At 33.8% G+C, this 72089-nt stretch overlaps 2 protein-coding genes across 2 annotated transcripts in view; both read left to right on the forward strand.

Moving 5' to 3' along the window:
- Positions 1-979: 979 nt before the first annotated feature.
- Positions 980-46487, forward strand: LOC133201321 (sortilin-related receptor-like). The gene is made up of 40 exons (XM_061337121.1): positions 980-1281; positions 4518-4751; positions 5635-5796; positions 6427-6494; positions 6827-7010; positions 7231-7329; positions 7761-7936; positions 8330-8540; positions 9769-9957; positions 10217-10305; positions 12185-12360; positions 12543-12732; positions 12898-13115; positions 15359-15528; positions 18205-18440; positions 18655-18919; positions 19107-19245; positions 20552-20776; positions 21013-21126; positions 21315-21434; positions 22559-22687; positions 23521-23766; positions 25906-26034; positions 26681-26857; positions 27514-27657; positions 27802-27978; positions 28137-28248; positions 29346-29521; positions 29651-29763; positions 30485-30601; positions 32907-33153; positions 33469-33567; positions 34068-34168; positions 36517-36724; positions 37487-37593; positions 38786-38981; positions 39788-39900; positions 42893-43091; positions 43228-43443; positions 43886-46487. The coding sequence occupies exons 1-40, from the start codon at positions 988-990 to the stop codon at positions 43948-43950; spliced, it is 6630 nt and encodes a 2209-aa protein (XP_061193105.1). The 5' UTR covers positions 980-987; the 3' UTR covers positions 43951-46487.
- Positions 46488-63667: 17180 nt separating this feature from the next.
- The window catches only part of LOC133201257 (uncharacterized), a 9517-nt gene continuing 1095 nt past the window's right edge, over positions 63668-72089 (forward strand). Inside the window, exons 1-5 of the mRNA XM_061337051.1 lie at positions 63668-64111; positions 67456-67604; positions 67789-67901; positions 68540-68743; positions 71776-71869. Coding sequence (XP_061193035.1) covers positions 63933-64111; positions 67456-67604; positions 67789-67901; positions 68540-68743; positions 71776-71869 — 739 coding nt within the window. The 5' untranslated portion in view covers positions 63668-63932. The remainder of the gene's footprint in view (positions 64112-67455; positions 67605-67788; positions 67902-68539; positions 68744-71775; positions 71870-72089) is intronic.

A 72089-nucleotide genomic window follows, 5' to 3' on the forward strand; every position in this document is an offset into this window, starting at 1 on the left:
ACGCAAGGTCATCTGGGCAAGTTCAAGGTCACGAAATAGAAAGTGTACATTATTTTATTGTCTTTCTACTGGCGAAGCATTGCAAGTTGATAGTCCCTTAAAAGATTATTCATCATCTTAGAATATGGCATGACCTTGACTCAAGGTCACTGCTCCAACGGAAGACCTATTCGTTGCTCTGCAACGAGCTCGGCTCTAGTTTTTTTTATAATTTTGACCGCTGAATATATATAGTCCGTCAGTGCACCCTTTAAAAAAGAAATAGGGCACAATTAAGTGCCTATACATCCAAATCTAATCTATCCACATTAATAGATACAACTTTAACATGTGCTGAAATTTGCATCATGTATATAACAGTATAATACAGGTGCGTAGGATGCATATACGATTTCAATTCGGGGGGGGGGGGGCAATATTAACAGATTAACCGATCGACATGCAAACAAAAAATCCAACAACAAAAAAAAATCATCAGATAATTTTTGTTTGAGTTAAAGAGTATATACATGGACAAGATTGTGATGGGGCACAACTTTAAGTCTAAGCTTTGTTCAATATTGTCGTATAAAAGTATTAAATTACTAATAAGAACGATTTGTAAACAATTCCCGATTTATGTAATCTATGATACAAAATTAATTAGAAATAACGTATTCATCAAATTCTCTCTCAAATAAAAAAACGTCAAAGCTTGAAGGTATTTAAAGATATATATAACAAGAGCTAGTACTTGTTATGAAATGATTCATGATTATGCAACAGTCATGTGAGTGTAGCGTAAGAATACGAAAACTTGTGAAGTCATTTTTTTTACTCTCTCATAGAAAGTTTAAATGTTGAAAAACAAAACAAAAACAAAATAAATGAATAACTTAAGATAAAGAAGGACGCATTTTGCTTTATTATTACGCTAACATGATTATATTATGATCGAACTATTTTTTTCATAAGTATCAAGGGAGATAATTGCAATAAACAACAAAGATGGCGACCGCTGTGGAGAGGAAGCGACACTCGCGGTGTCTTTTTGCTTTTACGTTGTTGGTTTACTTTGAATTGTCACTGGAAATTGACGGTAAAACTACACAGAAAAAGACGCCATATTTAGATTCAGAGCGACTGAAATCAAAATTTGATACCCGAACATTTGTGATTGATTCGGAACTTTTCAGAAGTGAAAATGAATTTGATGCTTATAAGAGTGTTCCAGCAGATCTCAAACTGCGATCCAAAAGGGATGCAGCATCACCAAAGAGTCATTCACCTAGTGCAGTTTCTGTAAGCATACTTAGAAAAAGATGATTATGAAAATAAACACTTCTGTGTTGGTTACAGAATCATTAATGTAAATAACAGAGTCTGCATCTTTTTATAGATCTATCAGCTGTTTATCGATCTGCAATTGGTAATGGTGTCAAAATGATATGGGACAAATGCACTTTCTCGGTGTACTGCATTAATTTTTATAAATGCAACTAAGTGACTGTTGTACGAAATCGCCATGATCATGATGATGCTTGCAGAGTTTTAATGTATGATAACGACAAATTTCACTCTCTAATGGCGTAATGCACTTTTTTGCAGGTAGTCTTTTTCTTCCATATTCACATGATTTAAATATTTATTGCTCCTTCTATAACAGCAGTCTAGCTTTAAATGACTAAGTTTTAAATGTCGGTCTGTTGCACATAGAACTTCCTGGTTAATGTATATATGTTATGGAATCATGCTTGCATGTATCTATGTTTATGCCCCCAGTGGGACCATGATTGGCAAATAAATCTATTCTATTCTGTATAACAAAGATTATGAAAAAAAAAAACCCATAAATGTTTTTCCCTGCAAAATCAGGGATGGAACAGTCACATTAGGTAATCACAAAGTAAACAAATGGCTTATCCGAATGCATTGTAAATTTTCATTGTACATTGTATGTACCTTGTGTAGCATTACACTAATGGTTTAAGCAAGCACTTGAGAAGGCCTCAGGCTATAATTGTTTTAGAAAATAAACGGAACTTAAACAATCAAACAACTTGGGGTGTAAAAATTTTGTATAATAATCTAAAAAATGTATTTTTGTTAATAGATTCTTACAAAATACCTGCACTAGTGGCTTGGATGGGGGTCTGTAAGGCAGATTGATATACAGTAAAACTAGGTTATAGCGAAGTTCTGGGGACCTGCAAATTTACTTCGCGATATCCGTAATTCGTTATATCCATATAACGAATTTCTTAAAGTGTACATAGTGACTTCGCAATATACCATATAGATTTTTTTCATTCAAGTATGACTACCAAATGTATTTAGGGAAGTATAACATACAAAATTTACCTTAGAGATTAGAAGTTTTTGGGTGAATTGGGTTTCAAATATACTTTAAAAAGTTATGTAAGTTCAATATTTTAATTAAAAATGTAGATCTTTCAAAATTTGCTCTAAAAGATGTAAAATTTGTTATGAGTAACTTCTAGGGGACACAAAATTAGTTATCTATAACGGTAAATTAGCTATTATTATATCTGATTTTGTAATATCCGCAAAATTTTACAAGGAATTGTTAAGAATTTTGCTGGGGATTGCAAAAAACTTCACTATAATATCCGTAAATTCACCATATCCCTGTTTGTACTAAACATTCAAGTTTTACTGTAGTTTGGTGAAATATGACATTAGGCAATTCTTTCTTAAACATCATTTAGTATATCTGCCAACAAAAACTTCTAATGCTTTACAGTATCAAAATAGATGTGATGTCACAAATTTAACAATTTAACAATTAAAAATTTAGTTAAAAGTAAGGTGAATATGTTCATTAACTTAGCTGTTTTACAAAAGTACAAGAAAACAGCTCGTACATGTGTGGCAGTCTGAGGCAGGTTTGGTCACAGGTGGCAAGATAGCTCAGTAGTGCCAGAGATTCAGGAGGCCTGGGTTTGAATCCTGGTCTGGTCTGTAACATTTTAGCTGATTACATTTGGTGCCATACCCTGGAAGTGATTGAAGGACCTGCCAGAGAAGAGCCTAAGCCTAGGCTGATGTCTTTGGAGGAGAAGACTATTTAAGGAGGGAGAAATGTGGCAGTCAGGCAGGTTCGATTGCCGATTGCCAGATAGCTCAGTTGGTAGAGTGTCGGTGATTCAGTGGACCTGGGTTCAAGTCCTAGTCTGGTCTGCACATTTAATTTTACTCCGAGCTGGTTACTCATGTATATCAAAATTTATATTTAGGCAACCATTTATTATTGGTGAATAACGTTTTATTTGCCTTTTGTTGGTTTCTGTTCAGTTGTTGTCAGTTTCTTATAATTTGAAGTTCATTGAAGTTCACCAAAATCAAATCATTCAATGATGCAATTTCCTTATTTAATGAACTTAACAGAAAACACATTCTGTATTTGGGATTAATTCCACAGGTTGTAATTTTCAAGCTTTTCTCTCCTCTGACACAATCATGGTTTGATGAATTTGCAGAGTTGGTACAAAATACGTGACCTCCCTTGTCTGTTTCCATTTAATCCATAGTATAGCCAGAACGAAGTGTGACCTAGCGTCCATCAGCGTGATGTATTCACTTCATGAACAATACTCAGGGAGGTTTAAATAAAGTTGTTGGATTTGGTTATTAACTTATGAATTAATTGAAACAAGTGCTGTTAAACAGCTTTGATGATAAACGACAAATGACTTTCCTGTATTGTATATAATTAAGATTGTGTACTTGTACACCCCAAATTCTTCTTTCCAAAGCAAAAACCTCTGGATGATGATAAATATGGTGACAATATCATTCTATATCTACAGCAGGTCTAAAACTTATCCAAGTTATCTTAATAAATATTTTTTATAAAATGCCAAATGTCTCTGTCAGCATGGTCAGTAAAACTCAACTAGAGGTACTGTGAGCACTGAGCTCACTAAATGATACCCCCCGCCTCCCATGTGATAATAATGGCAAAGTCCATGTTTTGCTCTGGGAGACCCGAAATAAGTGTCAGATTAAAAAGTAAAATAGGAGGTGCACAATGGCATTATGTAATAAAGAATCTGTGAAAGTATTATTAAATTTTATTCAGTGGTATAGGAGGAGTTGCGGATAAGAGATGGGTACCCTTCAATATTATAGAAAGAATGACGGTGTCCATGTTTTGCTATGGGAAACCCGAAATATGTGTCCGATCAAAAAGTAAAATAGGAGGTCACAATGGCACTATGTAGCAAAGATTCTGTGAAGGTCTCATTAAATTTCATTCAGTGGTGTAAGAGGAGTTGCTGATAAGAGATGGGTACCCCAAAGCGTAACAGATGGACGTACAGACTGAAGGATGGAGGTACAGACGGACGGAAGGACGGACATCCCAATCGCTATATATCCTCCCACTTTTCCAGTGAGGGGTATAATAAAAACTAATATTTGCAATTTCAATCATCTGTTTCATTAGCTACCAAACATTATGACGCTTTGAATCCAGTGACAAGACACACTTTAATTACTTTTCCCTATCTTTCCAGGTGCAGTTAAATGACAGTCATACACAGATGATTGTCCACTGGGCGGGGGCGGGGTCAGATGTCATCATCGCTCTGTCCCGCAGTAGCCATCCTACAAACAGCTCCACTAGTAACTTATTCATGTCTTATGACTATGGGAAAAGCTTCCAGAACATGAAAGAAAAAATTCTAATACCACAAAAGATGACTCCAATCATACATCATTATTATAACAGCAGAGTGTATAATTCACATGTAAGAAAGCAAGATATTTACAAAAATATTAAAATGGATGAATAAGAATTGAATTTTCAAAAAGCAGGTGTATTCTATGCAAATTATAACTCAACACGTCAAGATCTTATTTACTAAGACAAATAAAGTACATGTCTTAGATGAAATATAATATTATGGATATTAGAATCAAAATGTTCCCATTTCAACCCTTAGAAGTGCAAGCATACATGCGTTATGTATCAAAATACATGTATTTTAATTTAATCTGCATTATCTGAACGACGAAATATCCACCCTCTTTGATCTTGTTAAACAGTTGTGACTATAAATAATATCTTTTTTTAAAAATACAGTGATTTGCATTTTATGAAGTGTTGGGTGAATCTAAAAATTGGCTGCTTGCCAATTTTACCTCAATTTACTACATAGTTAACAATTTTTTTTTTCAAGATATTTTACTTAGGTTAAAGCAAATACCTTTTTTTCACCAATATGATAATAAGATAAGTTAGCTGTGCTAATGGTGCACTTAGATGAAGCAGGATACGAAAACACCTGCATGATGTTATCTCATTTTGTGACTTTTAAAGGCAAAATGTTGTCTTTCTTGTGTGCTGCAAATAATATAATGTACCAGAAATATTTCCTCCTATTTTGTACAGATGTGGAATAGTGCACATCAATACATTGTACCCCATAACATATCATGTTAGAATGCATTAAAACAGAGAGAAATTGTACATATACTGTGTGAAATTATTACTTAAAGTTTGTAAAAAATGTACACTACTTAGATTGCCAAAAGTGGATTTTGGTCATTATAAACATGATAAATGTATATATTTCTATTGTTTAAAATTTTGTATCCATTTAAATTATTGTTTGACCTTTTTTTTTTCAGTACATATTTACAGACATTGTACATAATTATATATTCACCACCCTGAATTACGGGCGGACCTTCACATCACATAGTGTGCCATTCAAACCAACAGATCTGAAGCTGCATGCAAGCGATCCTAACCTGGTTCTGGGGATGGACAAGAATGATACCAGTAAAAAGGTAAAAGGAAGGTCAAAGGACAAAAATAATACTTGTATAAAAGATAGATAGAATATTAAAATACCTTGAATGGTTAGTTAATCACCCCTGCATATTTTTCAGCTAGCATTATTGAAAGTGTCAAATGAGCTTGTGTAGCATATGGAAGTGTTTGATAATTGCCTGTTTGTGTGTAGTGTTTAGTCTACAAACTTTCACTTTGTTGACTTCCTCTCCATAACCAATAGGTCAATATCACTGAAATTTGGCATATGATAAGTCCTTGATTAAAGAGGATTCAAATTCAAATCAATGTCTCAACCATGGAGAGAAAATGTTGACAATATTATGATCAAAAAAGTTGTGTTAATTCCTACCTTCATGTTGAACTGCGGGAAAATATTATTAAAATATATTGTATAAATGAGTGAAATTACAATAGAGAAAAGATGGAATTGTTAATATGTGGATAGATTAGAGCTTGTTGATTAAAAGAAAGTCATATCATATAAGCTAATTTAATATGTCATAAAAATGTTGACTTTCATATAGAGTTGATGTTTGAGAAAGTTTTTAGTGATGATTGGCAGAAGAAATCCTTGTTATAATTTTTTTAATGTGTATTTGACCTCCTGATTATGTTTATTACAGCTTTATTTGTCCCAGAATTTTGGATACACATGGAGAATGATTCAGCAGGGAGTTGTGAATTTTGAATGGTGAGTTTTGGTTACTGCAACAATTTTAAAATATAACTTATGATGAAATTTTTAAAGCATAAAAGAAATATTTGTGTGAAGCATATGAATTCAAAGCATTTTAGGCCTACTCAAAATATGATAATAGAAAAAGTTAAATATTTGGTTGTTTTTAATATAGATAAAATGACCTTGTATCAAACATAATAGTTTTAAATTTGAAAGGGTCAATTACTTTCTGAGCTAACTAAACCTCTGTACACATGATTAATGTTTATTCTGCTCATTAGTAGAATTTAGATTTGTTCTGGTGTATAACTGTATCCTAAAACTTGCCTTTCTTTTGACACCAGGGGAGAGGCCCCTTACGATAATGACTCTGTTATTTACGTTGAGCGGGAGGAGCATTATATAGATGGCAGTGGGGGATCTATCCTCAGCAGTGCCGACTTGTTCAGAACCAGGCCAAAAGTGTTACTTTATGGAGGCAAGGACTTCAAAATGGAGGGACCGTACATGTTTGCCACCAAAACACAAGTAATTATTTCGTTGTCAGAAGCATGTTTATTTTGTGAACAATTTCAGCATCACAGAGTATTAAACAAATTTCTCCATGTTAAAATGTCATTGATATTAATTATTACTGTTAATATTTTTTTTAAAGCGCCTTGTATGTATGTTTGCTTGTTTGATAGTGTATTTTTCAAATTTTTAAGTCTTGGGCTTTATAAATAGGTATATATATTGGTCTTTGCAGAGATTGTTTGGAGCACACCAACCAGTAAAGCAGTTCTGGGTATCTTACAAGAGGGGACGTTTTGTCAATGCCCAATTTTCTGAGGGACTTCCAAATTATGTAAGTCTAGTCCATGTTCAATTGGTTATTCTATGACTATTTAATTCTGTTTAAAACAAAAAATAGTTCAGCTACAATGATAAATTGTATATGTAATTGAAAAGAACATTTTAAATACAAGTCTTGTGTTCTATACACTTTGGAATTTTAGGGAACTTAAAAGTTGAGGACAAAAATTATGTATTTGTTGACATGAATATTTAAGTAAATTTTTTCATATACCTGGTTCAGTATAATTTTTTAAATTATCGTATTATCCACTAACATACATTTACATGTCCATTCTATGATGGGAAGACATGAATGCAACAGTACACAATTTTTATTTACAATATGCTTAAAATGCAGAATAGATAATTGAATTAATAAACATGTACATGTATTTCTGGATATGATGCAGGTCCATGTCTAATAAGGAATTTCTGTTGTAGGATTTTTATGTGGCAGATGCCTCAGAAGAGCAGGTGTTTCTAGTGGTCACTCACAATGAAACCACTGGTCAGTCCCACCTCTACATATCAGACATCACTGGAGCCAAGTACTCCAAGACTCTGGACAACATTGTCTACTATAATCCGGAGGGGGCTCATAGGAACAGCTGGCTCAAGTCAGTTTATACTGTATAGGAAAAACTACTACAAAAAATATGTGTACACTGTAGTTTGTTTTTTTTTTTAACTTGGTATACCAATTTAGTACCAAATGATTTGCTTATATGATTATCTTGCCCACTTTAAAATAAGATAGTTCTGAAGTTATCTACTTGATAGAAGATTGATAAGTGTACATAAATTTGGAATTCTATGATTTATACAGTTATTGGTAAAGGAGATTTTGTTTTAATTATTCGAGCTTTTAAATAACTAATTATTAGAGCCTATAAATAACTCTTCCATGACAGGTTGCTTTGTATAAAAAGAAAAAAAACCCTATATTTTTAGGCATTTGTGGTTTTGGAAATGCTTTTATCATTAAAAATATATTCAATTAAAACTTTCAGGTATTTTGCCAAAGAAGCATTTGTGGATTTAACAAAGATCAAAGGTATGAAGGGTGTGTATATTGCCAATCAGCTGACCAAGAACAATAGCTTCCAGAAGGATGACCAGAGGAGTATGATCACTTTTGACAAGGGTGGACAGTGGTCCCTCATCAATCCTCCTCCCTATGACATCAATGGCAACAAGACAAAGAACTGCACCACTTACAGAGTAGGTCAAGGGAATAAGAAAACCAGTAGAATAAGAATTAGTGTCATATGTAGATAACATTCACTGATTTTTTATACTCTTAAGGTATGTCACTCGTCAGCCTTTTAGAAAATTTCAGTCAGAACCTCTTACTTAAAAACTATTTATTACAATTCAATCTTTATAACATATCTAAATAAAACAATGTAAAATGTTAAACATTCAATTAAAAAACTCCTCAAAAATTCACAAAGAAGCAAGATTTATAAGGGACTATTTCTTGTGGCAGAAGGATATTTGGTAGAAAATTCTGCAAATCTACACATTTATTAAATTTGATATCTTGGAACTTTAGCCTCACATACTTTTACTCAGAGAATATTTTCCATTATGATATGCCTGGAATATTAAATATAGGTCTCAATTTATATTTTTATAACAAAATTTACACCTTCGCTCAACAAACATTGCCAAGAAATGAAGATATATTAAGGAAGTCGAGATAAAATTTACACAGTTTTTTGCCTGAAAATCGCATATTTTGACCAATATTTCAAAATTTACATCACTGACCCCAACTTTTTCTTTCATTATTTTAAACTACTCGATACTTTTGACCGATCAGCACTTAAGTCGTAAAAAGTTTGATACAAGAAAATATTCTATTGCCTATTTAGATTTTTAATACCCCAAATATGAGACTTTTTTAGTGCAAAAAGGTCACACAATAATTTACATGCATTTTAAAATTTGCATGATTTGTTCAATGATAAATATTATTCAAACTATATTACGTAAAATTAGATTATGTTTTTTGCCATGGTTACATCTTATAAAATATGATAATGGTTAAAGTGACTAACCAGAGTTACAATTTAAGTGAAAAAAGGTCAACTTAATTGTACCGTAGCTCAGTTAGATGCACACTGACCCCCCATTTTCTCTGCGATTTTGAGTCATACTATATGAGTACTTATCCAAAATATACTTCTCAAAAAATCCTTGATATAACAAATTTCATGAGTGACATACCTTAAAGGGAAATATCATGATTGTGCTGTAGATATGCTGAGCTGGTACTTTTGTTATTGCAAGTTCATAAAGGTTGGAAAGTTTTGAACATAGATCAGTTATTTGATGGTATAACTAAGATTTACTTGCATCATCTCACACATTCTTTGTTCCTGGGAGAGGTTTTCAGGAACTTTCTCAAATATACAGTAACTGAGAGAATTATGACCAATTTCAGAAGGATAACTGTTCCTCACTGCATGTGACCCAAGAGTTCAGTCGACTTTATCCAGGAGCTAGGAATATTCCCATTTTATCCCGAGAATCGGCACCTGGCATTGTCTTAGCAACAGGGGTCATAGGGACAAGGTTAAAGAACCAGCCTGATGTGTATGTGTCGTCCAGTGCAGGATATCAGTGGAAGCCAGTAAGTTATATCACAGAAGGACTTCATAAATAATAAGTACAGTGTACATGTTAACAGAATATTTTTGCTAGCTCTTAAATCTATTCCATAATTGCATGTTATTCACTGCAAATGAAACAGATTGATGTGAACCACCGGACTGACCGGAGTTTCTAATGAAAAATTTAATGAGAAATTCTCTTTCTTTAAAAAATTGGCACAAATTATTTGAACATTATCAATATAGCATGAAATGATTACAAAGTATATATTTCTTTAGGCATTGAAAGGGAATTACTTCTATGCTATGGGAGATCATGGAGGACTTCTTGTAGCTGTTCCACAGTTTCAGAACACCAGAGAGTTGTTGTAAGTTAGATTAAAAAACAAAAAAGGAAAAAAAAGAGACTGAGTAAATTTTTGGGGTGGACTATAAGTTTTTAATGCATGGATTGTTGAAGCTGATATTAAATGAAAAGACAAATTTAATCATAGGAAATGTTGAAACATAAACCAAGGTCATTTGAACATGTTACGTGAATTGTCAATGTAATTCTTTTAGAGAGTTTCAAATGCATATTTTGAAATGTTCCCTGCTAGAAAATTTTACTCCAGTTAATATAGGATTTTAACTCAATTTTTATGCCCCTGGATTGAAAGATCCCAGGGGTATATTGCTTTTGTTCTGTCTGTCTGTTGTCAACTTTAACCTAGCTCATAGCTATTGTGCTGTCAAGGGTAAGGCTTTAATATTTGACATGAGTGTTCATTATGACAAGACCTTTCCACTGATACAGAAATTTTTGATCATGTGACCTCAACTGTGATCTTTGACCTACATTTGAAAAACTTTAACATTGGCCATAACTATTGCTCTGTAGTCTACGTCCCACTCCAGAATTTTGTTACCACCTGGGGCATAGTGTTCACAAACACAACAGACAGACAGACAGGACAAAAACAATATACTCCCGGGATCTTTCGATCCGGGGCATAAAAATATTCAAAAAGTAATGCTTAGACACTGACAAGTAGAACTAATAAAATACATGTAAATCCTTCCTATCTCCTCAACTGACTGAAAAGAGATACATTATTCAACAACTTTAACCAGCCTCCATTTTGTTTACTTTGGATAGAGTCTGGTTAATTCGGACCCTGATCAGTTTTACCATGGAATAAAGCTCCTAACCTATAATACCGGTACTTCGACTAGTATCGTGATTATCTTGCAGTTATACAACTTACTGCCGCTCTTTTTTGATTAAATCAAGAAAGCTCTAACTAAAATCTTTATTTTTGGGGCATAACATATATAGTCAAACCTCGTTATCTGAAACTCAATGGGATGGAGAAAAAACTTGGAGATATCCGAGGATTCGAGATATCTGGAGTAAAATTCTCAAAGAATAAGGGGTTCGGACTTCCAAATCACTTTGACATGTCCGTGGTATTCGAGATATCATTGTTCAAGATATCGAAGTTCAACTGTATTGTTTACTCTAGTGACAACTGAATGATTTGAACAATGAGTATGCTGGAAGTACAATGGTCACACTTAAAAAAGTAAGTTATCTTATTCAGAATGTTTGGACTTCCAAAAATAACAATTACCAGAAAGAAATGTTTGAATTTCTTATTAGAAGAGTGGGCTTAGTGGAAAATATCCATAAAAATGTAACACAAGAGAACTAGCATCTAAATTTTATCAACATGGTGCACTGAATATTTAGCAAGATATTTCATTACAACTTCTTTCTTATATGTCCCTTAAAAATCTACAGTGATGGATTTCTTAGTATATTCAACAGCACGTTGCCCCCAGCTAGTTGACATTTCCTACTGCCAACACGAAAGAGGTCATTAAATTTAGTAATGGTGAATTAAGTATTGTGATACATATACTTTGTTTAAAATATTTTGATTTTATATTTAATTCAAAAGGAACGTTTTTCATGTTTGAAGCCAAGGTAGCCTTTAAGGCTTATAATTTTTTTTATATATAAAATATTTAAGGAAGCCATATTTTATTGAATAGTAATTTTTTCCACATTCTTAATACACTGTGTATTATTTCATATTTAATGTGAATTTTTTTTTCAAGATCCTTGGTTATGTTTTAAGGTTATTCTTAGGACTTTGTAGAAATTCCTCGAATTTCCTTTTGTAGATGCAGGATTTTGTATTGTAGATTTTCTTGTAGATATTTTTTGTATGTTGTAAGTAGTCCACTGATTTACTTTCGTAGATATTCTTACGATGAAGGAGAGACCTGGAACACCTACACTTTCCATAATGAGACCATCAGAGTCTATGGTGTACTAACAGAACCAGGGGAGGCAACTGCTATTTTTTCTATTTTTGGATCTCACTTGGGCATCCACAAATGGCTCATCATTCAAGTGGATATGGGGAAGGTCTTCAGTAAGTCTGAAGTGCAATGTAAATTCTACCAGAATGATAAAGTGTAAATATGCAAAAATGCATGTTATCATTGTAAATTCATTTGAAAATATATAATACATGTACATGTACACATTGAAATATGAGTTTTACAGACTGTATTTTACAAACTAGAAATGAGAAGACTTTAAAAATTTATTCAGGATACACTTGTAAGAAGGATGACTACAAGATGTGGTCTTTCACTGACAATCCTCCATTTGCTGGCTGTATCCTTGGTAAAAAGCTGGTTATTGAGAGGCGTATAGCTCATGCCTACTGCTATAATGGACGGGATTATGATAGAACAATTGTAGAGAAAAACTGTTCCTGTACCAGGGAAGATTATGAATGGTCAGTTAATATTTTCTACACAAATTTTATCATGGCAATGATGTAGCCTTTTTATGTAGAACTAAAGAAAGAAATTTATCATTATTCTGTTTTCATTTGTATTTTTAGATCTTCATCATTAGGTTTTATGAAATGTCAAACATATTTGTTTAATTTTTATTACAGTGCCTTTGGTTTTCATTTGGAAGAAAGCTTGTTCAATTTCAATCAGAAGTGTATAGAGGACAGTGACCCAGACATTAATATACATAAGCCTCCCAAAAACTGTCCTCCTGGGACATTTTATCCATACTCTCGGGGCTACCAGAAAATTCCAGGGGACACTTGTCAGTACGGTGAAGACTACCGATATGACCCCCTCATGTATTCCTGTCCTGTAGCAGGTAAGACTACAGATACGACCCCCTCATGTATTCCTGTCCCAGCAGGTAAGACTACCGATATGACCCCCTCATGTATTCCTGTCCGTTAGCAGGTAAGACTACAGATACGACCCCCTCATGTATTCCTGTCCCATGGCAGGTAAGACTACCGATATGACCCCCTCATGTATTCCTGTCCCATGGCAGGTAAGACTACAGATACCACCCCCTCATGTATTCCTGTCCTGTAGCAGGTAAGACTACAGAAATGACCCCCTCATGTATTCCTCTCCCATGGCAGGTAAGACTACAGATACAACCCCCTCATGTATTCCTGTCCTGTAACAGGTAAGACTACCAAATGACCCCCTCATGTATGCCTGTCCCAGCAGGTAAGACTACAGATACGACCCCCTCATGTATTCCTGTCCTGTGACAGGTAAGACTACAGATATGACCCCCTCATGTATTCCTGTCCCAGCAGGTAAGACTACAGATACAACCCCCTCATGTATTCCTGTCCTGTGACAGGTAAGACTACAGATACGACCCCCTCATGTATTCCTGTCCTGTGGCAAGTAAGACTACAGATGTGACCCCACCATGTACATGTATTCCTGTCCCGTGGCATGGGAGAAAGCAGTCTGAATGTAAATCAGCCTCACCCTACACTGAGCTATTCTTATCACAGTCTGTTCTTTGTAGGCATGTCTAACTCTAGTATATTATTTATTGTCCCCCGCTTTCACTGAAAGTGGGGGATATTAATTTGGGTCTGTCTGTCCGTCCGTCCGTCCGTCTGTATTTCTGTCTGTCTGTAACACTTTCGTTTCCGCGCGATATCTCGAGAACCCTTTGAGCTTTCGCAATGAAATTTTGCATAGCAACTCCCTATCGCCTAAAGAAGAACTGTATTGATTTTGAGGTCAAAAGGTCGAAGGTCAAGGTCATAACTTCATATATTCTGTCTGTTTTAACACTTTCGTTTCCGCGCGATATCTCGCGAATTCTTTGAGCTTTTGTAATGAAATTTTACATGACAACTCCCTGTGGCCTATGGAAGACCTCTATAGATTTTGAGGTCAAAGTTCAAGGTCATAAATTCATAAATTCCGTCTGTGTGTAACACTTTTGTTTCCGGGCCATAACTCAAGAAGCTTTTGAGCTTTTGCAATGAAATTTTATACCATAACTCCCTATAGCCTCTCTCGACCCTCTCGAAGTGTCCCATCCCTAGACAGAAAATGATAAATGTCCTACGGACCCGGTTTAACGATAGAATGCGTTTCGTGTATTGTCCATGTAGCAGAAGAAAATACGGGAGATAACTCTAACTCAGTTCATTTACTATGAAAAATCCCGAGTGTTCCAAATGTCAACATGGTGTGTAAATTTGAAACGAGTAAAAAACGTCGGTGAAAAAGTGTTGAATTCTTCCATAATATGGATTAAATTTTTAGATGAAAGGTATTTACAGTCTCAAAAAGGTTTGTTATGATTAATTTGACTGTTATTTTCAATGCAACTTCATTAATTTTCTCCAAAATCGTTTCGGAGCGATTCTGCAATTTTCTGCTACATTACGGGTATATGGGGGGGGGGGGGGGCATTCTAACTGTGGTGAGGGTCATCCCTCTTTGATAATTAATCAATGTAAATAATGTATTTGAAAGCTTAATGAATAAGAGAATTATGCAAGATAATTTATTGTATAATAAAAAAATAGTTTCATAGTTTAAATGACTTGGAAATAATAGAAAAATAAAAAATGAGACAAAAATAACTTATCTTCTTAAATGTTCTTCAAAGGCCAAGAGAGGCCATTGTGAGAAGTAATAATATGGGGTTAAATAATAGACATTTTGTTAATAGTCTGCATGGGAATAGTGATAAAAGGGGGGGGGGGGGATAGATACTAGACCAATTATTTTGTTGATGCTAATCGTACTATTTTTCTTGCTTTTGGGCAACAAAGCTTCATTTTTCACTTTATGGATCCTCTAAATTGTTGTATTGTACTCAGGTGACCGTTAAGGCCCTTGGGCCTCTTGTATTATTATCCTTATGGGATTCATTTGATCCAGAGTCTTATATATGCAGAGGAGTATGTGTGAAATTTCATGAAAATTTTCCTGAAAACAACAGGGTTGTGGATTGTCAGATCAATATGCATTCATTTATTATTCACTCCATGGCTTTGGAGCCAGTTTCAAGACAAAAAATAAAAAAAATACCTATCTTTTTTTTTTTTTTTTTTTTAATAGAGGTGCCTGAATTTCTGATCTATGTGTCAAGTCGCAATGTACATCGAGTTCTGCTGGGGGATAACAGAGAGGAAGTAATTTACACAGCCACTGGCATGAACAATGTCCTTGCAGCCGAGTTTGATCTCCATAGCAACTGCATGTTTGTCAGTCTAACTAAGGAAATACAGGTTAGACAAAAATATATTGGCTTTTTTATTATGCCCCCGGATCGAAAGATCCCGGGGGTATATTGTTTTTGTCCTGTCTGTCTGATTGTCTGTTTATCTGTTTGTCTGTCTGTCTGTTGTCAACTTTAACCTTGCCCATAACTTTTGATTGGTTGGAGCTATGACTTTCATATTTCACATGTGTATTCCCTGTGACAAGACCTTTCTTTGGGTACCATCATATTTGACCTTTTGACCTTGACCTTGGAGTTTGACCCACTTTTGCAAAATTTTATGAGACTTTAACCTTGGCCATAACTTCTGAACAGTTGGTGCTTGGGGTTTCAAACTTCACATGTGTATTCCTTGTGACAAGGCCTTCCTTTGGATACCAACAACTTTGACCTTTTGACCTTGACCTTGGAGTTTGACCTACTTTTGAAAAACTTTAACCTTGGCCATAACTTTTGAACGGTTAGAGTTAGGGCTTTCATACTTCACATATGTAATTCTTGTGACAAGACCTTCCTTTGGATACCAACCACTTTGACCTTTTGACCTTGACCCTGGAGTTTGACCCACTTTTGCAAAATTTCATGAGACTTTAACCTTGGCCATAACTTTTGAATGGTTAGAGCTAGGGCTTTCATACTTCACATATGTAATTCTTGTGACAAGACCTTCCTTTGGATACCAACCACTTTGACCTTTAGACCTTGACCTAGGAGTTTGACCTACTTTTGAAAAACTTTAACCTTGACCATAACTTTTGAATGGTTGGTGCTAGGGCTTTCATACTTCACATATGTAATCCTTGTGACATCACCTTCCTTTGGATACCAACCACTTTGACCTTTTGACCTTGACCTAGGAGTTTGACCTACTTTTGAAAAACTTTAACCTTGACCATAACTTTTGAATGGTTGGTGCTAGGGCTTTCATACTTCACATATGTAATCCTTGTGACATCACCTTCCTTTGGATACCAACCACTTTGACCTTTTGACCTTGACCTAGGAGTTTGACCTACTTTTGAAAAACTTTAACCTTGACCATAACTTTTGAATGGTTGGTGCTAGGGCTTTCATACTTCACATATGTAATCCTTGTGACATCACCTTCCTTTGAATACCAACCACTTTGACCCTTTGACCTTGACATAGGAGTTTGACCTAGTTTTAAAAAACTTTAACCTTGGCCATAATTTTTGAATGGTTGGTGATAGGGCTTTCATACTTCACATATGTAATCCTTGTGACAAGACCTTCCTTTGGATACCAACCACTTTGACCCTTTGACCTTGACCTAGGAGTTTGACCTACTTTCGAAAAACTTTAACCTTGGCCATAACTTTTGAATGGTTGGTGCTAGGGCTTTCATACTTTACATATGTAATCCTTGTGACAAGACCTTCCTTTGGATACCAACAACTTTGACCTTGACTTTGATGTTTTACTTACTTTCGCAGCTACGTTAAGGCCGTCCGAAGGCTTAATGTGTATTAGATCTATACTATTTTATTTTAAGATATGTTTTGATTTTAATTTGTAATCTATGTATACATACATAGTAAAGTTGCAAAGAGAGTTGAATAAGGTATTATAAAAAAGCATTTTTGTGATGTCTCATGACTGTGTTGATCACGTGACAGACACTTATACATTTTCTTAAATGTTGCACAAAAATCGCATCGGCACAAGTGAAAAACAAAATTATTGTGAACGGCTTGTTACATAAATCAATTAAACATATTTTTGGGTATATATAAAGTGCTGGGGGAAAGTCTGAATTTTATTTCGTAAGAGAATATTTCACAAGAAATTCAACTTACCCACATACAACGGGTCATTTTCCACTCTTCATCGCAATTTATACAAAATGGGATAAATTACATACAATCCCCCAGCAAAATTCAGTTAGAGGACATATTTCTCTAGTAGATTCACACAGAATATCTTCAATTAATCCTTATTATTCACTTGTGCCAGTCCAATGTATATAGAATTTATAAATTCTAACTCTGTCTACGGACGTTTAAGGGGGAGCATTTCACATTCTTTTTTGTAATTATTTTAATACGTACATGTAAGACAAGAAGAAGGAATAACGATATTATACTGCAAATATTCACCATCATAACAGCTTTAGAACAAAAATCCAGACACATGATTTAAACATCTGAATCAATGTAAAAAAAATTCTACATGTGATGTGAAAGGAATGTAAAAGTTATGACACTTTCCCCGTCATGTCTGCTCAAATTTGCAGAGACTTGACGTCATATGCCATTATGACGTCATATCTAGATAGTTCAGAGAAGTTACTACGGCTGGTACACTGTGACATTCTTCGGACAGCCTTATCCTAGCAGCGTTTAAAAAACTTTAACCTTCGCCATAACTTTTGAACAGTTGCAGCTAGGGCTTTCAAATTTAACATTTTTTATCTTTTGTCCTGGATTTTGACTTGCATTTGAGAAACTTTAACCTTCACCATAAGCTGCCATACGGGGGCATCAGTGTTTCACAAACACGTCTAGTTTTTTGTAAAATTGTATATACATTCACGTGTGACTGTATAGCCTGTTTAAATTATTTTTTATTATGAACAGTCGGTCACTATACATGTATCAATGATATTAATGATCCTTATTTTACATCTTATTAATTGAAATATATTACACATTTATCTTTACAGAAAGTCTGTTTTGGAGAAAATACAACAAATACAGCGACAGCTATGCCAGTCATAAGCAAGAACCTTGGTAACGTGGAGGCTTTAGCATTTGATTGGACAAGTAAGAATTTGTACTGGATTGATTCTGCATTGCGAAAACTAGAAGTGGCCCGAGAGGATGGCAGGTACAGGAAGGAGCTGTTTAACGCAACTTACCTGGACAGGCCGAGGGCAATGGTCTTGGATCCAAGATTTGGGTACTAAAGAAAACTACTTTCTTATTGTGTATTAAAGATTAAAAAGTATTCTCTGCTGAATAGAAAGTCTCCTTTGAATAACAAATTGTTGCTTTTAGTTTTTCTTTGTTGATTTCAAGTTTACTGCATGTATCCTTCAATTTCTTCTGTGCAACGTAATTACACTGTATATCATCTGATTTAAATTTTCAATGTCCTTGAAATTAACTTCTAGATACATGTACTGGACAGACTGGTCAGCTTCAAACCCCAGAATTGTCCGTGCTTGGATGGATGGTTCGCACAACCAAACCATTGTCACCAGTCCGAATGTCCACTGGCCAAATGGTATAACCATTGACTACCGTTCAGACAAGATATTCTGGACCGATGCATACAGATATGGTGTATACTATGCAGATTCTGATGGGAGAAATCCACATACAGTAAAATCTGGATATTACTACACTCCACACCCATATAGCATTGGAGTGTTCAAGGTTTGACATCTGTGGTTTCAGGCTTGAATGAAAAAATATGATTGAGAATAATATTTAATTCATTATCATGATGTTGAAAATATATCATTGTTTTCTACATTAATATCAAAATATTTTAATCGTATATTTTATATTATTGTGATAGTTCTTTGATTGGTAACTATAATAAAACATTTCGTATCTTTAGAACAATTTATACTGGACTGATTGGACAAAGAAAGCTGTGCTGACCATAAACAAAAACAGTGGGCTGGGCTTTAAGCCGATAATTAGCAATATAAATCGTGTGAGGGACCTAAAAGTCTACTCCAGCACATCTCAAAGCTGTAAGATATACAAACATTATTACCACTGAAGCTATTGACAAAGAGCATACAACTGTATAAGGCTTTTTAGCTCACCTGAGCTGAAAGCTCAAGTGAGCTTTTCTGATCACATAGTCTGTAGTCCGTCTGTCCGTCTATCTGTTCGTCCGTCCATCTGTAAACTTTTCACATTTTCGACTTCTTCTCCAGAACCACTTGGCCAATTTCAACCAAACTTGCCACAAAGCATCCTTGGGTGAAGGGGATTCAAGTTTGTTCAAATGAAGAGCCACACCCTCATTCAAAGGAAGATAATTCAGAAATAGTGAAAATTTGTGGCATATTTTGAAAATCTTCTTCTCAAGAACCACTGGCCCAAAAATGTTGAAACTTATAGGAATCCTTTGTTATATAGTGTAGATTCAATTTTGTTCAAATCATGACCCCTGGGGGTAGGGTGGGGCCACAATATGGGGTCAAAGTTTTACATAGGAATATATACTAGGAAAAAACTTGAAAAATCTTCTTCTCAAGAACAGCAAAGCCATGATTTGTCATATTGATATGGAAGCATCCTCAGGTATTGTAGATTCAAGTTTGTTCAAATCATGACCTCCAGGGAAAGGGTGGGGTCACAAAGGGGGATCAAAGAATTACATCAGAAAAAAATCTTTAAAAATCTTCTTCTCAAGAACAGCAAAGCCATGATTTGTCATATTGATATGTAAGCATCCTCAGGTAGTGTAGATTCAAGTTTGTTTTAATCATGACCCCCCGGGGTAGGGTGGGGCCACAAGGGGGGATCAAAAGTTTTACATAGGAATATGTACTAGGAAAAAACTTGAAAAATCTTCTTCTCAAGAACAGCAAAGCCATATTTAGTCATATTGATATGGAAGCATTCTCAGGTATTGTAGATTCAAGTTTGTTCAAATCATGACCCCCGGGGGTAGGGTGGGGTCAAAATGGGAGATCAAAGTTTTACATAGGAATATAAAGGAAAAAATATATGAAAAAATCTTTTAAAATCTTCTGCTCAAGAACAGCAAAGCTATTTGTTATATTGATATGGAAGGATCCTCAGGTAGTTTAAAATTCAAGTCCCCCCCCCAACTTCTTTTAAACTTTTCAATACTGAATTGATTTGTGCTCTTCCTAGCCATTGTGCTCAGGTGAGCGATGTGGCCCATGGGCCTCTTGTTTGTTTAGAAAATTTAAAACAAGTTATGAAGTTAGTGAAGTTACTACAAGACATGTCTCTTGTGACTAGGTCAATCCTGTCTCATATCTAGTAAAGTTTTATGTAAATATAAACGTTTTGTTGTAGCCTCCTCCCCCTGTAGTCATGGTAATGGAGCCTGCACCCAGCTGTGTCTGCCTCGCCCTCAATTCAATGAAACAGGTGTGAAGGTTTCCAAACAGAACCGTACCTGTGCCTGTAACGGAACCTCCTTCAAGATCCCCACAACATCAGGATCCTCAGAACACTGCAACTGTGGGGAGAAAGACATGAAAATTAATGGAGTCTGTATGCCCTCGAATCGGTCTTCAGGTAACAAATATGCTCACTCCATGGTTACCTGAAGATTAACTTAATTTTTTACTGTCATTATATAATTCATTTTAGAACTTTTAAAAATTGCTTTGCTGATGTGTAACATTATCATTTCATAATTATAGGTTGAAAGTACCTGTATTCAATACATTCTAGTGAAATGTTGCATGCATATATTGCATGCGTTATATGTAATTTGCTCTGTTAATCACTCTAAACAAAATATATTGTAGTGTCTAACTGCTCACACTCCCACTTTACCTGCGGTAACGGTCGATGTATTCCGTCTACCTGGCTCTGTGACCGTGACGATGACTGCCATGATGGATCAGATGAATTTGACTGTCGTATGTAGAAACTGTTACGTTTTATATAGATTCACATATAACTGAATAGTCCTCTAAAATTGACAATTATAACAGTCAGTGTTTCTTTGAACTGTCAAATCAAGAGTGGTTGAATATGTAAATATTAACTTTGATTGTGGCATTAGTGTTAAGTCAAATATTTAAATCCATTGAATCTTTCTTTGAAGCTTACTTGGAGTGCACGGCAGGTAATTTCCAATGTAAAGCCGGGGGAAATTGTATCCCTCAGCGCTGGCGTTGTGACCATGACCATGACTGTGAAGACGGGAGTGATGAAATGAATTGTGGTAAGTTCTGATGTTGTGTGATTAAGAACCGTGTCAGAAATGATATGATGTAAATGTTTCAAAATTGTACATGCATCTTATAATGGACTCATAAGGACTTATAATCAACAAAGCCTTTTTCTACTATCCCATCATGCCTGTATGCCAGCTAGGTCAGTGTAAAACTAGCTAAAGGAACTTTGCACGATATGTAAGCATTTCCTGAACATGCTTAAGATTTAAAATTTCCATATTCATTAGGAGAAAGTGAAAAGCCAATGGACTTAATAAATTATTTGATTTTTGATTGTTAATTTGAAAATTTTCACTTTACAGCTTAACCCTCAGTACAGAGTTTACATCTAATTTTGCTGTAAATATTTACTTTTTAGACCCCTCCACCTGAAAAAAGACACAAGATATTTGTATGATAAATCTTCATTTTGCAGCTTTCCCTACCTGTAATTATAGTAATATTTTCAGTTTTGCCTTTATATTGTATACAGGATATACCACAGTATTTTCACCTCTCATTATTTCCTCTCATTATTTTCACCCAGTCATACCTGCAAATGATTTTACCTTGTTTTAAATTTACCCAGACACAGTGTTTTAAAAGAGATAACTAGTCCTGATTGAATTCACCGAGTTTTAAATTCACCCACTTGCTGGGGGGGGGGGGGGGGGGGGAGGCAAAAATAACCCTGTATAGAGTACTTAAAACATTTTAGCTTATGTCTTGTCTGATAACAGTGCTCAGGACATTTATGAATTTACTGTGAATCTTCACTTACCAATGTCCTCTTCTGTAAGGATACTTCAAAATTTACCTGTGATTTTATCATACATCTTTGTTACAACTACCCATTTTGTTACAGAAGTACAAATGTTACATGCGACAACCTTTGTTTACAGGTTACATGTCTTGTAAACATAGTAAGAGAAGTACATAGTTTACATTCTTTGTTTTACAGTGTACCCATCTTGTAACAAGAGTACACAGTTTACATGTGACAATCTTTGTTTTATAGTGTATCCATCTTATAACAAGAGTACACGGTTTACATGTGACAATCTTTGTTTTACAACTTACCCATCTTGTAACAAGAGTACACAGTTTACGTGTGACAATCTTTGTTTTACAGCTTACCCATCTTGTAACAAGAGTACACAGTTTACATGTGACAATAGTCGCTGTATCCCCCTCAACTGGACATGTGACCATGATGATGATTGCCATGACAACAGTGATGAACAAAACTGTAGATACAATGGTGAGATTCAATTCTTATATATTTCGCTATTTGAACTACATTTTTACAGAGTTAGTAAACTGGTTTCATGCATGCACAATTTTTTTGTACATATAAGATTAATATATGAGCATTATTTTCTCTCTGTACATGATATTATATTCTATTCTAATTACATGTACATAAAATCAGAATGTATAATACATGTGCACAGTACATATTTATTTGATGTGTTTACTTGTATTTAATACTTGTACATGTATTTGACATGCTTAAGGACCCGAACCCTCTCTACACTAAAGGAAAATTTTTTTGGACATTGGGAGAAGTATAATGACTGTATAAAAGTGTAAATATTGAGCTAATCTATGTGATTTTCAAGATAGGATATGCTGCATTAATGTTCAAAGACAGCGGAGTATTGGTGAATAGAAATCACTGTTGTTAATTCATAGGGGGAAAGCACATGGAAACATTGTGTTCATTGACTTTATCTTGGCCTTTTGAAATGCTGAGAATGTTTAAATTCTTTACAAATTGAGTACTGTAGATTTCAATTTATTCTGTTTTAGTTCAAAGGGCAGATTACTTTAATTGTATAGAAATACCACAGAATCAGAACTCTTTAGTGTGCAGTGTATAGAGGGTTCTTATTGATAAATTAAAAGTAGGTTGATATTTACAATGAATTTATTGTAGGTAATTACCAAGACCCTTTAGTTAGTATCTCAAAATCGATCAGTTATCTATGATCAGTAAAATGTCTTGTGGATAACTGTATTTTCAATGAAGAACAATAATTTATCAATTATAGTACCCAGTACTATAGAGTAACTTAATCTTTGGAATCTCAGAGACCTGCAGCGATGAAGAGTTTCACTGTGCCATGCATCAGCCGAGGTGTATTCCGAGCTCCGACGTCTGTAACGGCCAGAATGATTGTGTGGACGGCTCTGACGAGGTCAACTGTACTCAAAGTCATTGTCCGTACTATAAACAAGAGTGTGCAGACAGGTCACAGTGTATTTACCGGAGCTGGGTGTGTGATGGAGAGGCAGATTGCCGAGACGGCAGCGATGAGAAAAACTGTTCCTTTACAAGTAAGTCCTGCAATCAAAAGAAAATACTATATTTTTGTAGTTCTGAGAATTAGTCTTTAAAATTTGCACCCTTGTCATTAAGTGGGAACAAATAAGAACTTCTGACAGAGAAAAAAATGTTAACCTGCCAAAAAGAAAAAATAATATGCACAAATGTTTAAGTGTACTACAGTAGATGAAAACTACAGTACCTTAAGAAAAAGGTCACATCTTATATAAACACTGATATATGTAAGTGTAAGATCAAGATAAAATTGTCAAACGAGCAGCTACATGTATTAATTGTCAGAAAAAGAACAAAGGTTTGGCTGTTAAATAAATTCAGACATTACCAAAAGTTGCCTTTCTATGGAGATTTTTAACGTCTTAAGGAATTCTTCCAACAGCTTGTTCCCATATCCAGGTCATTTTGCAGATAAACTGACTTTGTATTCATAAACATCCAATTATATTATTTTTTATTTTTTCATATTGATCATATGTCTAGTGTTTTCCTTTCAGACTTCACAACACCCCCTCTTACCACTGGTGAGATATATGCACAATATATATTATAGCTTTGTCCATGTATGTATGTCCAAAGGGTTTAGGGTTACATGTATTCATTATTGTAGACTGTCCATATCATAAATACCCATATAGTTTTGGGCTACTTACAGACCTGTGTAGTATTTGTATGTCTGATGTTTGGGTTTTATAGGAGAATACTGTATGTGTACTTTAAAACGTGGACTTCGTATTTTAGTGGCTTTGGCGCAGACAACAGTATGCTAATTTATGATTTCCATTAATAAATGAATACCACAGTGATCTTTAATTGTCAATTTATGCTCCTGTGTAGAGTGTCCGACCATCCAGTCTGCCATTATTAAACGTTCAAAATCGTGAGTCTGATTCAAGTATGGCCTATATTCACCATGTGTGAGATTCTGTGTAAAATCTTAATTGTTTTTAATCCAATTTCAATAAATGAAGTTTATAATTCATAAAAAACAATCAGCATGTTATATTCCTTGACAATGTAGTAGTGAGGGAGCACTCGTAAAGGTTAGTAACATCATGAGTTATCTTCTCAAAATGTAATATTAGGCCACCTTTCTTTTAAGAAAAATGATTTTTAAAAAACTGGAATCTTGGGTTTACTGCAGAAATCTAACATTACTGCTTTTATTCAGAATGTGGCTTGATTATCACAAAAATTTCACCAACAACCGATAGAATTAATTAGGCAGCTCTACTGCTCACCACACCTATGAACTATGTACATGGATAATTATGTAAACTTCTGTTGTCAACTTACTCTACTAAACGACCCTTTTGTGGGTGATAATAAATTTTTAGTTTGCATAATTGCTTTAATTAAGGTAATTAAAATTAGCGATCTACTTCAACCTAGCCTAAGGCTCAATTCGGCCAGGTGGACAAGTTTATTTAACACTGATAATTATACCATTTGTGAGAGTATACTTACAATATTGTATAAACTTTTTAAAAAAAAAAAAAAAAAACTAAAATGTTTCTATTTTTTTTTTTAATTTAAGCGGTACATTAGTAGTTCCAATTCATGATTGTGCCAAACACTCCATACCCAGTTACCGCGCTTATATGAATGTGCCAATTTAAGTACATGTACAGTATCTTTTGTATGAAAAGTAATAGAAATCAGTCTGCTTGTTCTGTATTTAGAATTTATTAATGATTTATTAGTGATAAGGCACTCATATACTGATACAGATATAAGGAAGAAAGACAACAGAACTGCGGAAGTAACACTGTTATAAGAATAACAATTACAGATTAAGTCAATCTTAAATGATTTTCTAATAGAAAACCTGACTAGGTCACTGTTTTTGTGAATTTCAGCTTTTTCAAGTACATTCAGGCAAATTCATATAGTAACAGCGTATTCTCATTTTACACATCATTGCAACCAGATAGTCAACCCACGTCCAAATGGTCAATCTGTGGAGCCATCAGAAGTGCAGGGTCAATGATAGTAAATGTTATCTGCAGGTTTTACCTTGGCAATTATTCTTTTTTTGGTGTGTTTGGCCTGTGTACCACAAGGTATCTTCAGATGTGTTAGTAAGTCAGTGTTTTGTAAATACTCGGCTTATGATAATTGTTTACTCATTACAGCCTTACCTCTGACAACCACTACTTACTACTGTCAGCGACGCTGTACAGACGGACGTGGTTGCTATGACTACAGCCAGAGGTGTGATGGAGTCGAAGACTGTCTGGATGGATCAGATGAAATATACTGCGGTAATAAGTTCGTAACAATCTGTAACTATTGTAACAATTACTCTTCTGTCTCAGTGAGCTTGTTTATCTTGCTTTTTCAAAATTATGAAATTTGTGACTTTTCCAAAGCTAGATTAATTACAACCAAATTCAACACTATTCATTACTTGATTTACGTGACATTGTACAGTACATGTACATTTGAGTAAACATACATGTAAGATAAGCTCAGTATTTATAAAAATAACTAAAAAAAATTCTATGTGTTGCTTGATGTTTGGAAAGAAATAGAAAAAAGAGCATCTTTTATGGCTGCCTCATCTTTTATAGACCCAAAGTTAAATATTCACAAAACTGTTTCAGTCTGTAGAACTGATATATAGGCATCCATGTACACAATGTATTGTAGATCTACATGTTATGTGTACATTCAAATAAAAACTGGGCCATGAAAAGGGTTCTTATTAAAATTCAATTTTCTGTAAGAAAGTGACTGCAGATGAGCTTTCTTTGCCATGGCCAGCCTCCTTCACAGCTTTTTACAGTTATTGTCCTATAATGAATCTCGGAATCAGAAATAACCTTCGAGAATAAGGAGAGATTTTACCCTGAGATACTTGAGATTCAAATAGATATGTACAAGTAATGAAGCATGTTGTCTCTGTAGGACATAGAACAATTACTCCAGCAATGACCACCACCTCTTCTCCGGGCTGTAGTGAGAACCAGTTTTACTGCTACAAAGGTCACTCTATTTATCCCATGTGTATCCCTCAGACCTGGGTGTGTGACAATGCTACTGACTGTGAAAACGGAGAGGATGAAGATGCCAGTGATTGTAGAGGTACAATAAAGTTATAAATAGAAAATTACAAAATACTAATGTGTTATATTTCAAAAAATCATGTCATTTTTTGTACATTGTCCATTCAATGTGTACATATGTACATGTATTCTATCTTTGTTTATTAAGAAAGAAGATTTTTTGGTAGATAATTCATGTAATTATTCTAAAAAAAAAAAGAAGCTTCAAGTTTAGAGAATATTGCATGACTAATGTCATTATAGACTGCTTACTAGCAGTAAAACTACATTGACTGAAGTTTGAGCAAGTTATTGTACTTCCCATATTCTTGCATTTAGTACCATTAAAATACACTCTTCATGTAGATATTGTCCATGTTTAAGACAAACATGTTTAATGTTAGATTATTTATCACACAAAGACATATAAAATGTAAACTAAACGGAATAAACAGATCACCAACACTTCGTGAGAATGCACAAGTGAAATTATTTAGTTGACCGGTTTCGACCAGAGACGGTCGTCATCAGAACCTTGAGAATCTTCTGTAATTTCAACCTTAAGGTGTTGGTTTCCAGTCTAATTTTGTTTTGTTTTACATATAAAATGTGTGTAAAATGTTGGATATACAGTACTCCTACATATACTTCAAAATCAAGTGTGACCCTACCCATAGTTTCACTTTCATCTTTCAGCTAAAGAGCATTGTTCTGTCAATGACTTTAAGTGTTTGTACATGGCTGGTTGTGTGCCTCAGTCTAAGGTGTGTGATGGCAGCTATGACTGCCTGGATCATTCTGATGAGATGGGATGTAAGGTGACATCTACTACTACTCCAGGTAAATACCTCGACAAGGTATTATTTTGAATGGTTTCAGATTTGGATATATATTTCTCAAACTTAAGCATTTTGTTATCCTTCAGAAGAAAGAAAAACCAGCTTTGTATATGTACACATACACAGTTGTGTGTTTCTGTTTCAGCTTCAGTCGAGCTTTGTTATCAGCTTAAACATGAGAATTTTGAGAAATTTCGTAAGAACTACTATGTATGTAACTCTCAGGGAATGGAGACCTGTGGGCTATGGTTGAGAGTGTGTGATTGGACAAATCCTTGTTACCTCTATGACCAGTTGATTGTTACATTATGCACACAAAGATGTACAGTATAAATTCAGTTTTTTTTTCATCTGACAAATCAGTTAAATGACCATTTCCAATGTAATAAATATGTAAAATAAATGTATATTTAGAGCAGTATTTATCATATATTAAATATTCTGTGAAGTGAATTATGAACTGCATGTATTTTTTAACAGTAAATGTGACACATCTGGAGGCAATACCTGACACAGAGGGTAACATTCTTGTGACCTGGCAACCCCCATCAAAACAAGCCAATCCGAAATTCCGATACAAAGTCTCTTATTTGTAAGTTATAGGGTTATCAGTGCAATATAAGCCATAAGTCAAACAGAAAAACAGACATATCAAAAGTATTTAGAGTTGAGAAAGAGTGTTTAAAGAGCAATTTTTATGGTATACCTCATCTGATTAGCCTTTTTTAGCTCACCTGAGCTGAAAGCCTCAAGTGAGCTTTTTTTGATCACCCTTTGTCTGTTGTCCATCTGTCCGTCTGTAAACTTTTTCAACTTCTCAAGAACCACTGCTGCAATTTTAACCAAAGTTGGTACAAAGCATCCTTAGGTAAAAGAGAGTTTAAATTGTTAAAATTAAGGGCCATGCCCCCTTCCAAGGGGAGGTAATAAAAAAAAAGATAAAAAGAGGATGGGGTCATTAAAAATCTTCTTCTCAAGAACCACTGGGCCAGAAAAGCAGAAACTTATGTGGAAACTTCCTGAGGTAGTAAAGATTCTAAATTATTCCAAATCTTGACCCCCAGGAGTAGGTTGTAGTCCCTGGGCTTAGGGTGGGGCCACAATAGGGAATCAATTTTTACATTGAAATATATAGGAAAAATCTTCTTCCCAATAACCACTGGCCTGAAAAGCTGAAATTTATATGGAACTTTTCATGGTAGTGTAGATTCTAAATTGTTCAAATTATGACCCCTGGGGGTAGGGTGGGGCCACAATAAGTATTACAAAAGGAAAAATCTGGTGAAGAACAGCAGGTCTAAAGTTACTCAGGTGAGCATTGTAGTCCATGGGCCTCTCGTTTAATGACATTATTACATCTTTCTTTCTCTTACTTTTTTAAAATACATATGTTCTGCAGCAAAAATAAAGTTTTGTTGAAAGATTTTAATATTCTGTGAATTGCAGGGAACTCCATATTTACCTGGTTCATATTTAGGAATAAGTCATTGAGACTTCAATTACAAATTCTCTTGACTAGCAAGGTTAATGAGATGCATTCAAGAAGTTTCACATTGCATTATACTTAAACTTTTTTTTCAATCTTGACAGTTCTTTTTGAAACAATATGGATAATAAAATAAAACATTGCTAGTTTGGATTGATCTCTTGTGCTGGATGTTTTGATAAATGAGTGTGGAAATTTTACAGAGAAAAGGAGAATGAAAAGACATGGCAAAATATTACAGAAAACCTTAGTGGAAATAGTTACACCATTAAAAATGTCCGATCTTTGACCCCATATGTGATCACTGTTTATGTCATCACCCCTGACAACAGGACTCATTTCCCTGTGGAACCAATTACTGTAACAACCTTGCAGGAGGGTAAGTCATCCCATAATTAAGTACATATGTACTGTAAAAATGAAGTGAAGATGTATATTCTGAGATTTCTCTCTCTGAATGAGTTACATAAATATTCATGAAGGATTCTTATTATTTTTTCAAATGTAGTACCTAGAAAACCAGGCTCTTTCAGAGTGAATTATGCCTCTGATAATATCACAGTACAGTTGACCTGGACTGCCCCACCTGGATCAGGCCCAGGAGAGATAAAGAGTTACAAAGTAAGCTTCAAGTTAAAAGATTGCAATGCAGAAGTATATAGAGGAACAATTTAAGAAATAAACAAGTTTTAAAACTTCATAGGAAAATTAAGTGGTCTAGGTAAAATTGATATTAAGGTTCTCAGGCCAATTTTCTTGGAAACAGATGCAGACAGGAGGCCTTTTTTTTTTATCCTTATCGTCGATAAATTAGATGTGGGAGGCATTTTTTATTCTAGAATTTTCTATAAAATTCTTCCTTTTTAGTTAGCCTTCACAGGAGTCATTCTGTAGATATATTTAACATCTAAGGAAATTACCAAATTTATGCATATTTTTCATTTTTCACGAACAAAGTATCCATATTGAATAGGTGTCAAGGTCCACAGCTATTAATCTCTATGGAGATGCTGCTGGGCTAGATGTTTGGACTGACGCCCATGGGCATCAGTCCAAATATCTAGCCCAGCAGAATCTCAATAGAGATTACACAGCTATATGAAATGGCTACCAAAAACGAAAATTGTATACAAAACTATGTGAATTTGAGGTCACAAAATTTTTTCTCCCAAATTAGTCTCAGCATTACCAACCTTTTATTTTATTGAAAATTCAATAAAAATTGCAATGTGGCTACTACAAAATGGATGCGAGCGGGCCCGATAACCGTAATATCAAATTTAATTAGCCTTTCAGCTTCAATTTTAATGGTGAGAATATGTATTTGTGCCTTTGTTTGTAGATATACTGGAAATCAGCAGAAAAGAATGTTACCTCCTTTTTAACTGTGCCAGGGAGAAGCAACTCTTTCTTATTTGACAACGGCAGGCTGACCTACAAGAAGAAATATCAGTTTTGGGTAAGGTAGTTTCAGATTCACTTGTCTAAGTCCCAAAGATGTCCATTATCTGATTGTCTACCTGTTTGTAAATAAATTTTGAAGTGCTTCTCCTCCTTCAATTAAATGTATCATTAGATTTCAATAAAACTTGGTACACAGATAGACTGAATAAAAATACACAATTCTGTTTTTATCTTTGTTACAAATAAGAATTTGAAACTTACATGAAATTCTTGCAAAATGCCACTTCTTCAGCAGTTTTGATCCTTTGTCCAAAAAAAAAAAATCTCTACACAAGTAAACTATAGCAAAATACACAATTCTCCTCTCTTTTAATTTTCCAAATCTTATTGAACATTTGCAGCACATATATTTTATATTTGTTTGTATTTAGTATACATCATGTAAGAGAATTTTTTTATCCTCTTGTCCTTTACTGAACCAAGAATTCCCCAGAGAACACATTACGTAATACAATGCTGTACACCATCACACCTAGTGCCGATTCACTTACCTGTAAGTTCACTTTGTAATTATATCCTGCCTCAAGATTATCTTTCCAGGTATATATAAAATTGTCCTTATGTATCACAGTATTTCAATCCATAGGAATGGTACATTTTGCTAAATATCTTATTGTAAAATCTTTGTCAGACTTATTCTTGTACTTAGATTTGTTTCATTCGTGATTTTTATACAGGTGCAATCATGTCTTCTTCAGAATTTGGCAAATCTGAAGCTAAACTGACCATTTTCTAAGTGGAACCATTTTAATCATATTCTCATGGAAGAAAGAATATTATTAAGGAATCACTGTCTTGTTAGTAGAGTATGCCAGGGCATCAACGATAGTTGGAAACATTGGATACAGTAATTTGCATAAATTAGGCCAAATAAAAAAATATGTGTGGTTCCGGTTACCCGACCTTCCCTATTTTATACCCCCGACCCTAAACTTTTTTTTGGCAATTTTCGTATTTTTTCCAGAATTTCCCCCGATTTCCATCAATGGCTCCAGTTTAAGTTTTAGTTTAAGCAATGAGGGCCTCCTTGCAAAACATATTGCAAGTGTTTAATAGTGTTAAATCCAAAGCAAGCTAGCATGTAGGTGTCCCCTACCAATATTGACCAGTATATTATCACACCACATCTAAATGCCATTTGCAAAGCAGTGATAGGTATTATTTAGAAAAAATTAACAAAATCATTTTGTTAAAAAAAAAAAAAAAAAAAAAATCCCTACCTACCTACCCTTTTTGGAAGTGTAACCGGAACCACACATATTTTTTTTGTTTGGCCTTATCCCACGTTTCCAACTATCGTTGATGTCCCTGGCATACTCTACTAACTAGACAGTGATTCCTTATATTTCCATTTCATTGTGAAATAAAATTGTAAATTTAGATTTTAAAAAATGTATGACTAATAGATATAAATTACACGAGGCCTCACATGTCAATTTCAATAGTCCCCTCCCACTGACGTCAAAGACAGCCGCACGAGAATTACATGCATATTAGGCCTACTTAGAGTCATACACAAAGACAGCTGCATGAGAATTACATGCATATTAGGCCTTCTTAGATCCTAACCTTTGGTTTGGCGAAATTTACAAATAAGAATGATCAAGAAATCAACTCAACTAACTTTCAAAGAGTTATCACAGAGAAAACAAATAGAAATGGAAATATATATTTACATACACATGTACATTGTGCAAAATAAGCACACAGTTGTATATTACATCATCAACAAAATTAGACCTTACACTGTGACTCCGCAGCACAGATTGCTAGAACCCTTGGCTTTATAAATAAAACATGGCTGGAGTAATGTTTCCTGTAATGTAACATTTAACAGGTGATACAGAGAATTTTCAGGTTGGAAAGAAACAGTTAAAATTTTACTATTTATTAAATGTGAATTATCAGTTTAAGTCTTATAAGACTTAGCTTTCTTTGTTAATCAACTTCTAAGGAGGGTTTATTTTACACAGTAATGAATATTATTCATGGCTAGCTATGTCTACATTTTAATCACCACAGACGGTAATGTAATCTTATAAAGTAATGCTATGCTTTTTGTAAATGTCCTGATTTAAGTATTACATTTATTTTTGTCACTCTGTGAGAAATTCCCTACATTCAGATCTGAAGGTTTTTTGGGACTTGGCATAAGTAATTGTTCCAAAATGTTTTCAATGTCTAAAAAATATATATCCCCAGGTACTTGAGGTTATAAATTACATAATATATGATGTCAAGTGTAAACAAACCTCAAAGTAATTATAACATTTTGATATAGCATTTATATTTTCTGTCAGGTGACAGCAGTAAATCGAGCTGGAGAAGGACAAGCAACGGAAAAAAAACCTGAAAATGGCCTCATATATGATCAAGGGGGCATCATTACCATGGTGACTTTTACAGAACCCAAGAGGATAGACTTTTATACCATAATATTGAACTGGAAACCCATACAGGGGGCTGAGGGCTACAAGATTACATACAATGATGCAATGAAAGTTCCTGTGACAGTTGATGTTAAGGGCCAAAAAGACTCTGCGAAAAGTAAATAAAGCTTTAATACATGTACATGGGATATATATTTACAGCATTTAAAGCAGAGTCTGAGTGGACATATAGACTTTTGAAAGATAAATAACATTTTAATTTATTAAATTCAAAAAAAAACAGTTGAGTCACTAGTACTGTAACTGAATATTAAGACATACAATATATGTAATAATCTGTTGTTGTTTTTTTTTTTTAAAATACATTTTCATGTGTTCAGCTGTTTGACTGAATTGGGTGTATTGTTACTTTCAGAGAGTTTGGGAAAGGAAGAAAAGAATCTTTTTTACATTAATTTTTTAAAAATTTCAGTCACTAATCTGTGTCCGGGATCGCAGTATGAATTCCAAATGGCTGCCTACAATAACCATGGCGATGGACCGTCAAGACCTATCATGATAATAACGAATGGTAAAGTATCAAATATACTGTTCTTATGACAGCCATGTTTCACTGCAGTCACATTATTCTACAAGTTAATACAAATTTAAGTGAAAGTCATATATTATAGCAGTCAAACTTCATTTGTCTTATGATAAATTTGAAATACTTTAATAGGACTGTGAATTTGTGATTAGTGCTATATAGATATTTACATGCTGTACATGTATGTATTCACACTGTGAAGTACAGCTGTACATTGTGACAATATACATGTACATCAGAATCAGCATAGACATTTTTTTTATTGCTGTCAGAGTAAAATTAAAGAGAAAAAAAATGCAATCTCAGGAAAATACATGTACATGTATTTTAAACAATGTTGTGACATGATATGCAATAAATACTATTGTTGCTTACATTGTGGATGTCATGTTGAACTAGAGACTGTCCATTTGTGGTGAAATATAGAATAAATACACTGTGAGCAAATGATTTACATGTATCATGTAATAATTGCTCTATTGTAGGGACCGCTCCAAATTTGCAGATTTCTAATGCTACAATGGAAGATAATACAGTCTTTGTTATAAGCTGGAAACCTGTACATATGAAACAGAAGACGTCTATAGTGAGTAAACTATTTATATGTTTTATATATTTATTTATTTATTTATATATCTATATGTTATCACCTGAGTCAGATGAACTACATGGATCCATTCAAATTCATAAACTTTTGAACATTTTCAACTTCTTCTCTGAAATATTTAGCCAATTTCAATCTATTTTTAGCTCACCTGAGCCAAAGGTTCAAGTGAGGTTTTCTGATCAAATTTGCCATGATTGTTCTTTGTCAGAGATGTAGTTGTAGTTGTAAACTTTTCACATTTCTTTCTACTTTTTCTTAAGACCTCTAGGCCAATTTCAACCAAACTTGCCACAAGCATCCATTGATAAAGGGAATGCAAGTTGTTCATATGAAGGGCAACACTCTCTTTTAAGGGGGTATAATTAAGAAATAGTGAAAATTTGGTGGGATCTTTAAAAATTTTCTTCTCAGGAAAAGATGAAACTTATATAAAGGCTTTCTGACATAGTGTATATTCAAATTTGTTTTGAATCATGGCCCCAGGGTTGGAGTGTGACCACAATAAGTAATCAAAGTTTTCTATTGAAGTAAACATAAAAAAAAAACATACACACAAGAAAATTACATCTTCTCTTCAAGTATCCTCAGGTAATGCTGATTCAAATTTGTTCAAACTAGGGCCTATGGGATTAGGATGGGGCCACAATGATAGATGAAATTTTTACCTGGGAATATATGTTTAAAATTCTTCTCAAAAATGGCTTAGTCATAATGAGTCATATTAATATCCAAGCTTCGTCTAGTAGTGCAGATTCAATTTTGTTTATTACTTGGTCCCCAAGGGTAGGGTGGATCCACAATAGGAGATCAGGAGATAGGAGAACTTTTACCTGGCAATATATAGGAAAAAAATTTAAAATCTTTTACGTAAGAACAGCATTGTTATTATCAGTCATAATAAAGAGCAACCATCCTCAGGTAGTACAGAATCAAGTTTGTTCAAATCATTTGCATCAGGGGTAGGGTGAGGCCACAGTAGAGGATACATTTTACATGGGATTATGCTTGTATATCAGGTTTATAGCAACAAAAAAAAGCTTCTCAAGAACAGCAAAGTCATGATTATTAAATTTAAGCATTCTCAGGTAGTGCAGATTCAAGTTTGCTCAAATTATGGCTCCTGGGGGGTAGGAAGGGACTACCGTAGGGATCAAAGTTTAACATAAGAATATATAGGAAGAAATATTTAAGTAACATAAGTGATAGTGATATTGATATACCAGCATTTTGGGATAGTGCGTATTGAATTTTGTTCAAATCATGGGAATAGGGTGGGGGCTAAGGAAAAAAAATCTCAAGAACCCCAGGGATCATGATGATTTTTAGTGCAGATCAAGAGATTTAAATTATACCTCAAGAAAAATATAAAAAGTTTGTTTTGGAATATAAAGAAAAATAAAAACTTTTTCTCAAGAACAATTTGGACATGATTAATCATATTTAATATATGAAAGTATCATCAGGTATTGTAGATTTGAGTTCATTCAAACCATGACCCCAATAGGAAGGGTAGGGCCACAATATAGGATCAATTTTTTTTTATAGGATTAATATTGAGGGAATAAAAACCTTTATTTTTTAAATCTTGTTCTCAAGATAAGCAGTGTCATTGTGAGTGTTGTGGCACTTGCAATTGGCCCTTGTAGAATGAGCAGCTCTCTTATTTTGCAACACTATTGAATTTTATGCAATATCTTCAAAAGTCTTTTTGGACATGTGGCAGGCCAGATTCTGCATGAATATACCGGTAATGTGCAGATTGCTACCAAAATTGTGAAATTCTTGTTCTAATCTTTTTGTCCCAGGATGAGGTTAATATAGTCATAATTTAATCAAAAAACATTACACCTTTGAAAATCTTCTTTCCTTAAGGACATGTAGCAAGCAATCAGTTTGTATGATGGTAATAACAGCTAGCTCTTTACCAAAATTGTGTGAGATTCATGTCCCCTGGGTCTCGAGTTCAGGTCCCAGGATTAAGGCTAAGTTGGCCACATACTGCAAATACATGTACATTGCAAGAATATGCTAAAAATGATCATCTTGACTAATGGCCATCTAGCAAGCCAAGTTTTTGAGTGAGTATAATTAACAACATCTTTGCTAGCTAAGGGTAACTCTCTGCTTCTCTTTTCAAGTGGACATTGTGGCCTCTTGTTTAATTTTAGCTTAAAATCAAAAAAAACATCTTTCTTCCCCACTAGATACCTCAGGTGAAAAGAGAAGAGAAGAGGATTGTCATTCTTGGCTAGCAAAGATGAATTAACACTTATCCCCCTAAGTAGAGTGTTGGCATTAAAAGAAGAATCACTAACTTGTACTTTCAGAATTACACAGTATTTTATGACTATGACCCCCGTGACCTTGAACTTGGCACTGATCCAAGGAAAAAAGCTAAGAGCATAACAGTAACCAATAAAAACAGTGCTACATTGAGGGGACTGAGAGCTTGTGAGTCGTACACAGCTAGGCTCGCCATGACCTCCCCAGGGTTATGTCCCTTGTCGGACATCGTAACATTCGTCACTGGAGAAGGTACAAGTTTTATATAAAAGAAGGTAGAACACAACTAGTTAAATAGTAATAGACAGAAGGCATCAAGGTTGATGTGCAGGTTTGGTTTTTGAAATTTTATGATATTACATTATATATAATATAGAAAAAAGAGCAGTTTTGTTTAAAATAATTGAAGAATGAAAAAAAAATAAGTTTATTAAAAAATGATATCTCGGATTGAATCAAACTGCAGATATCAATGTTTATGAAGCAATCTGTTCAAACAATGAACACTTGTGCAGACAATAAGAACAAATTAATTGAAATTTAATTCTGCACCTTTGACAGACCTTCGGTTAGCTTTAACGACTTGTAATTCTACCTTGAACTCATGATTCAAAAAAGTTTAGGGAGGGAGCAGTCAGTAGTGTTAATTATTAATTAGAGTTAATAGTGAATGAATTTCACAGGATATTTCTGAGAAATAAAAGAAAACATTTCTGTATGGAATTAGACTTAACAGAACTTGTTTTCTACATTTTCAAATGTCATACAAATGTACCTTTACAAATATTTTTAAAAACTACAAATAAACAATTATCACATGAGAATGCATATTTATCAGATTAATATTTCAAAGGAAGTACATTTTTTATTTCAAAAGAACAAAAAGTATTGGATCATTCATAATTGAAAATGTGTTCCCTGAAAATTATAAATTTCCTGCTTTTCTAAATTAGTTTTTCTTTCTCTAAAAGTGTGTTTCCAATAATGGAACTCTTGTTCTTTTTAATTTTTCAGATGAAAGTGCCCAGCCTGAGAATGTGGAATTTCAGTTTCTTAAGAACAGTAAGACAACAGGAAACCTAACGTGGGAAGCTGCTTGTTTTGAGGAATTTATAGATGTGGTTTGTTTTTTATCTAATATCCTTTTGTAATGTTTGTATTACATTCATTGATTCTGTATACTTTGTAAACTTAAAGGGTTTTTATCACGTCTCAAAATTTTTTGATATGACAAAGTTCACATGTTATTTAAATCATATATTTAAAATTCTTTGCTAGGAAGTTAATATTTTTGATGTTTCAGCGATTCAAAGTTTGAATTTCTCAATATGCTTATGTTGATCGCCGATGTTACGCGCCATTGCTCTGACGTCATAGGTGTCAATTCTGGTCAAGTGAAGTACTTATTGTGTATACAAAAGGGTTCATTAATTGCGTCTGTTAAACCTGTTAGAAAATAATTAAGTGATAATTGGATAATTGACAGCTAGGAAGATATAATTTGTGGCTTTAGAATGCACAAATGTGCACAAGAAAGGTTTTAGTAAGAATTTTTCCCCACATTTCCTGGACTTGGTCGAGAGATGAAAGGGAGGCCTTTTTCTGCAAACGTGACGGTGTTTATCTCCATTCAGAACAATTGTTTATGCCCAATCACGAATTTTCTGTACCATAAAATATTATATTTAAATATATATGAAGTTAAACTTTAGTAATTTGTTCTATTCAGTAGAAGTCCCGAGTTGTCAACAGCTTCGTCTTCGGTGACCTCTCCCTGGTTTTCTGGTTTTTTCTCTCTGCTAGAGGTTCATACATAAAAGATTGACGGTCCATAATCAAAGGAATATGGCCGATGTCAAAATTTTAACCAGCCATATTGTGTTGTCTATTTATTTAACATAAAAATCTATTCAGTATATTTTTTCTTAGGATGACCTTTACGAGTTCTAGTTGACCATTGACACCTATGATGTTTCAGTACCACGTGACCTATCTAATTAGTGGAGATTTTTACTTCGAAGACCCTATGTTACGGGCGTTTTATCGTCTAATTACGACCGTTTTCAGAATTATTTCATTATTGATTACATGATTCAAGAATATAAAAGTGTTTCATTTTAAAGAAATTAAGATACGTGATAAAAACCCTTTAAGGACCCGAATTAATTTTTTTGTTGTTGTTAATTCTTTGTAAAGAATTAGATGGTACAAAGAGAAAAATCAATGGCACTGTTCAGTTTTGTTAATGGACAAGGAAAAATTAAATATATTTTTTTTGCATAAGCTTTGGAATTTGTTTGCTTCACAATTCAGGGATATGTTGTCATAGTGACGGAAGACCTAACCAATAAAACGTTCCGATCAGAGAAGTATAATGCAACTAAAGAACTGAAGTTGTACCAGATTTTGGGACCACTGCGGAGAGGAGCCACTTATACTGTGGTTATTCAGAGGGACGTCCCTGGAGTCCATGATCCCCGACCCTCAGATCCATACAAGATCAGAGTTGGTAGGTCACACAAACACACACTTACATACAAGATCAGAGTTGGTAGGTCACACACACACAAACACACCCTTACATACAAGATCAGAATTGGTAGGTCACACACACACAAACACACCCTCACACACAAACACACATACATGCAAAATCAGAGTCGGTAGGTCACACACACACACAAAATTTCTTCCTAAAATGTATTACTTGGGTACAAATATTTCAAGAGAAGTTCAACTTACTGACACATTTTAGGGTATTTTCCACACAGTATCGTAATCTGTATTAAAACAAACCCATCACACATTTTTCCCAAGCAAGATTCAGAGAAAAACTCCTCTTATAGATATCCGCAAAAGATCTCAATTTAATCATCATTAGTCTCCTGCACCAGCCTCTTTAACTGGCACATAATAAATTCTACCTCTTAACACGGTTATAAAACAGAGAACATTTAGAAAATAGATTTTTCATAAGCATTTTGAACACGCTGAATTTCAATCAAGGGTAAGTTAAGTATTTTGAAATATTCTGACATATAAGATTTAAAAATTAAATTAAAATGTGTGAATTCTGCAATAGCATTCTGACATTTTACATGTTTGAAATGAGTTGTAAAGTTTATGACACTCTCACCGTTATAACAGCTTAAGTTTGCAGTGACGACATTATTTTCCATAATGATGTCGTATAATGGTAGTTCAGAGAAGTGCACTGTGATATTCTATGGGAAGCCTTAACCTACCTGCATATGCGATAAGGTTAACTTTTTGACAGTATTGCTGATCCCTTTATATTATACATGTATGTTACAGAGCCATATGCCAGTCCACTAAACCTTGTGGGAACTCCCCAGTCTGATGAAGGCAAAATAACCTTGACGTGGACTCCAAACACAGTGGATGCTCCAAAACCTGCAAACTTAAAGGTACATATTTTTAGCTCTTCTGAGCCAAAGGCTCAAAGAGCTAATTCTATGGCCATTTGTGCGGTGTGTTTAAATTTTTAGAATATGGGACATAACTCAAGAACCCCTTGGCCAATTATTGTCAAATTTGTAACAGGGTATCCTTGGCCCAAGGGCTCCCTTGGATACTAAAACTAGGGTTGTGACCTTTAAACAAGGGGAGATAATTAGGAAAATAGAAACAAAAGTACTGGTTGCTAAAAAATCTTCTCAAGAACCACTGGGCAGATTATCACCAAACTTACACAAAAGGATGAGGATATGTTGTAGATTAAAAATTGTTCAAGGTATCACCCTGGGGCAAAGGGCGTGGTCTCAAGGTCACTTCAAAGTTGACCAAAAATTACATTTTATTAAAATGTTGATATTTTGCTTACTGTAAGAGCTAGGATCAACAAATCTTGTCAGTTGATGCATCTAAGGACCTCATATCGTTGACTCTAAAGTAGGTCACGGTGACCTACTTTTTAAATTTTGCGGCCAATGATGTAGAAGCATATTTTGAACAATTTAAGGCCTATGATCATCAAACTTTGTCAGTTGATGTATCTTGGGTCCTCGGAATATGTCGAGTAAAAAGTAGGTCACCTTGACTTTTGAATTTTATGGCTAATCTTTTTCGGAACAATTAAGGTCATTAATCCGAATACTGAGAGGTTTAGAATCATGAAATCCTGCAAGATGATGCATCTTGGGGCCATAAAACATGTATTAAAAAGTAGGTCACAGTGACCTACATTTAAAACTTTGCAGGCATTTGATTTCAAAACGTTTTAGAGGCAAAGTTTGGACATTTTAAGGCCTATGATCATAAAACTTCGTAAGTTGATGCATCTTGGGTCCTCAAAAAATGTCAACTGAAAAGTAGGTCGTGACCTATGACTATAATTAAATATTTCGGGTACTATTTGGCTTAGAATCATCAAACTTTGTCAGTTGATGCAACTTGGGTCTTTGGAGTAGGTCGACTGAAAAGTAGGTCACCATGACCTACTGTTGAAAATATATGGCTTTAATTAAATATTTCGGGTACTATTTGGCTTAGAATCATCAAAATTTGTCAGTTGATGCATCTTTGGTCCTTGGAGTAGGTCGACTGAAAAGTAGGTCACCGTGACCTATTTTTCAATTTATATGACTATACTTAAATATTTCGGGTACTTTTTGGCTTAGAATCATCAAACTTTGTCAGTTGATGCATCTTGGGTCTTTGGAGTAAGTCGACTGAAAAGTAGGTCACCATGACCTACTTTTGAAAATTTATGGCTTTAATTAAATATTTCAGGTAATAATTGGCTTAGAATCATTATACTTTGTCAGTTGATGCATCTTGGGTCCCTGGAGTACGACAACTAAAAAGTAGGTCACCGTGACCTACTTTTGAAATAATATGGTTACAATTTTAAAAATATTTTAGGCATTAATTGGCTTAGAATCTTCAAGCTTAGTTGAGGCATCATGGGTCCTCAGAGAATGACAAGTGAAAAGTAGGTCACAATGACCTCTTCTCAGGTACTAATTGGCTTAGAATCATCTTGGGTTCTCGGAGTGTTTCATCTAAAATGTAGGTCATGATGACCTACTTTTGGAATTTCAAGGCTTTATCTAAATATACAGGATACTTAGAGGCTTCAAATAGAAGTGATAGGTTGTACAGTTTATCAGAAGAGCGATTCAAGGCCCTTGGGCCTCTTGTCTGGATGAGTGACTAGTTTAAAGTTTATAGATAAGTCCATTCCCAAGTAACTGCAAGCCTTATCAGACCAAAATTGCATTAATGTTGCACTTACGGATTCACACCACTAGATTATTAGTTTAGTGTGGGACTTTGTCTTACTTAAAGACAACATTCATTGAGGTGAGCTCTGATTATCTCTGTTTTGGACAGTTCAGTACTGATTACTACATTGTAACCATTCCATCCTTTAAGTGCAGTTAAATGTTGCTAAAACTCTCAAAGGTTATTTTTAATGCCCTACAGCTGATCAGTGACACACATATACATGTTTGTAATGGTATGAATTTGAGGCTCTTTATTTTGTATAATTAAACATGGGGAAAAGAGGTCCTTCTATCAGAATTTGCTTGAACATTATTTTTAGAGTCGTAGAATTTTTAAAAGCTCAAAACATGTACATCAGAGATTTCTTTACTCTGTTTATGACTGGTAAGCATCTGACAACCATAACTAATGGCCATTGGCTTGTAGGAACATTGTAAATAATTGCACCAGGAGACAGTGAATAGTTTTGATTGGGCTGTCATTGATTTGTAAATTTGTGGACAGCGACGTCATCCTATTTCATCCTTAGTAAAAATTTGTAGTTCATTAATTACCTAATTTTGTGGCCTGGCTCTGACTCAACCATGAAAACAACAAAAATTGGTAATCCATGAAAAATAAAGAAACTACAGCACATAGCAAAATATGAGCTACATTTACTACTATTTGACTATGCACAGGGATATGAGGTGGATTATCTATACTTTCTCATGTACAGGGATATGAGGTGGATTATCTATATTTTCTCATGTACAGGGATGTGAGGTGGTTTATCTATATTTCCTTATGTACAGGGATATGAGGTGGATTATCTTATTTTCTCATGCAAGGGATTTGAGGTGGATTTTCTATATTTCTTTATATACAGGGATATGAGGTGGGTTATCTAGTACTTACTCAGTATATTTCTTTATATACAGGGATATGAGGTGGGTTATCTAGTACTTACTCAGTATATTTCCTTATATACAGGGATATGAGGTGGGTTATCTAGTACATACTCAGTATATTTCCTTATATACAGGGATATGAGGTGGATTATCTATATTTTCTTTTATACAGGAATATGAGTTATTATCTAGTACTTACTCTGTTACTCAGTATATTTCCTTATGTACAGGGATATGAGGTATTAACTACATGTAGTACTTACTCTGTACTTATATATAGGGATACGAGGTACAATGGATGAGGAGCCATGAGGGAGGCAGTCACTCCAAGACTGAGTTCCAGACCCTGGGGATCCTGGGAGGTACTGTCACAGACTTCACAGTCCAGAAGTTCTCTGACTACCATTTCCGTGTCCGTGTGGTGACCAAGGATGGCTATAGGGGGGCGTGGAGCCAGGAGTATCATATGACGTCTTCAGGTATGGATGGCATCCTGATCACTTCAGGAGATACAGGACTGTTCTATTTAAGACAAAAACAATGGGATGTCTATTGTTATACAAACTTGAAATCTTTGATTTTCCTCTATTGAATTGAATTTATGTTGATTTTTAGAGGTGATAGCAGAGCCCTATAGCTCCACGGTTACAATGAATAAAACAAATCTCATCGCCATCATCGTCTCCATTGCCACTGTTGTCATCGCTCTTGTCGTCGTTCTTGCCTTCTTCATCATCAGGCATCGTCGACTTCAGAGAAGTTTTATGGCATTTGCTAACAGTCACTATGATTCCAGATCGGGGACTACAACATTTACTGCCAATGATATTGGTAAAAACAATTTTAACTTATAAAATCATAACAGTATATATTAATATTCCAAACCGTGTTAACTTGAATATTTCTCAATTTCTGATTTTTTTTTTCATCCTCAAAAACATCATACAGAAAAATCACAGTTTCCTCCTATCAGTACATGTATTAAAATTCAAGCAAATAAACACAAATCTTGTAAAATACATCAGAAAATATAGAGTATAAAGATATTCAATTTCTTTTTTAAATGTTTCTCAGTTTTGTTGTTTCATTTTATACACGTACACATCATCCTTTTTTTTTTCAAAAGTATTTCAGTCGTTTTTATTTTACAGTTCAAGCAGGAATATTTTGGCATTTATTTATTAAGTTATTAGCTGTCTTTCAAAATCAATATGTATTAAAGAATTATTTTTTGAATTTAGAACATTTTGTATATTGTATGTTCTATTTTTAGGTGAAGAAGAGGATTCCCCTATGATACGGGGATTTTCCGATGATGAGCCCCTTGTGATAGCATAATGGATTGAGACAGACAGCTTGTGCCATGTATGATTTCAGATATCGGAGATCATACTTATTGTGATATACTGTCTTTGTCAGACTTTGTCACCGGGTGACTTTTCTGTGATTTAATCAATACATATTACAGATCTAATACTATCAAGGTGTATGTTTTTGGAAAACTTAGTAATTTCATTTATTTTGGAAAAATATTCTGCTATTTACATGTATTTTATACATGTAATATGTGGGTTTTTTAAAAAAATTTTATAACACTTCATTTTTTCTGTGTTAAGTCCTTTACCATTATTATATGTATGGACTTGTATATCTAATTATCTGTGGGAACACATAACTTGTTATTAAGAGTGTTGATTTCATGGCAGTTACATCTATTTCATCTCATATTTATGTTTACACATCATTAATTTGTTTATTGAAAGATTATTGAATCTTCATAAAGGTCTGGCTTTGGGATCATGAAACATCTTACTCTCTAGTTAAATCCTTAATGATCTACTAAAATGTTGTAGAAGTCAAGCAGACAAAAATTGAAAATATTTTTCAGTATTGCTTCATAAAAGTTGTTGTCTGCAAATTTAGAGATTAATTCAGTAATTTGTAATCATTTTACAGGGGATTACAAATTTGACTTAAATCTACATGTGTTTCATGATCCTGGGACCAGATTTATAGCTAACGAAAGATTTAAAAAGACACAAGATTGATTGGTTTTCCTTCAAATGTGTTCAAGTTGTATGTGAATCTGTTGCTATTAAATTGACAAAAAAAGAAAACAAAAAAAAAATCTTCCAAATTTTACAGGACTAAAGTTTTTCAATGTAAATGTTTGTGAAATCTAGATAATGTTCTTTATAAATAATTAGATACCAAATAAGTACATGTGAGTACGTATAGGTGAAGAAGCATATCAATTAGAACTGTGTACTTCTGCTTATTAGAATTATACATTCCACATTTTATAGCCTTAAGTTTGCTCAGAATTTACTGTATAAGTGGTCTTGTTAATAGGGTTGTAGATAAAATGAATGGAGGGAGAGAGAGTAGTTTTTAATTAATGTGTACATTCTCAATGTCCTAAATAATCCTTCTTTAAAATCATTGGAGATTGTACAAGAGAAAAATATTGTACAAGAGTAAAATATTCTAATGGAGAATTTTTATATACTAGTGCATTTGTTAAAGGCTACTTTATTGAAAAGTTGCATTGTTTGATATTATTTTTTGTATAAAAATTATTGTAAAGATTTGTTAAAATCTCAGTAAACTCATTAGGAAAATGTTTCGGAGGAATATCTGATGCCAGGAAGCAGGATCTGTTATTTACGTGTGTTGGATGATACTTGATGACACTGTGTCACATTATCTGGTTTTCTGATGACACAAGCATGTAAAATGATATAAAATTTTGATGTGTTTTATTTTTATGACATGAGAAATTATCAATTTTTTTTTAAAGACATGTGAACCTTTAGTGTATTCATGAAATTATCCTGATTTCTAAATGACACAAGTGAAATAATGCCAATTGTTTTGATGATTGTGTCAACACATTGGAAATGATACTGATTTTTGAAGACATATCTAGTTATCTACTGATTTACTGAATCTCAGCTGTCTTAATTGTTTTATGTATTGTACTGTAAAAAAGTCCTACCACACTACTGTGTGTTTCTATACCTAAAATCATATTCAGAGGAAATTCTGTTGATTTGTTTTATGGCTGAAAATCTTTTATACCTCATTTTCTTTTCTAATTTTCCTTCATACACTGTCCCAGTTTTGTGTTAGATATTGCAATGTGCTCTTTTTTTAACAAGCAATTGTTAAAGTATTTTTTTTAATTTAAAATGTTTGACATCCTCATTGACTAATATAAAAGTCTGATGAATGAGTATATAAAAGTTGTATATTATTTCAAATGGTGTTACATGCAATTGTGTCCTGTTTGCTTCTCCTATTCTTGATATACTCCTGATCAAAGACTGCTTACTAAGAGAGTAAACATTGATATAAATGAGTTGTTGAGATACATGTGTATATTAACCAGAATTTTCTCTGATACAGAGTGATTCCTGAATTAATCTGATGAATCCTTCACATATTCATTCTCCCTGACTATTTCATTTCTTTCTTCTTTACAGCTCTGACCAGTGTATCCTTGTATTTACTTATATCTGGTCTGAAAATAAAATGTCGAGTTAAATTTTAAACTATACCATGCACGTATAACAAGACTTTCCATTAAAAATGATGACTGTGGTTATCTACAATTTTTTAAGGTAAAGACTTCTTAGGAGGCCACTTTTGTGTTTTGCACATTACAAGTATAGCCCCCCCCCCCCCTTTTCATTTCACACTTGTGTGGGTTCATTGGCAGTTTGTATGATTTTTTATGCTTCCTAAATTTATGTTTTTTCGTTTTTTTTTCATACATGTATTTAGTTGTTGAATGCATACAATGTTGTATTACTTACTCAAAGCTTGAGATGATTTTTTTTGCTTTATTTGTTTATTAAACATCACCAAATTTGTTTCTTTCAGATTAGAAAGTGTTTTCTGTTCACTATATTTGAAGGAAGACTTGATTTTACATTAAATCCTCTAGTTACTGTTCTTTTACACGAGAAAACAGCATTTTATCAGTGACATGCTAGATAGCGCATAGCTTCTAAATAGCACACAACTACTAGTTAGCACACAGCTACTAGTTAGAACACAATTACTAGTTAGCAAACAGCTACTAGCATACAGCTACTAGTTAGCACACAGCTACTAGATGGCATACAGCTACTAGTTAGCACACAACCTAACATTGAAAAAAGGTCTCTTGACAGACATTGTGTGTTCCAATTATTATGGCCCCCTAACCCGTACTCTTGCAAATGTCATGAAAAGTTTATCAAGGTCACAAAGCTAGTAACCCTTGTGTTTTGCTAAAGCGCTTATTGAGCGAAATATTTGATTCATAAAAGGATAGAGACTGTGAGGAAGACACTGGCAGGACAAACTGTCGGTCTGCTGTACAGGCCTGTATACTGATATATAGAGAGGATAGCACTAACCAACATTATCAACATTAAACATAATGTACTATTCAAAGCCTCAGTCACACCTCTAATGGATGAAAAAAAGGTTGTAGAAGTCAATCCGTTGATTACGTGTTGATGAAAGTCACACACCTCGCTGTTCGAGGTTCTGAACTGTTGAAGATATTGATGAATACTTGTATGACAACCAAACATGAATTCACGGTTTCAGTAACGAAAGAGTACCGGGAAAATAAATGCGCAGCGCATGAGAAACAGACAAGAGGCCCATGGGCCACATTGCTCACTAGGGTACTTTACTAGATAAAAGCAGAAATTAGTCTAGTATTGAAAAGTTTAAATACGAGGGCTGTTCGAAAAGTATTGAGACTTCAACTCCTGAGAAGAAAAAGATTCACGACAGTTCACTAGAATTTTATCAAGAAAAAATGATACAATAGTGCAAAATTTCTTTATAGCATTTATTATATTATTAGATAAATCTCGATGAAAATCTAAACCTGCATATGTCCATTCACTCGGCGCACTCCGCAGAGATAATCACACGTCAATTGTAACCTTTGAATTCCTTCAGGGTTTAATTTTTTCTCACATTGAAACTGTCAGGATGCGTTGACTGTTTTTTTTTCTCTCATCACTAGAGAATATTCTAGGAACAAAACAGGCAGAGATTTCACTGATTTTTACAGATGTTCCCTGTATATGTTTGCATTTCTATTGTAGCCTCACCCAACCCCAGTGGTTCATGATTTGAACAAGCTTGAATATGCTTAATAATTATGTTATGAAGCTTTCCTAAGTTTTATCTTCTCTGGCCAAGTGGTTCTTGACACGACAATGTAAAACAAGAGGCCCATGGGCCACATCGCTCACCTGAGCACTGTGGCTAGGAAAAAAGCAAAAATCAGTTCAGTATTCAAAAAAGCTTTAATGCAAAAGTGGTCCCGACCTACCCCTAAAAAGGGACGGGGGTGGGGGTATGATTTGAACAAAATTGAATCTACACTAACTAAAGATGCTCACATATTTCTTTGTGACTTTTTTCCTACAAGTTTGAACTTTCATTATGGTCCCACCCTACCCCCGGGGGTCATGGTTTGAACAAATCTGAATCTACACCACTTGAGGATACTTCCATATAATCATGACCAATCATAGCTTTGCTGTTCTTCATCAGAAGATTTTTAAAATTTTTTCCTATGTATTCCTATGCATAACTTTAATCATCAATTGTGGACCAATCTATCCCCATGATTTTTTTCCAACTTGAATCTACACTATCCTAGGACACTTCCGAATAGTTAATAACCAATCTTGGCTTTGCTGTTCTTGAGAGGATTTTTTCTATATATTACTATGTAAAACTTTGATTGTCCATTGTGGCCCCACCCTACCTTCGGGATCATGATTTGAACAAACTTGAATCTACACCACCTGAGGATGCTTCCATATAAATATGACCAATCATGGCTTTGCTGTTCCTGAGAAGATTTTTAAAATTTTTTCCTATATACTCCTATGTAAATTTTGATCCTCCATTGTGGCCCCACCCTACCCTCGGGGTCATGATTTGAACAAACTTGAATTTACACCACCCGAGGATGCTTCCTCATACAAAATGTAAATATGACCAATCATGACTTTGCTGTTCTTGAGAAGAAGATTTTTAAAAGATTTTTCCTATATATTCCTATGTAAATTTTGATCCTCCATTGTGGCCCCACCCTACCCCCAGGGGTCATGATTTGAAAAAAATTGAATCTACACCACTTGAGGATGCTTCCATATAAATAAATAAATAAAATCATGGTTTTGCTGTTCTTGAGAAGAAGATTTTTTAAAGATTTTTCCTATATTTCCTATGTAAAGCTTTGATTGTCCATTGTGGTCCTAACCCCATCCCAAGGGATCATGATTTGAACAAACTTGAATCTACTCTACCTGAGGATGATTCCACATGAGTTCCGTCTTTCCTGGCCCAGTGGTTCTTGAGAAAAGATTTTTAAAGATTTTTTCCTATATATTCCTCTGTAAAACTTTGATCGTCCATTGTGGCCCCACCCTACCCCCGGGGGTCATGACTTGAACAAACCTGAATCTACACTACTTGAGGATGCTTCCATATAAATATGACCAATCATGGCTTTGCTGTTCTTATGAAGATTTTTAATGATTTTTCCTATATATTCCTATGTAAAACTTTGATCGTCCATTGTGGCCCCACCCTAACCCCAAGGGTCATGATTTGAACAATCTTGAATCTACACTACCTGTGGATGATTCCACATGAGTTTCATCTTTCCTGGCCCATTGGTTCTTGAGAAGAAGATTTTTAAAAGATGCAATTAATTTTTCACTAATTTGTAATTATCTCCCCTTGGAAGAGGATGTGGCCCTTCATTTGAACAAACTTAAATCCCCTTAACCCAAGGATACTCTGTGCCAAGTTTAGTTGAAATTGGCCCTGTAGTTCTGGAGAAAATGAATTTGTGAAAAGTTTACGACAACGACGACAACAACAACGACGACAGACAACGGAAAAATTTCGATCAGAAAAGCTCACTTGAGCCTTCGGCTCAGGTGAGCTAAAAAAGATGTCATTGAATTTTCACTGATTCTAAATTATATCCTTTTGAATAGGACGTGGATTCATTTGAACAAATTAAAATTCCCTTCACCAAAGGATTCTTTGTGGCAAGGTTGAAATTGGTCCAGTGGTTCTTGAGAAGATGAAAAGTGAAAAATTTATGACACACGACAGACGCACGCCGGACACCTTCGAAAAGTTCACTTGAGCCTTCACCTCAGATTAGCTTAAAGGTTTTCAATAGTAGACAGTCATTTGTGTACAATTACGTGCGATTGGTGTCCAGAGCACATCAAGTACCGGTACATTCTTTCACGGCCGACAGCCATGACTGCTGTCACTGAGGTCCAACGGACGGTCAAGAATAGCAAAGAAGCGCATGAGCTTTTTTGCAAATGTATAGCCACCGTACTTAGGCGGACAAATTAGTTTAATGGTACCTTTCCAAGTTTTTAACAAACTTCAAACTTCAAACTGGCGACTTGTGGAAATCCAAAATATTTAAATAAAAAAAACTTTGAAGAGCTGAAATGGGGTGCCAAAGACTGGAGCCAAATACGTCGAAGGATCAGAGCTATGCATGAGGGAGATAATCCTTAATTTTGAAATAAATTTCTAAATTTACCACAGCAATTAAATATATATAACCGTATTTTGAAGCTGGTACCGTTCTTATATTCTTATATGTTCTTACATTTATATATAGTTCTTAAATGTAATGCGGAGACCGGTTCTTCGGATGAGACAGTATAAACCGGGGTTCCTTGTGGCAGTAGGTGCTGGCACGAAACAGATCCCTCACTACTCAATGGCCCTAAGTGCCGAGTATAGGTCTAAATTTGCAACCCTCCACCGGTATGTGATGGCATCTCAATATGAGTGAAAAATTCTCGAAGGGACGTTAAACCAAAAATCAACTTCCATGGAAACAGTGTATGTATCTGCCGGATGAGAAACGGGCAATAAACGAGATGAAGACTTTGAGCATTTTGTCATCCGTTTTGACGCCTGTAAGCAGTCTGGTAAGCGTCATCTGGTGACGCCAAGATCATTGCAAATGTAATGATCTGATATTTTCTGAAAATTTTCAAGCTGTGAATTTGAGTAGATTTTTCAAGTACCTTGAACCTATGGCCATAACCTTATATCCTGCATGCATCATTTTCAGAGAATCTATATATTTTAATCTTTAATCTGAAAATTGCGCAAAATTTTAAATCTCAGATCTCTTGAGATAAAGAGAAATAGTCTGGCGCCAGCTATTTTATACAATCTGATTCATTCCTCACGATAAATTAAAAACTAGGCTTTGTAATCATATAGACAACTGCTTTTTCAATGAAAATAGAACTCTGAAATGTTCATATCGTGGTACTGGTCGTCTACAGATTTACTTTGTGAAAATCATTCTTATTTACACACACGTACTATGAGGTTGTTATTTAAAAGATCAAAGACGGATCAAAAATGAAAATGGCAGCCGTACCGGTAAAGTGCATTCTACCTGCATGTTTAGAGGACGATGAATTTTGGGGCCTTATACAGTGAAGATGGTACAGGGGTTTCAAAAGTCTCGTTAAATATCGTCATTTCGCAAATTCTATGGTTGTAATAATGACTTTTTAAGGAAATAAACCTTATCGTTGGGGTCGAATGTCGACTGATATTTTTCGAGCCTGTTATACCATTATTTTAAATATGACTACGGATAACTGCGTGTACCTGATCATTACAGAGGGTTCAAGGCGGATGTGACCAATCGACATGGGACGCTTACTCCTCCTAGGCACCTGATCCCTTCTGTCTTGTTTCCAAGAGTTCTTGGTTTTGCCCTGTTTACGATTTGTACTGCTTATTATAGGAATTAAGAGATTAATCAATCTCTATTTTATTCAATTGTATTAAAGCAAAACAAAGTGTGAGTATGAAGGCTGCACTCTTTTCAAGAATTCCGTTTGGTTTGAGAGTTTAACATTACACATACTGAGTAGTCGTGGTCGTCGGGTAAGTTTTAAGTACTTGTCGTTAGCCTCATGTGTGGAAATTTACGGTCATTCATGAAAATTTGTTTAGCTACATACTGGTGTAATGCGTATATCTCAATAACGCGTCGAATGTAATGATAAATTGCATGAGGAGCAGCCAAATAAAGTTTTAAAAAGTTTTAAACCTGAAGAAAAATATTTATATGGATTTTAAGAAAATATACAAAGGGGTCCATAACGAGTTTATCAGTTTGTTTTCGACAAAGGGTACCCCGATCCTATATTCCTCCAGGAAAAATGTTGAAAGACAATGAAACACTAACTATTAAAACTTTAGTTACTGTTGTTAAGTCGGGAAAATACCTGATTTAATGTTTTCATTTACTTTATCTTGGTCTAGCAAAGTGTTAAGAATACTTTACATATTTTAAACGGAAGCGTTTTTGTGGCACGTAAATTTTTTTTAAAGTTGGTAATTCCAACTTTAATCTTGGCTTTTCAAACTCTAATCTAGGCTTTTCCAACTTAAAAATGGGTAATTCCAACATTAAAGTTGGCCTTCCCAACCTAAAAGTTGGTAATTCCAACTTTACTCTTGGTTTTTCCGACTTTAATCTTTTAATCTTGGCTTTCCAACTGTAAAGTTGGTACAAGTAATTTCAACTTTAAAGTTGGCTTTATCAACTTTAAAGTTGGTATTTCCAACTTTAATCTTGGCTTTTCCAACTTTAATTTGAGCTCTTCTGCCCTTTTCCAAAGATTTTTTTCCCTTTATCTTAAATTACCAACTTTATTAATGCAAAATTAAAGCACTGAAATAGATTGGTGAGCAATTAATCTGTGTCAATTATTTTTACCTTGACCTTCCCTTTGACCTTACACATACATGTACCTTCCAACTTTTAATTAAAAACCCTTATATTTCTTTTGGTCCATCTTATATAATTATATAGAAAATAACTTCATACAGCTCCGTACATAACAGGATTTCAACCATGCCGTTGCCCGCATAGCGCAGTCGTTAGAGCGTTCGCTCTAGAGTCGCGGAGTAAGGAGTTAATCCTTACGTCGCGGGTTCGAATCCCACTGTGGGACGTGGAGACCAGTCCTTCGGATGAGACCGAATAAACCGTGTCCCGTGTCGCAGTAGGTGCTGGCACGAAAAAGATCCCTCACTGTTCAAAGGCCCTATAAGTGCCACGTGTAGGTCAAAATTTGCAGCTCTCCACCGGCAATTGGTGCCGTCTCCATATGAGTGAAAAAATCTCGAGAGGGACGTTAAAAAACAATAAACAAATAACAAACCATGCCTGTGTAGGAGATCAGTCATATATTTTGTTTTGTATGAGAGAATAAGCTTAAACAAATGAGACCATTAATTAATAGGTGTTTGTAATATAGGATGGATCAACAGTATATTACATGCTAGAAATACAACAGAACTAAATGTATCAATTCTGTATAGACAAGAAAAGACAATAATTCCTCTTTTCGTCATAATTTTATGATTAAATCGTTTCTTTCCATTTTAATTACATGTTTAAAATATCAACAGGAGTCCAGCTACAAAGTATCTGAATGTAACGCATAAAACCGTACAAAGATGGAAAAGTCAAGTTTAAGTTTTAATTAGCAACTTTAAAGTTGGAATTACGCACTTAAAAAATAATACGTGGCACTAATGCGCTTAAATTGAGTGATTTACTCCAGACTTTTATTTATTTTCCATCAAAGAACAGATCACTCAAAGTACATAAACTACCATGGAATTAGAATTCTTCGGTGAACAGTGTTTAGAGCTCCTTAGTTTTTAAATATATTATCTACGAGATGAATTCGCAACATAATCAATGCAACAAATAAACCTACTGAAAATCCCATAATTCAACAGGATCTTCACCTATCTATTTTTTTGATCTCGGAATTAATATTGTTGGGAAGATTTGGTGGATCCATCATTAACGCTAAGAAATGAAATGGCAGGGTTTTTTTTTTAATATACACTACATGAAGCATACAAGAGAAGCCCATTTCAGAATCCAAGCATTTTTTGCAGTACCAAATTTTTAATATATCAAGGTACAGCTCTTCTGTAATTGCAATATAATCACTACAATCTAAATATCAATAAACCCGGAAGTGTTACATGAAATATGAAGATAACAAACAGTGATTTTTTCAAAAGTCCACTTAAATGAAATAAATTATGAGCAGAGACAATAAGGACCTCTGAAAAACATCAGAGGTGGGATCAGGTGAAATGAAGGAGTGGGCATCTCCTGCCGACCGGCCACACCAAGCGTTTGCTCCTTGTCATGATCTGATAAAGGGAAACTTCCGTGGATATATCAGTGTGAAAAAATGGCCTTACAGTTTATATGAAAGGCGTAAGTTAATATTCTACCCAACTACAGATTGTACGTATTTGCAATAAAAAAAAAATGCAACGTCATTGTATAGACCATTGAATTTGCGAAATGTTGACTTTAAACGAAATCGATGATATCATTGCATTATCAATTTATTTGTTAATAGCTTGCCTCGATTCAGTATTTGTTCGTACAAAGAACATAAGCAATGGTGCAATTAACTTGACCTTTCTGCACTTAAATTGTAACTTATACTTTAACTTTAATCATTTTTTACCAAATGTAATCTTAGCAATAAATATAATCTTATTTTATTTAAAATACTTGTAGTTTGAATAATATTTATTATTGAAAATATCCTGCAAATTAATGCGCGTAAAGTATTGTGTGACCTTTTTGCACTGAAAATGTATATATTCTGGGTATTAACAATCTAGACAGGCAATAAAATATTTTCTTGTATCAAGGTTTTTATGACTTAAGTGCTTATCGGTTGAATGTATCGTGTAGTTTAAAATAATGAGAGAAAAAGTTGTGGTCAGTGATGTAAATTTTGAGATATTGGTCAGAATATGCGAATTTCATGCAAGAAGCAATGTTAATTTTATCTCGACTTCTTAAAAATATCTTCATTTTTTGGAAAAGTCTGTTGAGTGGATATGTAAAATTTATTTTTAAAATATTTTTTGAAATCTTTATTTAATATCCCTAGCATATAATAACGAAATAAAGTTCCAAGATAGTAAATCAAAGAAATGTTAGATTTGAAGAATTTTCTTCTAAATATCTTTCCACCACAAGATATAGTCTCCCATAAATCTTTTTTCTTTACAATTTTATGAGCAGTTTTAAATTGAATATTGTGTAATTTGCATTGTTTAATTCAAATATCCATAAAATTTGAATTGTAATAAATAATTTTGAAGTTAGAGTTTCTGACTAAGCTTTTCTCAAAAGCAGACGAGTGACTACCTTAAAGGGACCTGGGCACAGTTGCATTGTTTACAATTTTAAATGTCTATTTTTATTCAAAAATGCATTCAGTGCAATGGTTTGAATGTACATGAAAATTCTCGTTAAATACATGTGTTTATAAACAGGATACGAGCTCTGTTATTGTTAGTGTTTACGTTTTACTGGGTGCGTTCAATTTGTACTGAGCATGGACTGACAATACTGGTGAGTTGGTTTTGCCATTCTCTTCCATGTATAAATGATTGACTTGATTGTCTTCTTTTATTTTAACCTGAGTTAAGTAAAAATGAGATGAATCAAATTGGCCTAGGCCTTGACCTTCGATCTCGAAATTTTTATTTGCTACTTTGTCAAGGATAACAATTTACCTATTTCGATTGGTTGCTGAATACGTTGGAATACAATCTAGAGGATCCTGCAGACGGACGCTTGTTACAGATTTCAAAAATACTTTTATTCGTCCTGATATCTGTAGGTTTTAGTTTATTTAAATCATATTGCTCCAAAAGCTTTTTCATCATGTTAATTGATTCATTAAGATCGTAAGTGCATTAAGCCTTTATGTGTTCTGGATACATCGATATTATTTCCTTAGTATAAAAGTTTATCTGCAGGGGTGCAATGATAGAGTACATTACACATACAGTTTTTTGTAGAAACAAATGGGAATACATGCACTCATCAATTTGTTAAAAGAATTTTTAGCATGTTTATTTAATTGTTGAACTAATTGCAATTACATAATTTGCAAAAGTTATGTATTAAAGATATATAAATGCTCAGGGGAAAGTGAAATAAAGTGTTTGAAGAGAATATAATTACTTAAGAGGGCAGATAGAATATTTAGGATAATTTTTTAACATAATTTGTTTCATTTTAATTGACATTAGATCCGTATAAATCTATTTAGAGCATCTGATTTCTACAAAGCATTAATTACTTTTGTACTGATTTAGCCCCATTTATAAAACTGAACAATCTATCAGACAGTATACTGTTTATTTATACATCATTTAGTTCTAATTACACAGCTAAATTAGGAGTAGTTTGATTGTGTATTAATAAATAATCAATAAATCATGCTCTTAAAGTTTCTCTTTAATTGGACTAAAAAAAAAACTCAATGATAGGTTATATTTGTTAACAAGGTCATTATAATGGCCATAGAATTTACAAAATGCTGACTTTAAACGAGGTTGTTGAAATCCCTGTGACATCAACATCAAAAGAAGTCGTGCTTTCAAATTGATATATAGCATGTTATTAGACTGTAAAAAAAATCTTGAAGACCTAGTGGTCTTGTAGTTGACCGCCATTCAAGAAATATGCTTTGAAATTTAGAATGTAAATGGAAAAGACCTTGTTTTTTTTTAAATTGTGAAACATAAAAACCAAAAAAAGAGGCTTTTTTATTCATCATAACAGCAATATATGAGGCTTCAACGTTTAGGAAGTTTTAATCTATGTCAGACATTAATGTCCATTTATGACCTTTTTATTTGACCTACTTTTCAATTTGAGGATATAACCAAGATTCAAATACAATTCTATCTTTTCCCACACTTCCATACAAAAGATAAGAGCTAGATTCTAATTGCTGATGTTGCTCAGGCTGCACGCATAATTTTATTTATTCGACCACTTTAGTTTTGAAATGTCTAGTTTCAAACTTTAAGATGGCAATTATTTACATGGAAGTCATTGACTGTGAAGCTTAAATTTCGTCTCTGAGCTGATTTTGCCTGTCTATCTGCATCATTTTCATTTAGCAGTTGTGTTTAAGCTTCAAGCTCCTTACTCTGCGGCTATAGAGCAGACGCTCCAACCACAGCGCCACGCGGGCGACTATAAGACGTTTTAAATACCTCCACTGGTACACATCATGTCTTTCGTCTCGATATTAGTATATGGATATTGAAGATACCATTTTTCTGACTACTATCCTCTGTTATGACTAATTGAAGCAGAATAATATATTTTGAGCACCTCCTCTGGGGTTAATGTTGGCTTTAACCTTTGATCCTTGAATGGTTAGTTTTTTAATCTCTTGTGAAGATGACCACTTTTGACCAGTATATTATTTCAGATACTTACATTAAAATTGACATTGCAGGTCCTCCGCCTTTGATGTTTATCTCTTGACCTTTTTGATTATCCCTGTATAAAATTTCATACATTACTAAAGAAATTTCTTTACATATTCATCCACCTTTGTAGTATAAAATACATTCCCTCATTGTGGTGATATAAATACGTTACATGCCATTCTCTTCCATGTATAAATGATTGACTTGATTGACTTCTTTTACTTTAACCTGAGTTAAGTAAAAATGAGATGAATCAAATTGGCCTAGGCCTTGACCTTCGGTCTCGAAATTTTTATTTGCTACTTTGTCAAGGATAACAATTTACCTACTTCGATTGGTTGCTGAATACGTTGGAATACAATCTAGAGGATCCTGAGGCTGACACTTGTTACAGATTTCAAAAATACTATAAATCATCCTGATATCTATAGGTTTTAGTTTGTTTAAATCATATAGCTCCAAAATCTTTTTCATCATGTTAATTGATTCATTAAGATCATAAGTGCATTAAGCCTTATATGTGTTCTGGATACATTGATAATATTTCTTTAGTATAAAAGTGCATTTATCTGCAGGGGTGCAATAAAAGAGTACATTACACATTCAGTTTTTTGTAGAGACAAATGAGAGTACATGCACTCATCAATTTTCAGCATGTGTATTTGATTCTTGAACTAATCACAATTACATAATTTGCAACAGTTATGTATTACAGATATATAGATGCCCGGGGGAAAGTAAAATAAAGTGTTTGATAAGAACATAATTAGTTAAGAGGGTAGATAGAATATTTACGATAATTTTTTATTATGATTTGTTTCATTTTAATTGACATTAGATCCGTGTAAATCTATTTGGAACACATGACTTTTGCAAAGCATTAATTACTGATGTGCTGATGTAACCCCATTTATAAAATTGAACAATCTATCAGACAATATATACTGTTTATTTATACATTTAGTTCTAATTGCACAGCTAATTTAGAAGTAGTTTGATTGTGTATTTATAAATAATCAATAAATCATGCTCTTAAAGTTTCTCTTGAATTGCCAAGTCACACATATTGACGTATAGACATAGGCAACATTATCCTGTTTTATGTATCAAGTGAAAATAAATCAATACTTTTGTATAAAAAATTATTATAAAGTATTTTTCAACATCATTAACAAACAAATAAATACTTTTCATACTAATTAACTTACAAAATTAATAATATTTCACGATATTCTCTTTGAATAAAGTCAATACGCTAGATGTACATCCTTTTCGAGTGGTACGTGTATTTACTTTATGGTTGCAACAAAAACCTCTGTAATATGTAAACACTCACCTTAATTTTTAGTGCTATACTTCATAGCCTTTTGGAAAGATTTTTATCGTGATATGAAATACCAAATCGTAATTGGTTTACAAATTTGAAGACTGATACAGGAAGATATCACAGTAATCTTGAAAAAGGATAAACATTCATTTCCATTTTCGACCGACCCGAAAAAAGTGTCTACATTCTATCAGATTTGGCGTTTCTCTATAAATTTATCTCTATGTATTGTCCTTTAATTATTTAGGAAAAAAGACAGGAAAAAGTATTTTTACCCATCCTTCTATCCCCATCACCATCCATAAGTTCATAAAGTGACTTGTCAAATTAAGTGCCTTTTTACATTTTAAACCATTTCGGAATCCCTTTCTCGGTAAAATAAAATGCAACACCTTTGAGAATAGTAAGCCTGATGAATTCGTGGGAAAAATTAACATTTTCCTATAATCATGAAACTATCTAAATCCCAATCCTCATTAAAGCGATACAAAACTCACCAAATTCTTCTTTTATCATCCGTAATGAACTTTGCTTAATCCCTTAGATAATTCAACTCAGTACTTGGATAAAAGGAAAGATTTAGCGTATTTCGATCGGATGACATTTCTTTAATAAAGGTGATGAGAGTTAATGAATAGCGTTTATCTTAACAGCTGCAAGGGCCCATCTTGTTCAGCATACTCTTTTGTACAGATTTTAAATATTCATCATTAAAACGTCAGCTAAAATTTGAATGACCGAATTCTATAAAACTAGTCGCCGATGCATTAAAAAAAGCTCACTTTCGTTATAAATTTGTAAAAGTGGAAGTTCTTTTCTTCGGAAAGGGATATCTCTTTCTGACTAAAACAAATATCTTCTGTGAAATATGAAGTTAACAAACAGTAATCATGTTTAAAATCTGATTAAACAATACGAATTGTGAGCAAAGCAAATACGGACCTCTGAAAACAGAGGTGGGATCAGGTGCCATGAAGGGGTAAGAATCCCCTGTTGTCCGGTCACACCCGCTCCTTATCATAATCGGATAAACATAAAAACAGTACACAATTTAGTTTGAAAACAATGGCCTAACAGTTTGATGAGAGACGACAGTCAACATTCGACCTATACACATGTACTCTGAGGTTGATATAAAAAGATACTTTTAAATTAGTTTCTCCTTGTCTTTTCGGGTACTAATTTTTCCCCATTATTAGCAGCCCTGTTTTTGTATTCATTTGAAGCAGAAGTTATTTAAAAAACTTCTACATGAAAAGAAAAAGTCTCTCGTTGTGGCCTTCAATTCGACATTTGAATATACATGTATATATTTTTCTGTAGAGAAAGGCTTTGATTGCAATCTGATAAATAATTTTTTGATAAAAGTGATGACTTCAACTTTTCTATCGTCAACTTCCCTTATTTATGAAGCATTATACCATTATCACCTGCATATCTAGTTTATATCTCCCAGATGACTCGATACACAAGAGCATGTTCTACGCACGAGCACTTTGTAAAACGAGGTATGCTATTGACGAATAATCTGATGTTACAAGGATACGAACAATCCCGTTTAAAGTCAACATTTCACAAATGCTATGGTCGATACAATGACATTGTTTGCAAATAAATAGAGGATATTCAATGTTTTGTAGATGAATATGGAATTTATTTCACGAGTGGGACAGGATTTTTTGATATTTTCACGAGTGCGAAGCACGAGTGAAAATATCGAAAAATCCTGTCTCACGAGTGAAATAAATTCCATATTCATCTACAAAACATTGAATTTTCTGTTTATTACATTTTCTTTGATTTTTACTCTGCCTCTGTCTTTTCATAACACAGTGTCATAGGCTTGACGTCATAGTTGAGCGGTTGAGACGTCATAGCTTAGCAGTTGTGTGATTGAAAACATTACATAGCATGGATTTTAGCAACATATTTGGGAGGAAATTTGCAGTTTTAGGTCTATCAAGATGCTTAGTTACTATCTCTATCTTATGACAGGTCAGACTTTATTTTTTACTTACTTTGATATCCTTTCACACTGTGAGAGAATATCATTTTGATATCCTTTCACACTGTGAGAGAATATCACTTTTATTCAATAAATAAATCACAGTATTTCATTGTTGAAAATGTAATAAAATCTGTCGTTAAGTGGAATGCTGACTAGCGTCTTTCATATACATTGTTAAGCCATCATTTTCATAACTTATTGTCTACGGATTTTTTGGACCTTGTTTTTGATTGGTTGAAAGCATGTGACTTGTCAGACAGAATACAGCATGTCACAATAGCCTAATGGTGGGCGCTCGCTTCGTGATCGGGAGGTTTCGATTCTCGTTTGTTGCTCTGCACCAAACCTAAATCGTAAAACATAGGTAGTGACTGTTCCTTCGTCAAGCGCCCGGAATTAGAAGTGAAGATCACAGGTCTTTCGGACGAGACCTTAAAAAACGAAGTCCCGTGTCACGGTAGGCGTTGGCACTACAAAGAACCCTCACTGCCCAATGGCCCTAAGTTTCGAGTATAGGTCTAAATTTGAAGCCCTTCACGTTGATGTCTTTATATTAGTGAAAAATTCTCAAATGGGACGTTAAACAACATTCAATCTGACTCCATCTGACGTCAAATCTGGCTTATGATTTTCTTATTTATACAGTATGATTCATAAGATGCAAGTCAATCTTACAAATCAGACCGTTATTAAACATTCAATGGCGATGGAATTCATGCGGCTCCGCCCATGCAGCATTACGCGATCATTGAGAATGGAAGTGACAATTACTCTATACGAGGATCGTTACCGATACACATTGTATAAAATTCTTATTTAAAGCACATTTAGTTTACATTGAACTCCTTATCTAATATCACTGCCCTAAATGAAAAAAATATTAATATAGAACATGTAGAAAGTACAGAGAAATTCACTATAGCAGGATACCCATTTCCCTACCCAATCTGGGTTGAACTCTCGACCTACGGAATCTGTCTCCTAGCAGTACAGGAACAGTGCGCTAGACCACTCGATCATCTGGGCAAGTTAATAAACTTAACATTGCTTTGAATGGCGATGACTAAAATTACAATAGCTGTATTTCACATTCATTCTCAACGACCGTGTAATGTAAGGCGGAGTTGCAAGAATTCCATCGACATCGAAAGTTTATTAACGTGTACCATGACTCGAGACCTCGGTTTTTAAAGGTCTCATCCGAAAGACCAGTGACTTTCACTTCTAGTCCTGGGCGCTTAGCGAAGAAACAGTGGCTACCTTTATGAAACATCTTAAGTTTGACACGGAGACGGGAACAAGGATCGAGCCTTGGACCTTCCGATCACAAAGAGAGCGCCCTAGCACTACCGCAACCGGATTAAATAAAGAAAGAAACAATAAGTTCAAAGGATCCTTTCGAAAGAGAAACATACGTATTTTAGCAAAAACATACATTTTCGAAATATTCAAGTTTTAGAGACCAACGGATCAGGGAAATGAGATATCTTTAGAAAAAAAAAAAAAAAAAAAAACTTCAGAGACCTCTTTCGAAAAAAAGACATGTTTTAGCAAAACATATTAACTTTTGTAAAATGCTTAATAAATGAGATCTCCAAATTATAACGTCACTTTTGACCGCAACAAATGCAAAAGAGTCCAGTGCAAAGATTTGGTAGAATTATTGTCATAAAAGTCATATTTTAGTTGTAAAAATTTATTTTAGCGAAGAGAGATATGTTTTGTAAAACATAAAGTAAAACATGAAGTTATCTAAAAATACTTTCTACTCGGAAAGAAGATAATCATTTCTCATATTAGACCTTATGAGAATATTTGTTTTTCTTTGTTACAGTATGTGATTTTCTTTATCTTTTTTTTTTTTTTTTTTTGGGGGGGGGGGAGGTTAGGATTAGGGTTAGGGTTATTTCTCGTACAGAAAGATACTCGTATATATGTCACAAAAGAGATAATTATCTCTGTTTATTAGAAAGACAATATTCTGTGAATAAATTATAAAACGATTTAAAGCATGACGTATATATTTAGAGTGTAATTACAAATATAAATAATAGAATATTTTTTATGTTTATTATATATTTCAAGATAGGGCATCAGAAAAAAATGTTCAGAGACAGACAAATTTCAAAGGATGTCCAGTTTGATATTCGCCGTTAAATGTTTCTTATTATTAAAGTTTATATTTTGAAAAACTCGAAAGTTTTTTGTTTTTTTTTTTTCAAACAAATTCAACTAATGCTCACAATGAGGATCAACTAATACGCAGCTCGTTCATTCATGTAATTGTTTTTCCTCCATTACAATCCTGAAACATGTGAAGTGGATATTTCTGAGACTATGGAAAAAATTGTAATAAAATGATGCTGCAGAAAGTTCATAACAGGAGAAAACTGTTAGAACAAGAATGGCTTGTAATGGGGACGATCTCTGGAGACATCTTTGAACATGATTTACAAAAGGAATCGGATAATCCGCAAAAAGTTATCTAAATAAGATTTTACGAAGTTAGAATCAAATTGATTCTTGGCTAAAATAAAAAAAAATCCAGAGTTACAGTAGAATTCCATGGAATGTTATCTAATTCACTTGGGAATTCTTTTAATTTTGTAAAACGCCGATTGCTCTAGTGAAGAATTGACACAGCATTCTCATTTGTTAAGATATATCGCAAAATTCAGATCATATTATCTACAAAAAACCTAGCGAGATATAATTAGATTTCGAAGCATTCCGTAACGGACATGGTTACAACGTTTACGATAATTAAGCGTACGTCTTGCTGGTTTCTAATCATAAACCTAAGATAAACATGTGGAGTTGCATCATAAAACATGAGATCCGCACAGATTAGTTAGAATCAAGTAACACAGCAGCATCAAAACATGACGTATTTATATTGTACCAATAAAGAGATAGATATATGTTCAATTTGAATAAAAAATCAAGGCCGTAGGCATCAATATTTTATCTGGGGGTTTCACTGCAAGGTATGCTATGTAAATTATGAATTTTTAATACAACGGTTGTTATTTTCTGTACAAGTGCATTGTCGCAAAAGAATAACAGATAAATACAATATTGATTAAGAAAATATCAGAAAGTAAACTTGTGTTGCAAATCATTCTAAAATAAATTAAATTCCTTAGTTTTTTCCTGAATCATTTATTGATTGCCCTTGTCAAAGCTTTGCAAGGGGAGAAATTTGAATAATGATGTTGATGACTGCCTTAGAATTTTAAGACCAAGTTTTAGTGATATTTATTCCCATTTCAAATTGTATTCTTTGATGTACATTCCAGGCTTATGGAGAAGAACAGAGAATTGTTCTAATAGACACCCTCGGATTTTTCTACCACGTGTACAAAGTCTCAAGATTGATAAAGGATTACACCCTTGTTATAGATTGTGGTTCATGGAATACTGCAGATGTACATTTGCTCCAAGGCACGTCTGCTACCATTGATATAAATATATTTTCCCGCCAATTTATCGATACATTCACACGCGCTCTCAATACTTTTACGAGCTCTCACAAATACAAGTGTTTTCTGTTACAACCCAAAGATATTTCACATCTGAACAGTCGTCACAATGACTCTGGCAGGGGTGACAGTCTTTCCATGGGCGGAATACATGGTAACTTGTAGGAATTCTGGGACGGGTGTAGGGCAAACGCAGACGATTTTGTCAAATGCAGGGATTGATATGGACCACGTGCTTTATCTCTCTCCAGAGACAGAGGAGCTTAAAAACTTTCTGGACATACATCAGTAAGTAAACTCGTCGTTTTTCTCTCCTCTAACTTAAGCTTTATTAAGGCTTGCCTATAAAGACCATCTTAAACTAAGCTGAACATTTCAAAAAGAAATTTCAATCTACACCGTATGATTTTTTTTTTTTTTTTTTTTTTTTTTAATAAAACTCAGTTTTCAAAATGAACAGAGATATTCTTTTAATAGCAACTTTAAACATGTTCAGAGTCCATTACTAACATTTGTAACAATGTGGAAAGGTGACACTCACAGTTTCTTTATAAGAAATTTAAAAAATATTCAAAAGCAATAATTTTATTCATTCATTTAAACAAAAATATAAGCAAATATGAATTGAAATGAAATAAAAGAGATAGATCCTAGTAACATATAGTAATAAAACCAAAATGGAATTTCTCATTACTTTTCTGAATATTTTTCACCTGTGTCTACCTTTTTACAGAGTGCATTTGTACATAAATTGAAAGCAATTTTTAAAGGCAGAAGTGTGGTCCTAATTGCGACTTTTAACAAGTTCTAAATTTAATCTAAGAATGAAGCGTTGCTATGAAAATTATTTCAGAAAAAAGAAAGAAAAGCCTGAAAACTATTCCGTTTCCTTAGATACGACCCTTGCTTATACATTCCCAAAACTTTTTAAATGATATCTATAAACAACTAACCCGACTTTCAGTTTTTGCTACAAACAATCCCTAACTGGATGTAAGAAGTTGCGACATACGATTCGATTTCACATGTACTATGAATAAAAAAAAATTGAACATTTTCCCTTCTGGTTGCCATAGCAATGATATTCTTGCTCAATATATCATATTCAACTTTAGCTCTGTTAAGTTAGTACACTTTTTGGTGATTGACATTTTTTGATTAAAAAGTAACTAAATTTTATAACCACTGCTATGTTTCCTCCATGGAAGATATAGCAATAACTTTTGATTTTTTTATGCCATCTTCGTTACCAGCTCTTAAACTTCGGATATATTTTTGTCGGAATTGATTCTCCATGTCTTATGGCAGAATTAAACTTAACCACAAATTGTGTGAGGCTATGCTGTGTTACCATGGCAACCATGAAATATGTTCTTATTTCTAGAATAATTTTGATATGATTAAAGTATGTTCAAATATTTGTATCGTTTCTCTACTCTTGGCAAATGATTTTGGTTATGTAACACTTAGCAATAGTGAATACGGAGCATTTTTCAGCATATAAATCATGTGTCAAATGTCTCCATAGCTACCACCTATATATTCCGAATATTTCTTTTATAACATAGTTGCAAAGGTGAAATATGACGATAACGAACAGTATTCAAGCTCAAAAGTCCATTGGAGCAATTCAAATTGGGAACAGAGCAAACACGGGCTTCTAAAAACATCAGAGGTGGGATCATCTGCCATGGAGGAGTAAACATCCCTGTCGACCGATCACACCCTGTCATTTTCCTTGTCATGATAAGACAAATGAAAAAAATGTATAGACAATTTCAGGGTAAAAATAATGGCCTTACAATTTGTATGAAAAACATCAGTCAACATTCGACTAAACGATAGATTGTATTTGCTAAAAAGGTCATTGTTGAGGACATATGCTATAGTCTTTTTTTCTAAAAGGCATGAAAATACCAGCTAAATCTATGTTCATATTAGTAAAAAAATAAGTTTAACTGTATAGAGTTTTATTTTCTGATCTCAGATTTTTAATATGTCCAATAAAGTGATAAAAATTGTATATAATTATAAAGCTGGTTGCAAATACGAAAAGAGGAACATGATAGAAAGTACACATTTCTTTACATTTAAGAAAGAAATATGCATTATTTACAACCATGTCTTAAAAATATACTTTTCCATACATCCATTTTTCATTTGTAGCATGTGTCCTTAAGGTCAATAAAAATTTTAAAATAGCTGAAATTAAATCTCATTTTTCAAATTTTACTTTGTGTTCCCACGGCAACCAGAGCACATAGCAACCGAAAATTTTGTTAATTTTCAAGTCATGATACATATATTGATCAAATTTTTGTCAAAATCACTGACCATGCATGCTCAAAAAGTTAAGTATATATATATATATATATATATATATATATATATATATATATATATATATATATATATATATATATATATATATATATATCTATATATATATATATATATATATATATATATATATATATATATATATATATATATATATATATATATATATATATATAAACGAAGATTTCTAATTATGTCACCAAAAATAAAAATTATACAGCGCTTCTTACTAATTTGAGATAAGATTCATTTTATTATTCATCGCTGAAAGACAGACATTATTTGCATTTTCGTTGAAAACGCATGTGTTATATTGTATTCTGTATTCATGGCATCATTAGATCACTGAACAGAAATGATTCTATTTTAATGGATTATTGATCAAATAAAAATGCAGACTTATTTACATATGTAAAGACTCTAATTTAATCTTCCATTTAATCAAATACACATCATGCAAATATTGCTTCCCTATAAAGTTTTCCAATTATTGGTTTATCAAGAATTTTCCCTGCTGTACGCTATATTTGTCAAGCGTAGCACATATACAGTACTAGCTAGTTATATCTCCAGGATTGAACGTCTGGAATGACGGTGGTGTGTACAGATTCTAGGAACAATCTAAACTGGTAAATCATGTGTTTGATGCATCGTAAAAGCAAAATTGGTAGCAGAGTCAGGTGATTAATCATCGGGGGAGTTTTCTTATTGTGTTGAGTTGTTCAGTTGCAATTAGTCTCTTCCCTACATTCCCCCAAAGAAATGATAACTCTATTTGACGAATGAGAGATTCAGTAAATTAAATTATACATGCCTTTTGGGAGAGCTATGTAATTTTTGCTGTGTATTAACAATTGTTTCAGAAACTACAAATATGGGGATGATTTTGAATGTAGACAAAAGAATATATATCTCTGACAGAATCTGGTCAATAACACTACGGCAGGCTATCTGCTGCCAGGAGCAATAAAAAAAACTGTTCATTCTAAGCTTCCATATATAATAAAATACCCAATACACACACAAAAGTATCAGTAAAAATTGCATGAATATAATTATTGTTTGAAATTGTTGTATCCTGTTTACAGCATTCCCTGGAGATAAAATGCTATGTTTTATAGAGACTTGAAATACTAATATAACAGTGAAAATGAGCATAGGCAGCAAATGATAATTATGTTCGTTGGGATTGCACTAACTAAATTACTGAAACAAATGCATTTAGTTACTAATTGGTTGTGGGAGTAAACAATATAAATAAATTCTTCCATTATTCACGTTTTTCTCCCCAGAATGGGATACATACTTCGTATTCAGACGATGGATGACTTGAATGACTTGGCGGTGTTATTATATGGAAAACCTCTGCTGATGAGAATCAACCTCGTCCATACTGAAGTCTCCAGCAAGTACAGTGCCGACAAAATTTCAATCTGGGAAGGTTGTTCATTATCGTTTTCAAATAAAGCATGCATTAATCATTACCTTTTTCGCCATCTTGTCATTCAAAACGATACAGTGAACCCTCTGTAACAATCTAATAATCGATTTCTAGTAGGAATGTAGCGTTTTAATAATAGTTTTTACATGGTAATGGATTTGTTTCTTTTCCATTATTTTTTCAGGTGATTTTGCTTGTGTTCTAAACACAGGTCACCGTCAAGTGCGATCTCAACTCGACTGGGCACTAAAACAAGCCGAGACTCACTTAAATAAAGGAAATAGATTTAGTATAGAGGTAATGAACCGAATTCTAACGTAATCAAAGATTTTTCAGACTAGTAAGATAAAAAAAAAACAGAAACGGCAAACAAGTAATTTTATCATCATTAATTGATTGAATGCTTCTGACTTAAAACGTTGGAAGTGTATCACGGATTGAACTTTTTTTGATTTGGAGGGAGGGGTGATTTGGAGTAAATGAAATATTAAGATAACGAACAGTATTCAAGCTCAAAGGTTCATTAGATAAATATAAATTTGGAGCAGAGCAAACACGGATCTAAAAAACCTCAGTGGTGGAATTAGGTGACATTGAGGAGTAAGCATCCTCTGTCGACCGGTCACACCCGCCGTGTAACTCTTTGTCATAATTAGACAAACGGAAAAATTAGGTAGACAACTCAGTGTGAAAACAATACCCTATCAATTTGTATAAAAAAAAAATCAGTCAAAATTCGACTTAACGGTATATTGTATTTACCAACAAAGTCATTGTATTTGCGAAATGTTGACTTTACGGTAAACAAATAATGATGACAATTTTTTTATTATAATCTTAAATTAATTCATGTTTTTTTTTATTTTCAAAAATTTAAACATTTAAACAAACATTCTAGTAGTAAAAAAGATCTTTTATTTGTCTTTTGTCATCAGATAGAGCTTGGGGACGTTGTGGAGGGTTGGTACCTACAGAGCCTTGATTTATTTTCCGGTTGTGACGACTTCCACTCAACAAAGACCAGAAATTCCAGACTTATCCTGACCAATCATACTCCTTTTAACCACTGCTTTGACTGTCGGCCAAAATGGTGGCTCTGCTTGGGCCCATGCTGGCTCTTCACAGCCCCCATGTATTACGTAAGTGTGTACACTGGGGAAGAACATGATTAAGTTCCGTCTTGGCTCTTCACATATAAGGCAAGGGTATACTGATAAAAATACGTTAGCTCTGTGATGTCTCTTTACGGCCCTCTTGTATTACGTAATGTGGATACTGAAGAAAGTAAAAATCATGGCCTTTCATGCTGGCTGCTCATGGCATCCATGTATTACATGAATGTATACTGAAATAAACAGGACAGCTTTTTCAAAATAAATACAAATGTCAATTTTTAATGAAGCTTTTTGTGAAATTGACAATGATGTTCCCTTTTTAATTTTGGAGTTGCAAAGATATCTTTGAATCATACTTTTGATGATACCTATTCCCCAAGATAAATGGAAGTCCAGGCTTTTGACATCATAGACAGCTGCTTCTTTCAACAAAAATGGAACACGTAAATTTACTACCCTTGTCATTAGTTATTTGAAAATTATTTTGTAAAAAAGCCTTCTAATTGTACACACAAGTACTGCTAAGTTGATATAAAAAAGATTCTTGAGTTTCTGATTGAGAATATCTGTGTAGTTTTTGGAAATCAAGTCTTCCAACAATTTGTCGGAATTACCGGGTGTACCAATTGCGCCCCGTTTTAGCAGTCTTATTTTGTATTCATATGAAGCAGAATTCATTCACATACATATATTTCTACATGAAAAGAAGATGTTCCTTGCTCGGGCCTTCAATTCAACATTTAGATATATCGACGACGTTTCATCAATTAACAATATTCATTTTCATTTCTACGTTGATTCGATATATTCCCCCTGAACGCGAAATAAAAGATACCACAGAGTATTACACATCTGTTTCATATTTAGATATATTATTAAAAAAAGGACGTTAATGGTAACTTTACAAAAAACTTTAATATAAACCTGATGACTTCAATTTTTTCTATTATCAACTTCCCTTATTTAGGTAGCAATATACCCTTATCGCCTGCATATGGAGTTTATGTCTCCCAATTGATTCGTTACGCAAGAGCATGCTCTACCTACGAACAATTTCTAAAAAGAAGCGAGCTATTGACAAACAAGTTGATGAAACAAGGATATCAACAGTCTCGTTTAAAGGTCAACATTTGGCAAATTCGATACAACGACCTAATCAGCAGATACAATCTATCATGAAGTCGAATGTTGACAGACGATTTTCATACAAATTGTTAGGTCATTACTCACTGAATTATCTACGGATTTTTTTCTGTTTTCCCGATCATGACAATGAGCACACGTCGGGTGTGACCGGTCGACAGGGGATGCTTACTCCTCCATGGCACCTGATCACACCTCTGATATTTATAGAGGTCCGTATTTGCTCTACTCCAGATTTGTATTGTTTCAATGGACTTTTGAGCTTGATTACTGCTCGTCATATCCATATTTCATTTAGACCTATTATATTAAATATTTTGCAATGATCACCCGTTTTCTCTGTAAAACTCAAACATTACGCATTTTGTAATAGTCCACACAATGATGAAAAATGTATACCAAATATAATTATAAGTTCTTTGCCTTTAAAAATCTTTGGCTATTAAGACTACTTCTCTGCTTAATAGGGAAATTACGTACAAAGAATCTACTTCATTAGTATCAAATGCATTTTATTATTTCATACGAACGATGTGTCGTAATACCCTTAATTGATTTACAAGTTAGAACCAAAAATGCAAAGTAATATAATTTCCAAGCTAGGTCACGTGATATGTAGTTTATGGTCCTCTAAACTTTCCAACAATGATCTCATGGTGTATTACCAAGAAGAATCTGTAAGTTATTTCTGGATATCTGAATAGGAATTTAAAGTCTAAGCGTTTTCTGACTTCTGTAAGAATCGTCAGATGTAAAGTGCTGGGAAATCAATGGGAAATGTTGATTAAACTTGTTTTATGATCCCCCCGGTCTGATAACGGTAGAAAGCGAACCATTTTATATACTTGATGGGGTAATAGTCACGTGTTATTTGATACTTTGGGATTTATGTACATAATAGATAATATATCGGAGCATAATATTACTACATTTAGATGACTAGATTCTAACGCTTGGAAATTTTGGATATTGTTTGCGAACATATCATCCTTGCTAAATATATTTTTTTTTGTTTAAGTCTGAAATCAAACTCCAGATTTTGAGTAAATCAACTAAATCTTATCTTATAAAATGTTTTCGAAAGCTTTTAGAGGATTGAAAGGGTGATTAAGCCAATTTCATCCCTGTTCAAGATAAATAGATCAAGAGGAGATAAAAAGAGTAAGATACATTTCATTCAGAATTTCAGATACCGAACTATTGAAAATATGTTTTCACAGTTAAAAAAATCTTTAACGCGTTGAAAATAAACTCACATGTATTACTTTTGTATTTGCTGGTAAAATATAACCAAGTTATTGAAGAATGATCTTAATCACAAATTTCTAGGACAGAAACTGTGTAAGAATGAGAGAATTTCATTACTTTTTGTCATTTTCCTAGGTAAAGAAAAAATCACTAAAATTTGTTCAATTTATGAGCATTTTAGAACTATCCCGTGACTCAGCTACGTGGAATCCAATGTCCTTCCAATAATCTCAGTTGTTTGATAATTTCCATCATTGGTTTTAATAGCACATTTTTAGTTGGGTATAAAAAAAAACCTAATTACCTTCCTTTCATCATTTGTAGAAATTTTGTCTTTGATATGTTCTGGAACAAATGACAATTAACAGAAAATTTTCCAAAGACAAACCATGAAGGAAAGAATGAAAAGTTAACATTCTACTCCCACAATTTGTAAGGAGTGTTATTTCACACATCTATGTGTTTTAAAATGTCGTCACAAAGACGTGTTTGTCATTATGCCATCTAGTCTTATGAAGTAAACAGGACGAATATCAAATTAATGGCTTTTTAAAATTCAATTAGAATAAGTCCTTTGCAACAGAAAATAATGCTATCTTTACAGAGAGAGAGAGAGAGAGAGTTACATTTCATTTTTCGTGACTCATTTCAAATTTCTATTTCAGGTATACAGACGACTGACATGTACTGATTTAAAACTGAAAATAAAAGCTCCCGTGACGTCACTTCCAGGCGCAAGACGGAAAAGCATGACTTCTGGTTAGTTTAAACTACAATAGATGAAAATTACTCCATTTTAGTGTATATGTCAGATGTCAATTCCATTATATTGTTCTTGTAGGAATATTTATAATAATAATTCTGTTTCAACGACTTCTATGCAGAGTAGAATCTTTTATTATTATTTAATCATTTTTTTTTTTTCAAAATTGCAATCGCGTTAAACTAAGCGTTTTCAGAATGGGGAAAATTCTAATGA

The sequence above is a fragment of the Saccostrea echinata genome, unplaced genomic scaffold, assembly GCF_033153115.1.
Source record: "Saccostrea echinata isolate AGI-Se365-2 ecotype Australia unplaced genomic scaffold, CSIRO_AGI_Sech_v1 ptg000043l, whole genome shotgun sequence".
Classification (NCBI taxonomy): domain Eukaryota; kingdom Metazoa; phylum Mollusca; class Bivalvia; order Ostreida; family Ostreidae; genus Saccostrea; species Saccostrea echinata.

What these genes read in the sequence shown, in the direction of transcription:
- LOC133201321 (XM_061337121.1), top strand. Translation starts at nt 988, where the DNA reads ATGGCGACCGCTGTGGAGAGGAAGCGACACTCGCGGTGTCTTTTTGCT. An exon ending in CTGAGGGACTTCCAAATTAT is followed by an intron (nt 7,330 to 7,760) that starts GTAAGTCTAGTC and finishes TTTCTGTTGTAG; the next exon opens with GATTTTTATGTGGCAGATGC. An exon ending in AGAACTGCACCACTTACAGA is followed by an intron (nt 8,541 to 9,768) that starts GTAGGTCAAGGG and finishes GACCAATTTCAG; the next exon opens with AAGGATAACTGTTCCTCACT.